Here is a 72,089-nt window from a genome sequence, read left to right on the forward strand (position 1 = left end):
TTCAGATCTTGTGATGTTAGTTTGTAATTTTGAATCATAGCAACAGACACTTATGATTGATGTACTGATTTATGGTATAAAAACTCCTGCAACCCTATGGTCAGGGCTGTTCTCCCAATAGCCATTTTTGGGGCATTGTGTGAAACAGTCAGCCAGATGGCTAATAAAGACCCTCAAATTTAGACTTCTCAGTGGTGATCGGTCTATTCTTAATTTGCACCCCATAACAAAAAATGCACACTAATCATCAGAATCTTTGTGCCTATGATAATGTTTACAAAGAAAGGGCCTATAGCTACAAATTTTTTATCCAGAAATCATCTACAACTGGCCTTTCAACACCTCTAAGTCATTGACTTTGTCATTTCAGTAGTTTATAGTTTCCCCTTTAACAGAAATACTTGTCCTTATATCTAGATGAAATTTAGATATTGGCAGTTTCTTACAAAATTAAACATACATTATCATAGGATTCAGTAATCATGTTCCTTGGTATTGGTCCAATGGAACTGAAAACTTGGTTCACACAAAAACCTGTAAATCGATGTGTATAGCAGCAGCTTTAGTCAAAATTTCCAAAAGTTGGAAGCAGCTATGTTCTCCTCAGATGGTGAATGGCTAACCACACTATGGTACAAGCATTCAATAGAACACTGTTGAGCATTAAGTGCAATGAATTATTGAGCCATATAAATATCAAAGAAACTTAAATTCATATCACTTAGTGAAAGAAATCAAGTTAAAAAACCTATATGGCTATAGCTACGGTCATGCATTGATTAACAACAAGCATACATCCTGAGAAAAGCATCATTAAACAATGTCATCATTGTGGAAGAATCATGCAGTATAATTATGCAAACAAAGGTGGCTACAATATTTCTAGGCCATATAATTTTATTCGAGAACCATGGTATATATAGTCTACCTTTGACCAAATGTCATTTCATGGCATACATGTGACTGCCTATATTATTTTGGAAAATTTTTTTTTTTTAAAAATGGAGACAGTAAAAAGATCAGTAGTTGCCAAAGGGTAGAGAGGGAAGAACATATGGAGAACATGAGGTTTTTAGGAAAGAAGCTATAATGGTGGATGTATGTCATTATACATTCATTCAGACTCATAAAATGTGCAATGTCAGGAGTAAAGCCTATAATGCAAGCTGCATACTCTGGTGATAATGTGTCAACGTACATGAACCAGCGATAACAAATATATGAGTCTGGCAGGTTATATTGATAACAGAGGAGGCTATGCATGTGTAGGTCAGAACCGTATGGGAAATCTACACTATACTCTGAAACTAACCTAAAACTACTGTAAAAATACAGAGTCTATTAAAAATAAATAAATAAAAATTAGTCACATGTACATGCTATTTCCTATAGATGAAGATGGGTCAAAATAATGACAACCACTTCAAAGTTCTTATCTTCTTCAGTTTAAAGTGCAAATAATTATAATATATCTTAGAAACTTCACAGTAAAGAGATATCTGTCAAGTTACTTGCACAACTAACCCACAGATGTTTAAACCAAAACTTTCTTTTAGCTGTCTTTCATTGCTTGTATTATTACTTGTATGCAGATTATTTTGTTATTTCTTATTACATTGTCCTTGCATAATCTGAATTGTACTTATAAAGGAAAAGACAACAGGTCATGAAACCCAGGTAAATATTGCAATATCTATAGCTGACCTTTCTTCCTTTCAAAGACAGAATTAGACCCCTGACCTGTCAAAACTAGTGAGAGAGAAAAGGTTTTCTTCCTGTTATCTCCAAGAGCAAATGTGAGAAAATACTCCTGCTGTATTCTGTAAAGGCCTAGAGATGGGAAAGTAACGTTTCTCTTGCAAACTGTATCAGGATGAGCAAAAATAGAAGCAGAGGTTCTCTTCACCTTAATTGTCCTCTTTCTTTTCCATGTATGATATAAATGTAGATAATATGGATAAATTTTAGTTGTGTTCATAAATATGTATAGTAATACTTCATTTATTCTTCCCTATGAGGAACAAATCATTTCATTAATATAATTCATCTACATAAGTGGAATCTACTGTTGTAAGCAGCAAATATAAAATGAAAAATATATCTGATGAATATTCCTGAAAAACATAATTTTTTCTGCCTTTGAAAATAGAGTATGAAATTAACAGAGTTCTCAAAGAAATTTTTGAAGCAATGAAGTACAATTTTCTTGAAAATCCTTCTCTTTCTTGATTATGTTATTACTATAGAAAATGGGTCAAGGAATTGCTATGGGTTGTCTGTGCCTGTCTTCTCAGCCCAATACCAACCACAGTCTGGATGGTCAAGTGATCTCATTTTGCACAGTGAAGTTGGAAATGAGGGGAGACAGGGCCCTTGCATGAGCAGAGGAGACACATGAGATTCTACATTAACTAAGGAGAAAACAGAGAACCACCACATTCCACATTCAAATCTTACAGAACAGGAGCATAAGCACTTTTCAGATCCAGAGGCTAAGGGAGGATTCTGGACACATGACCATAAGTTTTTTCTTATACTTAAATCACAAAGGAGCTGAACTCATTTCTGTGAAAGTATTTCTATACTATTCAACCAATGAGTCCATCAAAAAAATCTAACAAAAAAAAAAAAATAGATCTCATAGAAGACAGCAGAATAACCTAAACTAATGCCAAATTCGCTGTGCTGAGAAGGCTAGGAGAAGCTAACAGGACACTTCTAAAGCTTTCCATGAGTGTCAGTGGCAAGGTAATGTCAATATATCAGTATTGATGATGTGGCCCATTCAAAACTATAGGGAATAAGAAATAATGACTATGAAATCTTATATTTTTTTCTTATTTTTGGACTAAGAGACATTCAGATCCTGTTGCTCATTATCTTATGATGAGGCACAAACCTGAGTAGGCAGGTTTCATGTCAGTGGGAACTGAATTTAGTTGTATTCATGCTCCGTTCTTTCATTTGAATGTCTGCCTGTATCACAAGCTAAAATATCCTGCCTTCTCATACTTGAAATTCACATTTCTCTAGAAAACCAGCACTATTCATAGAGAAAATTACTTGTTAGGAGAAAAACATGAGTGACTAGTACTTTTCCAAAAATGTAGTAAGATATTTGAATAACTAGTATCAAAAATGTTTCAGATGTCAAAAAGGGAGCTTATTATCAGCTCAAGGACACCTCTGACTTTTCATTTATAGATTTCTGTCTTTAGAAAGAAATCCTATTTCCAGGTTCTTGATGACTTTATAAATCTTGAATTTTATTTGTGCCAACAGATTTGTTCTCTCAAGCCTACCTTCATATGGGAATGACATTTTGTTAAGGATCAATTTGGGCAGTTGATCATTCCTGAATGATGTTTGTGGATCCAAACAAAAGCTTCCCATTTACACACACAGCAACTTTACAAATACTGCATGTTCTCATCCACTGTGAAACTAAAATGATCTGTCTCATGGAAGAGAGGGAAATGGTGGTCCCTGAAGACGGGAAGTGGAGAGGGCGGAAGGAATGAAAAGAAATTAGATAAACAGGTACCAAAACACAGTTAGGAGGAACTAGTTCTGATGTGCTGTAGGTAACTATACTCTATAATTTATCATTTATTTCAAAGTAAATAATAGAGTCCTAAGTTTCCCAATATATAGACACAATAATTATTTGAGAAGATACAAATTCTAATTACACTGCTTTTATCATTCCACATTGTGTACGTGTATTGAATTATATCAAACCCAATAAATATGTACAAATAGTGTGTGTCAATTAAATAATAAGAATAATAAAGAACTCAGATATTTTATGCGTTGTATTTTTTGACAGGTCAACAGAAAGCAATTAGTTTAAGCAAAAATAGTTAGAAGCCTATCACATGTTTTCATCACCCAGTTAAATGGAAATAAAGCAGTAATCTTGCTGCTATCACCCATGGAAGTATATTGCATTTTAAAACATTGAAGAACTGATTTCTCAGAGCATTCCTGTGAGACAACATTCACTGAAAATTTTAATGAGAGCTGAAACTGAAACCCACAGAATTTTCAGAAGGTTTCAGGCTACCTATCCAGGTAAGTGATTGCTGGAGAGATTTTTCAGTGCCTATTCTATCTCTCCAAGCTCAACTTTGCCAAATTTGAAATGATGCACAGCACTTCAAAAACCAGCAGTGATACACCATTTATTAGGAAATTTGTTCTTTGACACAAAAGTCACTGCAATTTTTAGTGATGACAGACCTCTGAGGTGGCATGTCCTGTCCTCTGCCCAACAAAGCCCTATATGTTGCTCACTGTGCATCTCCTACAAAGAAACCCGATGGTTACAATTCTCCTCATTCAGAATCCCCTGAGCAATTCTTAATGCTACATAAGTGTCATGATCTCACAATTTTAGATTTTGGAATAACATTCTGCAAATTTTTGTGTGCTCTCCCAACCTAAATTAGAAATTCCTTCTAATATGAATCATATCTCCCTGTTCTACATTGTCAGGTTTGACATTTCTGAGTAAGAAAAGTAGATGAATATGGCAAGTATTACAGATCAAGCCCTAAATAAAAGAGTAACTAACAGCCTGCCTTAAGTGAACTCACCTGGGCAGGTTGGTGATTTCACATTAATGGAACATCTGAACTGTCTGAACCAGTTGATATCTTGTCACTGAAAGAAAAAGAGACAGTAAAAATTGCCTACCTAAGGCAAGAGCTAAGTCTAAGGTTATTTAAGTCTCTGAGGTCAATTTCAATCGCAAAGTGGATCACTGTTAAGGCATTGATACTTTTCTAATAAAATTCTGTTAACGGTTTTAAGTTTTGATGGGCAAAAGATTAAATGATAGTCTGGTAACAGTAGACTATATTGCCTGGCATATGTTGCCTAATAACGTATTATTGAAAGCAGAATAAACTATTGCAATCTACAGCCTGTCATTGGTCAGATGGTGTTACAATCTCCCTAGATTATAACTACTATTTTACTACATGGTGGTTGAATATTGTTGGAAGTTCCAGTAAGAAGAAAACAGAAAAGGGCACCAATTTAAGAAAAGCAAAAGGAATTGAACAAAAGTTCTTTAGGACCCAAGGACACATGAGAATATTCTCAATTGTTAAGAGCTATCACTGTCACAATTCCATATAACCTATACCAGTACTTCAAGCTCAATTCTAGTGATGAATCCCCTTTCCCCATACTTTCTCTTATTCCATTTTCCTTCGTTTCTATATGGAGATATAAACTTCAAAAAGTAATAGCCTAATTTACTTATCCACAGAGAAGGAAGATTTAAATTGAGAATTTTAAGACAAGCAGTAGTAAGAGAATTATTTTAATCATGCTGCCTTCAAAACAAATACACAGCACTGCACAATAAACTGTCTTTATATCACACTTATGCAACAAGAAAAAAATTGCCATAACATGACTACCACTTAAAGGCTATATCCTTTGCTCAAATGAAAGAAAATGAAATAATTTGGAGGTTGAGAGAACAAGAGATAATTTGACAATAAAATTTAGATTTGAGTTTGTTCTCAAAATGTCCTTATCACACTTGAGAATAATCCTCTCCACCCACTTGAAGAAGTAAAAGCTTCCTTGCACACAAAGGAGAGAAATGGATTTTAAATAAGAGGATTTTCAGACTCTGTGCTATATTATATCTCATTCTTAGGACTAAGCAACTACATTGGCACTAGAGATTTGGTTAGTTCAACCCAAGTACATAAAAAGCGAGTAATCAAAACAACTTAAATAGACTTCTTAAATAGAAACACTGATTTGTGAAGCTAGTTTATTTTTTATAAACAAAAATAAAATGAGTAAATGGCACTTACCTTGCTCCTTCCAAAACACATTTAAAAAAAAAAAAGAAAATGTTCAACAAAGTTACCTGAATCCAGACTTCTTGAAGTCAGTGGCTTTTTTACTTTATCATACCACGTTTTAGACCAACTTCATCTTCTTCAACTTATAGAATTTAAGTTACAAAGCTGTAGACTCACTGTCACATAATCAATGTGAGTAAAGGAAATTCTAGCCTCGGAGTTATGATCTGATATTTTATATAAGAAAGAGTGGTACAAAATATCAATGACACCATAAACATCAAGCATCTTCTATGTTCAAACAACTGTTTCAGCTTCTGAAATTATGTTGGTTTGAATTCGTTTTATTTATAGAGTCAGAAAAACTATGTGCATCACTAAATGGAATTCAAAGCCTAATAAATAAATGCTGTAATAAAACCCTACCTTACTGAGGAGGCGAGAGAAGTCAGTTAAGACACAAATTTCAAATGAAATTGAGTATATTTTCTAGGTGTTAATCCAGCTTTCTTTTGTTCTTATATAAATTCCAAGTGTGAACAATTTTATGGCTAAAACCCAACCAACATTTAATAGTATTAGGAATGGCCAATTTATCACCAAAAAACACAAGAGATACAGGGCATCCTTCATTGAAGCCTCCCTTACAAGATTCCTTCAACTAGATCTTATTATTTATTAATCTCTTATCTCAATGTTTGAAAACTTTGCTGAGAAGAATAAAACATGATAAATCATACTAGACAAATCTCAGAAAGATAGCATAATAAAATATCTAGATATACTCAAAGAAATTTGTCATGGACTTTCACTTCAGCAATGGGACAGCACAAAGTAACACATTTGACTTCTTTTTGCTGAACAATAAGGTTCAACTCATTTTTATCCTCATAATTATAATAAAATTTTTCTCTTTTGGGAATCCCTGTATACTCAAGTGTCTAAAAAAATACCAAAGCTATATTTCCTTTTATTTAGTGCTCAAGAGGAAACAATCTTTCCCTGCCTGTGTCTGGTGCTATGTTCTCCTGTGTGTTTAATCTTTGCTCTCTGCAAATTTCATAAGTATTTATGTGAATGGGAAATGCATTCTTTAAATTTCTCTTTTACTTTTTTTTAATTTTTGAGTATTTCTTAAGTAGTTGAAATTTGATTAACCTCAAGTTATAGACAGATATATTCACTGGAAAAGTCTGAAGGTAGGACTCATTAGATCCTTTATACTAGGGTGGAAAAATCTTTGGACACAAAAGTAATTTATCTTAGGTCATACAGAGAGTAAGCAAGACACAAAGGAATCACCCATTATTTTGAACATAATATCCTTCACTTTTTCAACTATTTGGGAAATAAACAAACACAAAATACTTATGACCAGTAGAGTGGAGGAAGGGGACAGCAGAGAAGGAGGAGTGGAGGGAAAGGAAAAGTACTAGAGACTGAGAATGAGCAAACTTTGCATATACATTTATGATTGCATCAAAATGTACATTATAGCTACACATATTGCTATAATGCACTAATAAAAACTTTTACATTTTTTTAAAAATGAAAAGAAAAAGAAACTTTGGAGATGTTTACTCAAGGAGACCAAGGGTCATGGAAACCACAACCTTATTAAATATCCTATTAGTAGAACAAAGTATTCCAGAAGGGACCATAAAGATCAGACACTATTTCTTTTTTTTTTGGGGGGGGGGGCAGGGGAGGGTGGGTGCCAGGGATTGAACTCAGGAGCACTAGCCACGGAGCAACATCTGTAGTCCTATTTTATATTTTTATTTAGAGACAGGGTTTCACTGAGTTGCTTAGTGCCTTGCCATTGCTAGGGCTGGCTTTGAACTCTCCATCCTCCTGCCTCAGCCTCCTGAACTACTGGGATTACAGGTGTGCACAACATGCATGGCTGACACTGCTTCTTACTTGACCACTTCATCCCCCAAAATAGAGGAAAATAAGAATTAGAAATCACAATGAATGAGAAAAGTTGTACACATGTGAATTGATTCAACCTAAACTACTTAGTATTCAAAAAGCCTAGAACTGTAATAAATACTGCAGATTTACATTTGACCAAAGGAATCCCAGCACTGAAGGAGGCTCAAATTACAGATACATTTAGCTGTACAAGGCTGTGAATGCAGTAAATGCATACTGCTGTAAATAATGTTGTTGGAAGTGGACCTGTCTTTTTAAAGTCATTCAATAACTGTATTTTGAATTAGATCAACTCAAATAGAATTAAATATAATGCATATTAATTTTCTGTAACATTAATTTTTTAAGACTTATTAAATATGTCATTCCTATGAAAACATCAGGACATCCCCATACATTCCTACATACGTTGGCAGAATAGTCAATCAGAACATTTTCATTTAATTGGCTTTCTGAGAATATAAGAATGTGGAGAGCCATGACAGAGGATGGGAGAGCAGTGACTGAGATTGGGAGTCTCTGATGACCTCATAGCTGTGGTATGCCTGGTGCCTGGGAATGTTTCTGTGCAAAGGATGCTTAGCTGCTGTGGCAATGCCCTGCATGAGGAGGCTCTATGCAAGAGTCCTCTCAGTTCTGACCTTGATCTCAGGCACACACAACTCCTAGGAATAGAGAAGTTCTTATGCTAGACAACCACAATGTTTCACCAGTTTTGCTTCTCCTGTTCCTGCTCATTTTAGAGTAACTTTTAACAGTGGACTTTCTTGAGAGCGACACAAAGCTCCTAACATTACACTTTGCAATTATGGATTACAACTATGGAAAAGCTACATAGATGTCCTAGTTTCTGTAATCTTCCTGAACACAAAGAATAATGCTTGCATAGTCTTTAACCCTTTAATGAGACCTACATAAATAAAGATTGCTATAATAACTCTTTAGATCTGCATCTCTATCAGAGAGCAGAGCTCCACCGATCCCAGCTTAATCTTCAAAATCTGTGTTCCTGAGTTTTTATTTTCTAATCCCCCTTTGCTCCTTGCAGGAACTGCAAGTTTAGCTGCGCTGGTCATGACATAATAATGTTTACTTGCAATGCACAAAGGGCCAGCCTAGCTAGGCATGTTCAAAAATAAGATGATAAGGCTGGGCATGGTGACACACAATTATAATCCCAGCAACTTGGGAGGCTGAGACAGGAGGATCATAAGCTCAAAGCCAGCCTCAGCAATTTAGCAAGGACCTAAGCAACTTAGTAATACCCTGTCTCAACATAAAAATACAAAGAGCTGGGGGATGTGGCTCAGTGATTAAGCACCCAGGGTTCAATCCCTAGTACAAAAAGAAAGAAAGAAAGAAAGAAAGAAAGAAAGAAAGAAAGAAAGAAAGAAAGAAAGAAAGGAAGGAAGGAAGGAAGGAAGGAAGGAAGGAAGGAAGGAAGGAAGGAAGGAAGGAAGGAAGGAAGGAAGGAAGGAAGAAAGAAAGAAGTAACAAGGAAAGTCAGAGGACAAAATATTTTCTCTAAATAGAACATGCAATTCTTCCCATGACTAGAATTCATTCTGCAGGTCTGATATGCAAATACTTCTAGTAATGAGAATACCATCACACAAATTATCACTTATGTCCCCAAGGCTACTATCAAACAGAGGTTTAGCAGGCCTCAGAAGAATGAAATTGTCTTGGGAGTCAGAGAACATGCAATATGAGTTTTAGCTATGCTATCTACATTCTGAGTGAACCCAATATATTATTTTGGATTGTCATTATTCTATAAATCAGTTTCCTTGAATAATCTTTCTTAAGACTCTGGTGATATTTTATAGAATTGATGATGGAGAGTCTTGATTAAGATTAAAACAGCAAATGGAAGAAAAGCCTTCTTTGAGTTGAAACTGGATTCCAATACATTATGGTTCAGATTTTCACCAACATTCAGGACCCTGGTGCTACCTTGTCATGGAGACGTTGAACTTATCCCAACATTCACCACATTGTGACGACATAGATAAGTCCTTGAAGTAATATATATTTAGATTACACACTCATGGTTTGCTTGTGCTAAATAGGTGAGAAGTATATACACGTTTAGGAGATGCAGGTCCAATTGAATCAGAATAACAGATTATTTCTTTACACACTGAGTGCCTGATACCCTCCAGTGCAGTCTATAAACAATTTAGAAACAGGATTGTTAATTCCTGTACTTTTTTTTTTTCTTTGAAGAGGTTATATATTCCTTTGTAAAGGGTTATGTTTAACTGAGAATTTTTGTTTCTTCTTTAACTGCATGGGGTAATTCTTGAGAGAGCACATTACTTGTAAGTAGAAGTTTACAAGTAAATATGCTTTAAACCACCAATGTGGATTTGAATAGCAAAATGCACATACAGTAGATCCATTCCACAGGGCTTTCTTGGTTTTGTCCCAGTGTTTCATCTACCATCCCTTTCAATGACTAGATTCTTATGCGTTGTTGTACTCCCTGATTGAAGTAACACTTCTCAGAAAAAAGAAGGTGACCTTGGGCAGGGACTTTGAAAGGCTTTTTGGCTTTTAAAGGAAAAATCTGTAAGAAAAAATCTTTTTCTAAATACTAACAATGTATTTTTCTTACTTACGAGTAGACATTCCCTGGTCTATTCCTAAAGACCACGTGGTTCAAACGTCACCAAGTATTCTATAACTTTTAAATGACAGTTCTGATTTAGAATGGATGTCAATCTACTTCTGCTCCACATAAACTTAAAATGGTGGTAATGGTGATTTGGTATTTGTGGTTTGATTAAGGTGAGACTAAAGTACTCACCCCACTGCTTCTATCCAAGTCTTCTCCCTGCTTCCTACACGGGCAGCTGACCTTAAGTGATAGATCCTAGGGACAAAGTGAACTTCTCAGGAGCTATGCATTATACTTCATGTTATCACTTAACGATAGCAGATGTGTGGCAATATTATTTTATGCAATAAATAACTCTACTTGGTTTTCTAGGTGTCATATTTTTAATAAGATAATAATGAGTTGGAATTCAAAATTCCATGCATATCCTTATGCATATAAAACACTGAAGGTCTTAGAGTTCAAATAACTAATGCAATAGCTAACTATTGCATGAATGAGTAGCATGAATGATAAAGTTAGATTTAAACTTGAACCCATTAGAAACCAAGATCATCAATCTTTCTTAATCACCTCAACATCTCCCTTATCTTCTTTTTAAACTAAGAAGAGAAATTTTAAAGGAGGGAAATACTTAAATGAATTTGAATGAATTTTCTCATCACCTTCAATAACGGTAGTTTTATAAGACACCATAATTTGAACCTAAATATCAGGCTCTATTCTCCCACCAGTGTGACCTTCTGTTCAAGTCCTGCATCCTTCCAAGACTAAATGAGTTTTGAGGCAATGGCCAGATTTAAATTAAAAGTAGGGCTTTCAGTATAGTCATTATTTTCTATAAGTGAACCAAAAGATGTCCAATCTTAGGTCTATATAAAAGCAGTTCCACTGTTGGTATTGGGCCTTATGACATTGAGAGATGTGGGAAATTTTAATTTTCTTTAGAAACATGCCTATCAGGTTATGGCACATGCTACAACTTTATGCAAGTGCATTAATACTGAGAGACTACAGCTACTTCATGTACAACATCAGGATCTTAAAAACCTAAGGGTCTTTATATTAGGAACATGGAGACTGGAATTATTGCATGAGCTTTAACATGGAATTCCATATTGTCTAGAATGCTATGACATTTAATTAACTGTACAACAGAACTCACAGTGTACTTTGACCTGGAAATGAGCCAGGGTCAAATGGAATAAATACGATATTTCAGAAGACAACCAATATGAAAGACTCCAACATTTAAAACCAAGATTTCCTGTTTCATTCAGAAACCAGTCTGCCTCTAGTGATTGACATATAGATTTTTGCCTTTTCACTTTCTAATTTAATAATTAGCAAAAGAGTAGTTTGTAAGACATTTATGTCTTTATGGTTTAACAGACTTTAAAAACAAATTTTAATTTGTCTTACATTACTTGCCTTAATTAAATACACAATATTTGTGTAATTCTATGTAAACCAAAGACAAATATATAGATTTTGTTTACATTTTAAAATATGAAATCCAGAAGGCAAACTTTTATCTATTAATAGAAATTGAGAAGACATCCACATTGAAGAGTATTGAGCTGTATTTTAAAAGAACAAAAGTAGTTGATTTTCATTTTTCATAGTTTAGAGCAGCAGTATTTATAGTAAATAAAAGCTTAGGCAGTATATGACCATAATTATGCCACAGTATTAAATAAAAAATTAATTGCATTTAAAACTGACTTTAATATTTAAGCATTTTGTTAATTATTATGTTCCAAGTTCAAAACTGGAAATAATGGTTAATTGTTGCCTGAATAATATTTAGTTACCTTCAGAAAATTTTTGAAATATTTATTGTACTTACCATTCTAGCCTAGTATGTAATATTATTATGTTTCAAAAATCCATTTTCTTAACTGCTTAACTTGCCATGAGTTATTGAAATTCTGATAATCACCAGATAGGTGAATACAAAACAAACAGCATGATTATACAAGAATTAGAAGCTATTTTGAAATTCCATTTGAATATATTAGAATTTAGTCAAGCAACTCAGACCAGGGCTTCAGATGTTGCTCCCCTCCTGGCTTACAATATCAACAAAGGAGACAGTCAATAGAGTACAGAAATAACCTGCAGAATGGAAGAAAATTTTGGCAAACTAGACATCTGGCAAAATTCTAATATTCAGAGTACACAAGAAAAATTTTAAAAATACTCTTAATAACAAAATAACAGATAATTCAATTTTTAAAATGAACAATGACAAAAAAAAGTGCTTGAAAGAAGATATGCAAATAGTTAATAAGTATATGAAAACAAAAAGTTAACATTCTTCATCATCAGGAAACACAAATCAAAACCACAATTAGAACTACTCTAGTAAGGATGACTCTCATCAAAAAGACAAAAGATGACAAGTGTTCTCTCCTCTTTTCCAACCTCTATCAATTCCCCAGTCTAACATTTATCTTATAGCAACTCCTCATCTCAGCAACCAATATTTACCTCAGTTATCAATTGCTGGTTAACAGACTGCTCAAAAAATAGTGATTGACAAAACTATTTATTGTTGCTTGCATGCTTATACATCAGCTGAATAATTGTGTTAATCTAGGGCAGGCTCAGGTGGTCTCAGCTAGGATCTGTCATGTGCCAGTGGTCACCAGACAGGTTGGCTGGGGACTAGTTAATTCAAGAAAAGCCACATTCACATGAGTTTTGAGTAGCTAGCTGACTGGCAGCTGGGCAATGGTGGGGATGGTGCCCATTCATAATGTCATTCGGAGATTATTTATACAGTTGTAGCAGAATTTAAAGAAAAGGTGTCAAAGTACAAGGGTCTTTTGTTCTAGCCTCAGAACAGTCACACCACCAATTCTGCCACCTTCTATCAGCAAAGAGAGTCACAAAGTCAGAACAGATTCAAGGGGTAGATGATTACATGCCAACCACAATTCATTGGAAGAACAATAAAATAACACTTCAAAAGGTGAAGTCTCAAGTGGTCTGAATAGGTCTGAATAGGGCGATTTTTGTACTCAGTCTTCATGTGTGGTCTTCTATACATACCTGAAAAATGACTCAGGGAATAGTCACCTACTGTTAAGACCACGAACATCTGGAAGAGGAATTGACGTTCATTAATTTGGCAACCATTTATAAATCCACTTTTCTGTTTTGCTGAACTATTATTTAAAATATTTTGTATTCTAAGCCTGTCATTTAAATTTCGAGAATAAAACCTAACATGTTTTAATTTATAAAGTTTAAATCATTAAGAGTAGTGTTCAAAGTTTAAACTCAAGGTACAATCATTTACTGTGATGATCTTAAAAATAATTTTATCTTCTAAATTTTGGTGATCTTGAGGTCAGTGAAAGTTTCAATATCATTATTTGTTCAAAACATAAGTGTGGTAAAAATAGACTGATAATCAATGTTTATCTTCAAAAAAATTGTGTGGATCATTATTGGAACAAAGTGATCATGACTAAGAATGAACAGCTCAGATCCAGGGAATGTATGCTCTACCTGTGATTTCATTCTTGGACCAGAGAGAAAAGTAGAAAGAAGTGTGGACTCTGTCACTTATCTAAGGACATGCTTGGTCCTGTGGCACAGTGTGAGCAGCAAGTAATTTGGGTAGTTTCCAGAATCTCTGCCAATCTGACACTAGGATTTTTTTTCCTGGGGTTCTGCTCAAGACAAAGAATGGCATTGGAAAGCAGTTTCTTTTTTAACTACAGAGAGAAATAATGTGGATTTCTGGCTCTGGCAACATCTTTGCATTAGACAATTTATCTTCTCTGCTCCTCAGAAGTTTTTGTATTAGTATCTTTGAAAAAATAAATTGAGAAATCTTACTTAACATGATGATTTCCAGTTCCATCCATTTTTCTTCAGATGACACAATTTTTTCTTCTTTATGCTGAATAATATATACGACAATTTCTTTGTTCATTTTTCGTTTGATGGACGCCTAGGCTGGTTCCATAACTTGACAATCTTGAACTGTGGCACAATAAACATAGGTATGCATGTATCTCTAAAGTATGCTGACTTTTATTCCCTCAGACAAATACTGAGGAGTGATATAGGTAGATTATATGGTTGTTCTATTTTTAGTTTTATGAAGAACTTCTATACTGACTTCCATAGTTAGTGGCTATTGTCATGTTAACTGAAAAAAGCCAGGCAAGTATCATGTGTTTTCTTTCATTATGGAAGCTAAATGAGAAAGGGGGTCAAGAAAAGTCATCATGATGTAGGAAAGAAGGAGAGAGACCATTAGGGTAGAGGAATTGAATCAGGGGAAGAGGGAGAAGGTAAAAGAGAGTGAAACTGATGAAATTATGCTATATGCATATATGAATATGCCACCATGAAACCACTATTCTGTATAATAAATATGCACTCATTCTTGAAAGCTATCTTTCTGACTGGGCAACAAGGCAGAAATGAAAGTCAGTGACCACAGAGAAGATGTTTTGAAAGGATTGGAGACTAGTAGGCTTTGTTAAAGAGTAGAACTTGAGGAGACTGGGAAGCTCCCAGTCTCCCAACAGTAGACAGCATAGCAAAAAAAGAAGTAGAGTCGCTCACACCTGTGTTTTCATTTCTCCTGTCCCTGGTAATTAGCTGAGTGAAAACTCAAGGAAAAAAAAACAAAAAAAAACAGATTTTTCTGGAGACTCAGAATCCTATTGCATGTATTTGAAAGATTTATAAGAGTAGGAACTTATTTTATAGTCTCAGATGAAACAAGACATATTAATAAAATCAGATAATGAAATACATTAATGCTGAAGCTATTTCCTTAGCACAATACCATTATTCCTAAATGGAAACATCAAATGGAGAAAGAATGCAGTGAATTGTACACAATAGTCATTAGGTAGTGAAAGACAACAACACACAAATACCTGAGTACCTAAGTAGCAGAATACTTTAAAATATGAAAACTTTACCTCGTGCAGTTGATCTTATTTAATAAAACAGTCGTCATGCACATTTTTAAAAAAGTTATTTTATTATTTGCTATCATCTGGAATATCAAGAGCAATTCAAAGTACACATCCTTTGTGCTGTCACAATAAGCTGCCATAGGGTCGGACATCAGACTACAAGTTGATTTTTTCTGCTCAGAAGCGGGATTTGGTCTGAAAACTTTGCTGTCCAAGATTGCTTATACTATAAAAAAAAAAATCCAGCAAGAAAATAGAGTTAAACTCCGTGTGCGGCAATTATTCTTGCTGTCAGCAGGAGCAAAATTTACCACCAAAGGAAAATCTGAAGAGTCAAACGTACCATCATGTAGAAGTCAAACTGCCCTCCTGAGTTCTTTCTTCAACTCCTAATAAAAGTCTTTGGCAAGAACTACCATGGCTCATCGTTTAATGAGTGTGGGTAAAAACAGACCCTAGCAGCAACTTTTACCCAAACACGAAGTACATTATTCTCTATGAAAATCTAGCTGGGGGTGGGGAGCAGTCCAGAGTTAAGAGTGGCCATTCCCCCAAGGTATTTCCTTCCCTTTCATACACATTTTAAGAGGATAGTTGGCATCTTACCTAATTCCTACATGCTCTATATCTGTCCATTTTCCATATGTACAACACATATCTGTATCTTCTAGGGCACATGTCTTTGAGATATACAGTTTTTAATTTCAATTTCTGTATCCTCAGTGGCTATCCCAAAGAAAACTAGGAAAATGTAAGCATGAAAATCAACTGAGAGCAAAGGACCCAGCATCTCAGGGATCACTCCCACAGAGGATGCCAGGGAGCCCTGGAGCTTCAACTCTCCATCTCAAAATGGCCATCAGCCAATGTGCTCTTTGTAGCTCCTTCATACTGTGGTTCTCACTGTCACAAGTCAGAGAATTGTCTTTTATTTCATTTAAGGAACAACTACCCCCCAGATTTCCAAGACATCCCTATGCCTTTCAAAAAGCATGAAGGGTATGCATTTAAAAAAAAAAAAAAAAAAAAACTGACTCACTGTCAATTCTCTTGTTAAGAAGAGGCATGTGCTTTGTTTTCCTGAATTGGAGATTTTGTTGGCAAATCATTTCTTTCTAGTATAATTTTGTACTTTGTACTTTCTGGTTAGGTGCAGCAAGTACTCAGCGATCTTTGGACATTGACTACACTGGAATTAAAACATGTTATATTATTCAGGGCGCAGCTTATCTAGAGACTTTTCTGGTGATTATCTGGAGACTGTCCCATAAACATTTTAGGAGGCTTAGTGTTTGAAAAAGAAGGTTGCAGTCAGCAGGGGTGGGAAGCAGACACTACCAAGAGCCCTAGAGGAAGGAGCGGCTGTGATAGAAGGAGAGAGGAACAGGCGCAGAGTGAGGGGGCTGGGACTGGCGGCAGCCTCTGCATCCACACCGCCCTGTGCAAGGCGAGACTCCAAGGGTCTGTCAAAGACAGATAAGCACGCATGCATGGAATTCAATTTGTGCTGGTCCAGAAGTCAGCGATGCAGTGAATGACACCCCCCAAGAGCCTCCTTGAATAGTTGAGAAATTAAACCTCCTTTTCAGACCTGATAAGTAGCAGGCAGGGCAGCCCTGCTATGGAAAAAGAGAAGGAAAAACAGCTAGTGCGGGCTCTCCAGGGAAACTTCTATTTCAGGAAAGAAAGTACATTAGTTAAATAAAGTGAAGACACTGGATTCAAAGTACTAGAAAGGCTGTCTGAGCAAAGAGGATGTCCTCAATGTTCTAGTTACTGCAGTTTGGGAATTGATGAAGCAAGATCCCCAGAGGGAGAAGCCAAGCACCTGTCTAGATCCAATAAGTCTTCAGATTAGAAATGCACAGTGCTTTTGAGTATTCCAGATTCCTACCAGTGAATACTGCTGCAGATCTCTCAGGCTCCCTGCCTGAGCAGAAGCCATGCACCAAGAGGAGTTGTGTTTGGGCCACAGAAAATACCTTGGCTGCACTCCCTAACTGATGCGCACATTGACTATTAAAGACTCTAGGATAGTACAAATGGCAACAATCACCCAGCCTCTACCCAAAGGAATATGTGTTCTTCACAAGAGGACGATACACACGCAGTGCAATGCGCCTTATCTCTGGTTCCCCCTCCTGAACCACTCTGGTCCCTCCAGCCTAGACTAATGTCCAGTTCCTGGCCCAGCCAGGCTCTCTATATGTACTTGCTTTTTCCTTTGCCTGAACTTTTCCCTCTCCCCATACTAACCCTACCTAACCGTTAATCCTCCTTCATTTCAGATCTTACTTCCTCTAGAATCCTTTAATGATTTTTGGATAAGATGTTCATGCCTCACCCTCCTCACAGACTTGCAAATCTTATGTATTCACATATTGCCATGTCTATTATATTCTCCTTTCAAGGGTACTTCTCTCTATAATGCCCCCTAAATTACAATCTTCCCTCTTACATTCTTGGGACACAGGTTTGTACTTGGTACATAGTGGGAATTTAGTAAACAGTTTCTGCCTAAGTAAATTAAAACATCAGTGAAGAGCTTTAAAGGGTTTTATGTTTTCTTTTACTAATTTGAGTAATGCCAACACTGGACTATTTTCAAAAGTCTAAGAACGCCTGTGCAATCTTACCAGTTATCAGAGGAGAGAAATAGAGAGATTTGATACCAATAAACTGAAACAAAGAAATTTGTCCACTTTTTAATTGTCTTTTTGCAGGATTGTTACACTAAGCACCTAAATATTCTTGCTTTCTTCAGCTCTGACACCACACTCCACATGCCCACGTAATCTACACTCCATTCTGTAAACTGTGCAGTCTCCTTAAAACAAAATCCTGGACAAACGACTCTGCCTTTGTTGGTCACCCAATTCATATTGATAGCCCACATCTACAGGAAAAAATTTTAATCTACTCAACCTGGAACATGCTGTGTCAAGTTGTTTGAACCCTGTTCGACTCATCAGCATCAAATGTCCCCAATCCATACTTCTAAAATATATATTCTAACAAAACTGAACCCCTTGCTGCTGTTGTTCTGAGTATGTTACAAACAGTTAAATAAAATAAATCACATCAAATTTCTTATATACTTAAACTGCAACCTCAACTTTCAAAGCAAAAATATGGGAAATTGTACCACTCCTTCCACATTCTTCTCAGTTTACAAGCCGTCCTGAGACTGATCTCTTTCTCTTTTTTAATGCTAATTTGATGTCTATTTTAAATAATCACATCTGTGTGGAATTGTTGGAAAGGAAGGAGCTCAATGTTAAGTGTCTCATCTAAGCACACTAAAAGATATGAATCCACGGTCTTCATTTGAGGGATAATGGATCCACCTCTCAGTCTGTGTGTACAATGAACTGAGGTTGAGAGTACATGAACAGAATCTGGTAATGTCCCCCATGACCAAGAGTTTATCCTTCTATAGAATGTACCTGATTGACACTCTATATCCCACAAGGTATATGGTTATACTATATTCCTTTACCACCTTGATATCGTACGTACAATAGAAAACAGAATAAGGAATATTGTTTTAAAAAAAGACTGCTAAACAGTTCAATCAAAAATATATTGAAATAAAAATGTATTCAGAATTGCTGCTTTTCAATGCAGGCTCAGAGAATTGCATACATTTTGTGGAGTGAAGCACAGTGGAAACAAACTAGCCCTTGGTAATGCAGATGTGAATCAAAAGCATGCATTATGTATAAATGCATAACTTTTAACTACGGAATATTGCTGGGATAACGCAGATGTGCCCCAGCTGTATTGCTGGAGGATTTCATCACCTTCCACATAAAAACTATTTATTTCTAAGAATGGCTTAGCTTGACTTGAGTTGCAGTCATCATGACAATAACAAAGATCTTGTTAACTGAGATCCTTATTTTAGTTTGAATTTGGCTATCACATTTTAAAACATAATAAATTATTAATAATCCTAAGAAATGAATATTCTTCCCTTGTGACAGTCTATCCTCTCTTTAATATATTCAAATATCCCCTTTAAGATTATGTTAAGTAATATTAGAATCTATTGCCAACCCTTTACCAACTAATTTATATGAAAAGGAGATCCCCATGCAAGAAGTCATAAAAAAGGGAAAAAAGATTTCCACAAGTTCAAATTTAAGGCTTATTTTTTTCCTTCTTTCTATAAGGCAAGCTCAAATGTCAACACATCAGCATATCATTTTCTTTTCATTGAGCTGTTTGCCCGGTATTCACAAATCCAATTACTTTTCAGTAGCATCAAACAAGATTCTTACATGATTTTATTCTGCAACTCTGAATTTACTTCCTGCTGCTTTTTGCTTTGCTTGCTTAAAAAGAAAATCTGCCATTTTTTGGTGATGTCTCAGCAGGTTTCATCCCCATCATGGGTGAAGCAAACATTCATCCAAGAAGAGAATAGCAGCCTTGCTTCACACTTTGAATCTAGTTAAGATGAGATTTTCTTGAGTAGCTATTTTCATGCCAAGGATAAGCTTTAGCTTATGACAGATCTGAAACACAAGTACTCACTTCACAGTTTATTTTTACTAAAGTCCTGATCCTGTATTTTCTTAAAAATTAAGTCTTCCTCACCTTTAAGCCTCCCTACTTTGCAACAATAGTTTTGCATTTGCTATAACAATCACAGTGTGCTTACATGTTAAAAAAATCACTGTCCTTTTACTTTTAAAGAAAGAAGATGCAGATCATTGCTTCAACTTAAAAGCATTGTTTGCACTTGTTGCTTGCCGTGGGCTCCAAAGCAAAAACAAGGCGAGAAGAGAAACAGATTAGCTCCACATTTGGGATTGCAATACATCAGAGCTGTTTTGAGTTGTCTCATAGTTATGTCTACCTCGGTAGACCTATCATAGAGTTGGGATCATAACAATTTCAGAAAAAGCAAACATTGAAACCCTTCAAACAAATAAATGCCTTGAGAAAGGTAGAGTGTTGACAACATCAATACCAAGCTACCTCCCTTAGTGTTCCTGCAACACCAACCAGGTCAATTAGGCCACACTTTGGCATTAACAATGTACTCTGTGGCTAAGGCATAAAGACAAAGTAGGACTAAAGCTATTCTTCTAGATGAAGTTTAAAAATCCTCAATATAACCTATAAAGCATTTTGAAATCAGGTTCATTGTGTTTTTTCTTGTATTATTCTCTGTTTGAATTTTGAAGAATAGATTGTTAAGTTAAAACAAAAACCAGTAACATGACTAATAGTTTACACTTGGTAAAATTCTTTCATGAATATTATTTTAAGTTATTTTCTTAAAAACTTTGTGAGATATAGCTATACCCATTTTACAACTGTAGAAGTGGGATCAGAAAAAAACAGCTTTTGAACAGTCACATGTGTAGGTGATGAAGCTGTGCCAGACACTTAGACCATCTGCCTCTGCCACCATAATCCCTACTGTAAACAAAATAATGATGGGAGATACAGTACTTTCTTTTGAGAGATTAGTCCCGTCCTTTATTTTTCTAGTTCTCATAAATATACTATGCTAGTGGAATAACAATTTGGAAACTGTAGCTGATTTTGATCTTTTTATGCTGACTTATATTTAATCATATCCTTGCACACTTTCATAGCATCAGTGATTAATTATATCTATGCCTAACACCACCTCGCAGGCCACCCCGAAATTATGGGAGTGATCCTTAGATGGCACATTGAACTGGATATTAGAAGCTTTTCTTTTTCTTGTTAATTCAAGATGATAGCAGTTGGAAAAGTGTTATGTAATTAAGTGCCTTCCTGCCACAGGAATGAGTTTTTGATGAGTCTGAGATGATGCGTGGATTCTTTGCCTGTGTCTCCTATAGTTAAGAAGTAGAATCAGCCTGCAAAGCTCTCTCCACAATCTCTCTCTCTCTCACCAACTGTGTGCCTTACCCTAACTTCAGTTGGTAATTTCTTTTTGCTGTCATGTGTCTTTTTCTACTAAAATGTTTGTTTTCTCATTCTTTGATTAGATTATAAACAGAAGCCAACAAATTCTGATGGGTTGCATTATTTATTCTCTGGTGTGGTTTAAAAGCATTTCACTGTCCATCCCAGGCTTGCTACAGGTCTATTTCCTCATTCTTTGACTGGACCGTGTAATTTGCTTGTGCCAAGAGGATGCTAGCGAAATGCAATTCAAGTGGAGTCTGGAAACACCATTACTTAGTATGGCTTCCACTTCTGGCAGTACTGCTACTGTAGAAAGAACACGCTCACCAGTGACAGCTTACCAAGGAGACAGGAGACACAGGGAGCTTAGCTCAAGCCCCACACTGAGCCTAAACTGGACAGCAATCCCTAGACAGCCCATGGATCTGTGATTAAAATTGCTGTTTTAAGACAGTGAGTTTAAGAATTTTTATAACTTTTTTTTGTGGCACTGGCTAACTGGTACCTATTGTCTTTCACTTCTTAAGATTTCTTCAAAACCAAAAAAATGATTTGCCATCATTTCTGAGAAAAAATATTGACTGCATTGAGTTTCACCTTAGGATATAATATTATGTCTTATACATTAGATTATATACACTATAATTTTGTGAATTTTCTTGACATCTGTTGATGAGTAAACCTAGAAGGAAACCAGTATTTACAAAGCTAGAAAGATACAGAGATGGAATTATGATCTCAAAACCAAAGCTCTTTCCAAAGTGCTATTATTGTCTCTAGTACTGAAAGTAACTTGCCAAAGTTTAGGGTATGTGCCAAAGAGTCTCTCATAAATAACACCACCAAATATGTCATTAAAAGGAATACATTTAGATATTCCTTACATTCCTAGGAATCATATTCTTATCTGCAATTATGGTTTAAGAAGTGTAGAAGTCAGGGTTCCTCAGAGAGACAGCACCCATAGGATATTTAGAGACATATAAGGGGAAAGACTCCCTGGTGCAGTGGAACATGGATATCTCCTTTCAGGAGGAAATTTTCCTTCCTTCAGCCTTTTCTTTTTTTCTTCCTGTCATCAGTGCATCACCATCCTCATTGCTGAGGAGGAGTCTGTGCTGCTCAGTCTTCTAAGTCAAATGCTAATTTCATCCAGAAACATGCAGGCACACCCAGAAATAACATTTTATCAGTTACCTGGGCATTCCGGCCCACTAAGTTGAGACCCAAAATTAGCCTTTATAATAAGCTTTTACAGTTGGGTAGGTCACTGTTATGTTTTTCATTTCGACTCCCACATTAAAAATCAAAAAATCATTACAAACCAAAAAAAGATTCAGCACCAATGCATACTGTTCATTATAACTTTATAATCCAGCTGCAAAACTATCTCTATGCTATCCTACTTATACCTAAAGGTTTGGCATCATGGTACTTTCTGGGTAAATATTTTTACCTTCAAAGTAGAGATTTAGGTTCAGATTACAATATGTGCCATTTTATTTTACAGTGTTATCTTAAATTGCTGAAGATAACATTGTTCCATTGACTTTACAGAGAGAATAAGGCAAGAAGAAGACACGACGAACTGAAAACCTAAATAGTACCTGATTACAAAATGCCATAGTAAGGATTTCAAACTTAATCTGAGAGTAATGGGAATCTAAATCTATTTCCTAAGGCTGCTCTAATGTGTTATCAAGAAGTCAGTAGCATAAAGCAAATTTATTCTCTTAAATTTAGGCTAGTAGTTCAAAATCAAGTTGTCAGAAGGGCCATCCTTCTTCCAAAGCATCCAGAGAAATGCCATCCTTGTCTCTTCCAGCTCTGGTGGTCTTCAGCAGTCCTGGCCTCCCATGATTTGTGACAGTTTAACTCTAGTGTCTGCCTCCATCTTCACATCTTCTCTCTGCTTCATTCTGTCTAAATTCCCCTCTTCCTATAAAAACATCTGTCACTGAACTAAGGTCCACTATAATCCAGTATGACATCTTCACTTGCTAATTCCTGCAAGTGAATTATGTACAATTCACAGATTCTGGATGGACATGGATTTGAGGGGAACACTATTCAGCCCAGTTTGGAGTCATGGAGAAGTTTTATGAAAGAAATGTATTTGACCATGTGACCTGCTATGTATGTGTCTTACCTGCATTAACATTATTGTTATGCATTAAACATGGAATCTTACTTAATTATAGACTATTTATCAAATATCTCAATTATATTAAAATGTATGCTATACAGCAAACGAAAATAAATTTCTTTAAATTTTTCTGTACTTTTTTAAAAAAGAGATAATACAATTGAAATTTAATTCTTACATTTCTGATTCGTTTTTTAAATTGTTTCCAGAAATTTGTTTGCCCAGATTTTGTCATCCCATAATTTACTTGTGTGCACACACAGACATACTTGAGACAGAGATTCATATGTATAATACACATCAGTAGCAAGTGAGAATTCAAAAGCTCCGAGGAAAAATAAAAAACTAATATGATGATAAAAACTGTTTATATGATTTGAATTTTACTTGATATTTTCATTGCTAAGTGCATTGCATATGTAATAAAAAAGAATGAATTTCTATCATATAATAAGGTTTCTAGAATGTAGAGTTTATTTATCAAAGAGGGTTTAAAAATTCAGATGGATCCCTAGATTATATAATCTTAAATTTGCAGCAAATTCAACAACATATCCCATGAAAATAGATACTTGCCAGAAATTCTGATGCTTCTTTGATAATCCCTAGAATAAATTTAAAATCCAACTTTAATTAATATATACACTTCACACATATATATATGTGTATATATATGAATATTTTAGGGGTGTCATTCATAACCCAGGCATCCAACCATAAAATTCAATATCATATAATGATAAGAATCAATTGTCACAGTACATCACTACAGTGATGAATCTCACAGACATGGTGTCGACTCCAAAATATCCAGACACAAATAGCTTATACTTTAAAAATCCCCTTCAAAGCATTCAAAAGACAGGAAAAGTAATCTTTGTGTGGAGCCTTATAATAGAGAACCATCTTATCCTTTAAACTAGGTTTTGTAATTCATGGATCCATGAGCCATTGGAGACTCTATAGATGGGTGTCTTGGGTCTGTGAACACCCTGAAGTTATTTGTAGCATGGTGTAGGGAGAAATTATTAAGGTCATTATCTCATCTTTGGATGAAGGAACATAGGGAAATATTACAGAATTTGCCTGATGAAAAACTTTCAAATATCAAAAAATAATTTCTCACATGATATAAAGGTTGAAAATTCTCCTCTGTGGTTTCAATTAATCTGTATTTGTACACAAAATTTGATTTCTGAATTCTGTGAATTTAAGAAACTTACCAATATGAATTTAAAAATCTTACCAATACCAGGATGGACTTTTGAACTTGTATCTATTCTACTAAATGTATTCTACCAGCTCTAAGTGTTGAACAGAAGTATCTCCAAAGGAGGTCTGCAATGGAATCTACAATTAGCCTACTTACAACATCATTAATGTCATGGTATAATGAAATATTTGAGCATAATATAGCTATTTTTAAAAAATTTCCTAAAATCATGCTGTTAGAGCAGAAAGAAAAGTAAATTGAAATTCAATTAGTTCCTACTTTTAGAACTCTTTATAATTATCAGGTTGAAAACCTTCACCAACTGAATCCCCATTCATTAGGGGAATGAAGTTTCAGGGCTCACCTAAATTTAACATACATTTAGAACCTTCTGCTATGTGAACCATTTGGAAGTATTACTCACAAATGGAAAATAACTGGACAATGGAAGTCACATTTAAACAGACAATGCTCTAACTCTCCCTTCAGGACCTGGAATTTCACTTTAACTCCTCACCTACACATCATACAAGCTCTAGCTCTCAGGAGCTGCTGGAGACAGGATTAACAGAATGAAACAGGTTATCAGTAACTATTGGAAATGCTGCCTGTACAATTTGGCTTTGGGTCTGTGTTGATACAGACAAGTAAGTGAAAACGTTTCCCCTTCTGACTCACAGCTTCTTTCTTTCCCTGTTATATTTCTCTCTCTTCCAAAAAGAATCTGACAAAGGACCCTTTCCAAAATACATGAGGAAACCCTACAAATAACTTTTTAAGAAAATATGCAACCCAGTTTAAGAAGGTAAGCAAAATATTTGAAAAGGCACTACACAGAGGATAACCAAGTGCGCAATAAGAAAATAAAATCGTCGCTGGTAATTGAAAATGCATATTAAAACCACAAGTAAACTCCACTACATTCTCACCTAAAGGACAAAAAAGTAAATTTAAATAAACCAAGATTTTGAAAGGAAATAGAGCAACTAAATTTCTCATAGTATATCTAAATTATTTATAAACATACATATACATTTATATGTATAGTTTATGAACCAAAAAACATGTATGAGAATATTTTAATAGTGTCATTCACAGCCCAAGCATCAATCCATAAAATACAATATTGTACAATGATACCTAAGAAGAATTTGTGAAGTGTCTCACTACATTAATAAATCTCATAGACAGGTGTTGACCCAAAAAAGAATCTTTTCTGGTTGGTTTTGCAAACATTTATAGTGACTCATGCTCCCTATAGGGAAGCTGGATGCGTTGATGACTACAGGACTTTGTTATTCTTTGACAATTGTTCTGCCAACCTTCCATCTCAAATTCTCATGAACTACAATGAGTATGCCATATATACTTTCTCCTATATACGACTTTGTTAATTCAGACATGTGACTCAAGGATCTTTAGATCAACAAAGGATAAATGTAAAAACTTTCTTGAACAGCATACTAACGGCAGCGAGCAAAGACATGGATGTGAAAGCTTTTTGAAAGAAGTTTACATAAAGGATTCTGTATCTGCTATTGTCAGTGCACACCTGATAAAGATACAATGGGAATGACTAGGTCTGGCACAACCTATGGCCTGATGACCATGTTCAGTGGTAATGATGGACAAGGTGGTAACTTTAAAGGATTCCGTATCTTAAATGAGAAAAAAAGATGTCTGACCTATTTCCATATGTAAAAACAAATACCTTCAGAGTCCATCAGTAAGCTGGAAGGCATAGACATGGAAGAAGATTTAACATTGATGATGACACACTAGTTCTGTATTCATTGGGTTATGATGAAATAGCCAAAAATAGTTCTGAATCAAGGTAATCATAACAGGGACAAGGAAGATGACCTGGTTAACTCTGTAGAAAAACATCCCATAACAACATGGTGAAAATGTGTGAAGAACTTAACGAGGGATAAATGAGTGTACCATAACAGAATAAGAAATTATGCTACTTGATATAATCAAAGAGGTATTTCTGAGACAAAAGTCACAGAAAATGAAGCAGAAGACTCTGGAGGAAACATTTGAAAAGCTTCCAGCAAAGTACCTCTCTATTCTTAAAGAAATTGCTTCCTGGCCCCTCAACTACTTCTGATGTTTCTCCTTACCCCCAAAATAACAAAATATAAGTACAGCAACCTTTCAGTCAACAATAAGTGTGGTAGGTGGAGACAAGCTATAGCTGGTCATTGCTGGTATTGCTTAATAGCTGACCCAGGATGCTGATGATATCTCTGTGCTGTTCTCTTACACTCATGGCACGACTGGTTTACTGCATCAATTGCCCATCAAAATTTTTCTATTAAGTCCTTATGTGTAAATATTATAAGAAAGTGATTGTTTGCAGTAGCATATAAATTCAGAGTCAGAAGTGACAATGATGTCAGACGACCACATATTGTCTTCCAGTGGACAGTGAGCTAGGGACACTTGGACTTTCTGATGGTTTAATTACAGTAACTGCTTTATGCACAAAATTATTTAAAATATTGCATAAAATTGTCATCAGACTCATGGTTTCACACGTCTCAGTTCATAGATGGCAGACTCCACTGCTCTGGGCTCAAGGTGAGGCAGCATATCACAGGGAAGGGTCAAGGAGAAGGAAGATGCTTCTAACACAGCAGCAAGGAAGCAGAGTAAGGGTGGAGGTGGTAACAGGGAAGATGAACCCTCCCAGAGCAGAACCCCAGTGATCCACCTCCTCCAGCCACACCCCCTACCTACAGTTTCCACCCAGTGGACCCATTCACACTAGGATGGACTGATTGACAGCTCTCACAATTCTACCATTTTACTTCCAAATATTCCTGTGTTACACAGGAGCTCTGGGGGGGACACCTCATATCCAAACCATAACAGTAATTCATAATTATTCCTGTTTACTGAAGTTCCCATAGTCTATATTCCAAGTATTCAATGGGTTTTGTCAGGCATTTATTTTTTGAATTCCTAATTGTTTTCCTTGTCCTAGGCAAGTTTCATGCAGAAACACCACATCATAAGTCATTGGTACAACAGGAGGTCTCTCTCATCCTCACATGATTAGCTCTTTGTTGCTCTTTTGCCTGTATTTTCTGTTTGAGATTCACAGGCTTCAAAGTGTTGGAGATTGCATTCTCTCTGGAAGTTCAGCTAGAGAGGAATCCAAGTTCATTTATATTCCTAGCAGAATTCATTTCCTTGTGGTTGCATGTATAAGGGCCTCAGCTGCTTATTGGCTATTGACTAGTGGCCACTTTCAGACCCTAGGAGTGAAGAGTGAACCACAAATTTTTGCCATCTCCCCCCCAACCCCTCCCTCCCTCTCTCTCTCTCTCTCTCTCTCTCTCTCTCTCTCTCTCTCCTTCTGGCTTCATGGTCTCTTGCTTATAGTCTGCTCAAATAGAATTTTATGCAACATGATGCCATTCCCAAAGTGACATTCCATTATCTTGTCATATAACATAACATACCTAGTAAGAGTGACAACCTTCATTTCACCTTTATCATATTCCATTGATAAGAAGTAAGTCACAGGTGACACCTGCCCTCAAGGGATGCAGATACACAAAGACTTGTATTCCTGAAGGGCAGATATCAGCGAGAGTCATTATAAGCTCCATGCCACAAATGTTTACTAAAATATGGTCTATTACCAAGAAGTTGTAGCATTGTTTCAAAGTATTTGGGGGGAAAAGTTACTTATTTTAAGCCATTTAAGACTAAAAAGGTGCTATTTTACTGAAAACACAGTATATGAAATTGTTATTATGCCTCCTTAGATTGTTTATTTCTACCTTTATCTTCTTTAGAAGAATATATCTAAGAATTTTATGTTATTTTCTTTACTACCCCCCAAAATGTTGATTATAGTAAATGTATGATTGCATAACTTATTTAAAAACACAATCTTTAAAGAAATGTAATTGAAGGCATAAATCAAATTTTGACTGTCCCATTTTTATAAAATATAGAAACAGAACATTTCCAATAAATAAAATCTAATAACCAGAGAGTAACACTGCAGGCACATTGGCCTTCTACTTCTTTCAGCATCCCTTATGGTATTTTGCTGTATGTCTCATAGTATCTCATTTGAAACCTCAAAGTTTCAAGCTTCTGCCATGTGTGTGGGAACTTAAAAACACTTTTGAATTTCCCTCATCCATCTTACCAGTTCTGGGTCTCAATAATGTTCTGTCCTAGATAGGACGATATTGCAGAAACAAACACCATCAGATACCCACAAAAACACTCCTGTCTTCTCTGTGTAGTGTCTCAGGGGCAGTGCTTTGTTTCACACAGAGAAAGAAATGACAATCTGTGGCATCCTGTGTCTAATTCACTGTGATGAGTTACTTCCTGTTGGCAGGGTATTTACTTGGGTAATGAGATAAAACGTGAGGGTACCACATGGATATGTCTTTCACAGATATGTATATTAAATAAACTATCAGTTATGTTACATGTTGATTTCAGTGGTTTTATTGATTAGATTTGTTGAAGTCACCCTTCCAAGGCTAGAGTACAGCTGCTCTATTTCAGTAGGTAAGCCCATGCCTTCAATGTGAGATGATTTCCCTTTCTTGCTTCTTTGATTAAAACATATTTTTTAAAACAAAGAACATATTTATTAGAAATATCACTTACCCATCTTTGTGGGATTATAATTTTACTCTTAGATTTATCAAATCAGAGTATGCCTTGGAATTTTAGTTTGTATGTAAAAAACATTTTTTTACTTTTCTCAGATCTTGGAAAAGAGGGCTAAGAATTGAAATTTGAATGTCAATATAATAAAGTGGGTAATTTTCTTCTGGTTTTACTGCATTTGAACATATAAAATGGAAATAATAATTACACTTCCCTCCATGGGGATAATTGTGAAGGTGAAGTGCATCTTTGCATCTACAACAGCGAGAGCTGTGCCTGGTATATTTGAAATACTAGATAAATAATAACTAAAATTATTATAAATTATGAAATCAAGACTCGAGCATTTTACATGTCACAAAATTCCAATTGCAGAATCCCAAGGAAGAGAATTGAAATGAAAATAAGTTGATTTGTGTTAGGAACAATGAAAAGATTCGATTTGCCCATCATTTTTAAAATTTCATTTTATTTATTTCTCCATGTGGATGGCGAGTGACGAAAGAAAAAGAAGAGCCTCAAGATCATTTCAAGAAACAGAATATGTCCCAGGCTGTGATCACAAATCGTTGAAACGGAGAGATTCAGGTTCTAGTCAATATAGTGCTTGTAAATCGAAAGTATCTTTCAATGCCTGCGCTTTGTCAGGTGAAAACTCAAACCCATCATAGGTAGATGTACTTCCATCTTTCTGATGGTTGTTAAAGGTGACAAGTAAAATGACTTCTGGCAGTTTCACTCAGATCCCCAGAGAACAAGAGTCAAATTCAAGATACAAGCAGTAAAAGAATGTTGTATGAAAGTGATACAGGGCTTGACAGATTGAAACACAGCCTCAGTGGGATTGAGAGGAGAGAATAAAGCAAGTCAAGTCCTATTAAATTGTCTATAAGGCTCAAAGTTTATGTAATTCAGGTGGCAAAAGTGACAGAGCATTTCATATTGGTTTTCCATATCAAAAAGTCAATTATTTTTTTTTTAATCTTGAGAAATTTAGGATCTCCAATCATGCACTAGCTAAGGCAACTGTAAGTGGTTGAATGATAGAGAGCAATGTTAACAAGCGGAGGTAAAATTCCTTATTTCATGTGTCCATCACTTGTTAGCATGTATGATCATATGCGTGTATGCATTTGTGCAAACTTTGCCTCCTGAACGACAGCTTACAGATAAGAATTTTTATTTATTTATTTATTTTTGGTACCAGAGATTGAATCCAGGGGTGCTTAACCACTGAGGCACATTCCCTAGCCCTTTTTTTATATTTTATTTAGAGACAAGATCTCTCTATGTTGCTTTTGGGCCTCACTAAGTTGCCAAAGCTGGTTTTGAACTTGCAATCCTCCTGCCTCAACTTTCCAAGTCACTGGGATTAAAGGCAAGCAGCACCAATCTGGCACAAATAAAAAATTTTCTGAGATTGAGAGATAAATGTTTTTGAATGAAGGGGAGTTCATTTCTTGTAACAGTTTTATTATTGTTATTATTATTTAAGCAGTCCAAATTAAACTAAGGAGAAAATACATCAATTATATCTGAAAATTATTGTAATTTTAAGTATATGTACATAGTTTTAGATCTTTTAGGTAACTTAATGTCATCCCTCTTCACTGCTAAATTTTGGTTTGGTTTGTTTTAGTTTGATTTCAGGTACAGGATCCAAACCACCCATACACTGTATAAATGTTCAGTAGAATTCACCAGTGATAAAGCTGACTTTCTGGAGAATCCCATGAACAACTTTAGAAGATGAGCAATGTTCTCTCACTCAGAGGTCAGCAACAATGTGTATCTGGTGCGTATAATGGCCCATTATTATATCACTTCAGAGGAGAAACTGTAGTGCAAGCTTGATATTAGACTCTGTGGTCTAACCCACCTTTACATTATATAGGTCTTTCTTTATAGCTATTTTAAAAGTCTTCAGAGAGCATTAGAGAAGAGTAAACTGCACAACTTGAAGAGGCATTTACCAAAGGTGAGCACTTAATTAGTCCCTTGTTCAATAGGATTGACCTTCATCATGGATCTACTAAAAATTTCCCTATAGTGAAAACTAGACTTGATGCTGTTTTAACATTTCTTTCAGGGAAGTGCTGCAGAATATACCTAGAATAACTGGAAGATCATAGGGAAACAGTCTACAATGTAATAAATAATTTACAATACATTGACGTTTCTTTTATCAATTATAGTTCCTGGGCCTTCAATTTATATGGTAAGCTTACACATTAAACTACAGAAGAAGAATTTTCTAGAGTTTTGTCACAAAGTAAGTCATCACATTTATTGGAAATGATAAAATGGCAGGTCAAGCTTAAATTTTTTTTATTAAAAATCATAAATTTACATAGGGCAATGTTGTTTGATTCATTCTGTTACTTTTTCTCTTCCACCCCCACCCCTCCCACCCCTCTTTTCCCACTATACAGTCCTTCCTTCCTCCATTCTTACCACCCTCCTTATCCCTAACCCTAAACCTAACCCTAACCCTAACGCTAACCCCTCCTAACGCCCATTATATGTCCTCATCCGCTTATCAGTGAGATCATCCGTCCTTTAGTTTTTTGAGATCCGCTTATCTCACTTAGCATGATAATCTCCAATTTCATTCATTTGCCTGCAAATTCCATAATTTTATCATTCTTCATGGTAGAGTAATATTCCATTGTGTATGTATGTATGCATGTGTGTGTGTGTATATATATGCCACAGTTTCTTTATCCATTCATCAACTGAAGGGCATCTAGGTTGGTTCCACAATCTGGCTATTGAGAATTGAGCAGCTATGAACATTGATGTGGCTGTATCTCTGTAGTATGCTGATTTTAAGTCCTTTGGGTATAGGCCAAGGAGCGGGATAGCTGGGTCAAATGGTGGTTCCATTCCAAGCTTTCTGAGGAATCTCCATACTGCTTTCCAGAGTGGCTGCACTAATTTGCAACCCCACCAGCAATGTATGAGTGTACCTTTTTCCCCACATCCTCCCCAACACCTATTGTTACTTGTATTCTTGATAATCGCCATTCTAATTGGGGTGAGATGGGATCTTAGGGTAGTTTTGATTTGCATTTCTCTTATTACTAGAGATGATGAACATTTTTTCATATATCTGTTGATTGCTTATACATCTTTTTCTGTGAAGTGTCTGTTCATTTTCTTAGCCCATTTGTTTATTGGGTTATTTGTATTCTTGGTGTAGAGTTTTTTGAGTTCTTTATAGATTCTGGAACTTAGTGTTCTATCTGAAGTATGAGTGGCAAAGATATTGTCCACTCTGTAGGCTCTCTCTTCACATTACTGATAGTTTCCTTTGCTGAGAGAAAGCTTTTTAGTTTGAATCTATCCCAGTTGTTGATTCTTGCTTTTATTTCTTGTGCTATGGGAGTCCTGTTAAGGAAGTCTGATCCTAAGCCAACAAGTTGAAGGTTTGGACCTACTTTTTCTTCTATAAGATGCAGGGTCTCTGATCTGATTCCGAGGTCCTTGATCCATTGTGAGTTGAGTTTTGTGCAGGGTGAGAGACAGGGGTTTAATTTCACTCTGTTGCATATGGTTTTCCAGTTTTCCCAGCACCATTTGTTGAAGAGGCTATCTTTTCTCCATTGCATATTTTTGGCAACTTTGTCTAGTATGAGAAAATTATATTTATTTGCGTTTGTGTCTGCGTCCTCTATTCTGTACCATTGATCTAACTGTCTATTTTGGTACCAATACCATGCCGTTTTTGTTACTATTGCTTTGTAATAGAGTTGAAGATCTGGTATTGCGATACCCCCTGCTTCGCTCTTTCTACTGAGGATTGCTTTAGCTATTCTGGGTTTCTTATTCTTCCAGATGAAATTCATGATTGCTTGCTCTATTTCTGTAAGGTACATCATTGGGATTTTAATTGGAATTGCATTGAATCTGTATAGCACTTTTGGTAGTATGGCCATTTTGACAATATTAATTCTGCCTATCCAAGAACATGGGAGATCTTTCTATCTTCTAAGGTGTTCTTTAATTTTTTTCTTTAGTGTTCTGTAGTTCTCATTGTAGAGGTCTTTCACCTCTTTTGTGAGATTGATTCCCAAGTATTTTATTTTTTTCGATGCTATTGTGAATGGGATAGTTTTCCTAATTTCTCTTTCTGAAGATTCATCACTTATGTATAAAAATGCATTGGATTTATGAGCATTGATCTTGTAACCTGCTACTTTACTGAATTCACTTATGAGTTCTAAGAGTTTTCTGGTGGAATTTTCTGGTTCCTCTAAATATATAATCATGTCATGAGAGAACAGGGATAGTTTGAGTTCTTCTTTTCCAATTCGTATCCCTTTAATTTCTTTGGTTTGTCTAATTGCTCTGGCTAGAGTCTCAAGAACGATGTTGAATAGAAGTGGTGAAAGAGGGCATCCCTGCCTTGTTCCAGTTTTTAGGGGGAATGCTTTCAGTTTTTCACCATTTAGAATGATATTGGCCATGGGCTTAGTGTAGATGGCCTTTACAATGTTGAGGAATATTCCCACTACCCCAATTTTTTCTAGTGTTTTGAGCATGAAGGGATGCTGTATTTTATTGAATGCTTTTTCTGCATCTATTGAAATAATCATGTGATTCTTAACTTTTAGTCTGTCGATATGGTGAATGACATTTATTGATTTCCGGATGTTGAACCAACATTGCATCCCTGGGATAAAACCCACTGGATCGTGGTGCACTATCTTTTTAACATATTTTTGTATGCGATTTGCTAAAATTTTGTTGAGTATATTTGCGTCAACGTTCATTAAGGATATTGGTCTGAAATTTTCTTTCCTCGATGTGTCTCTGTCTGGTTTAGGTATCAGGGTGATGTTGGCTTCATAGAATGAGTTTGGGAGGGTACCCTCCTCTTCTATTTTATGGAATACTTTGAGAAGTGTTGGAATGAGCTATTCTTTAAAGGTTTTGTAGAACTCGGCTAAGAACCCATCTGGTTCCAGACTTTTCTTTGTTGGTAGGCTTTTGATGACCTCTTCTATTTCATTGCTTGAAATTCATTTATTTAAGTTGTGTATGTCCTCCTCGTTCAGTTTAGGTAATTCATATGTCTCTAGAAACTTGTTGATGTCTTCGAGGTTTTCTGTTTTGTTGGAGTATAGATTTTGAAAATAGCTTCTAATTATGTTTTGTATTTCACTCGTGTCTGTTGTGATATTTCCTTGTTCATTCCGAATTTTAGTAATTTGAGTTTTCTCCATCTTTCTCTTTGTTATTGTGGCTAAGGGTTTATCAATTTTGTTTATTTTTTCAAAGAACCAACTATTTATTTTGTTAATTTTTCCGATTGTTTCTTTGGTTTCAATTTCATTGATTTCGGCTCTGATTTTAACTATTTCCTGTCTTCTACTACTTTTGGTGTTGGTCTGCTCTTCTTTTTCTAGGGCTTTGAGCTGTAGTGTTAAATCGTTTATTTGTTGATTTCTACTTCTTTTGTTGAATGCGCCCCATGAAATAAATCTTCCTCTAAGTACTGCTTTCATAGTGTCCCAGAGGTTTTGATATGATGTGTCTTTGTTCTCGTTTACTTCTAAGAATTCTTTAATTTCCCTCCGGATGTCTTCTGTTATCCATTCATCATATAATAGTGTATTATTTAATCTCCAAGTATTGGAGAAGTTTCTGTTTTTTATTCTGTCATTTATTTCTAATTTCAATCCATTATGATCTGTTAGAGTACAAGGTAGTATCTCTATCTTCTTGTATTTACTAACAGTTGCTTTGTGGCATAAGACATGGTCTATTTTAGAGAAGGATCCATGTGCTGCTGAGAAGAAAGTGTATTTGTTCTTTGTTGGATGGTATATTCTATATAAGTCGGTTAAGTCTAAATTGTTGATTGTGTTATTGAGATCTATGTTTTCTTTATTCAATTATTGTTTGGTCAATCTATCCAGCGGTGAGAGGGTGTGTTAAAATCGCCTAGTATTATTGTGTTGTGGTCTCTTTGATTTCTGGAATTGAGAAGGATTTGTTTGACGTACATGGATGAGCCAATGTTCGGGGCATAGATATTTATGATTGTTATGTCTTGCTGATTTATGCTCCCCTTAAGCAGTATGTAATGTTCTTCTTTATCCCTTCTGACTAGTTTTGGCTTGACGTCCACATTATCTGAAATGAGGATGGATACTCCAGCTTTTTTGCTGTGTCCCTGTGCATGGTCTGTTTTTACCCATCCTTTCACCTTTAGTCTATGGGTATCTCTTTCTATGAGATGAGTCTCTTGCAGGCAGCATATTGTTGGATTTTTTTTTTTAATCCAATCTGCCAGTCTATGTCTTTTGATTGATGAGTTCAGGCCATTAACATCAGGGTTATTATTGTGATATGATTTGTATTCCCAGTCATTTAACTCATTTTTGTTTTTTTCACATGATTTGGTTTCTCCCTTTTTGGCTATTCCTTAAGGCTAGTTCCTCCCCTTGCTGATTTGCATCGTTGTTTTTTCATCTCTTCCTCGTGGAATATTTTGCTGAGAATGTTCTATAATGCCGGCTTTCTTTTTGTAAATTCCTTTAGCTTTTGTTTATCTTGGAAGGATCTTATTTCATCGTCAAATCTGAAAGTAAGTTTTGCTGGGTATAAGATTCTTGTTTGGCATCCGTTTTCTTTCAGGGCTTGGTAAATGTTGTTCCAGGTCCTTCTAGCTTTTAGGGTCTGGATTGAAAAATCTGCTGATATTCTTATTGGTTTCCCCCTGAATGTAATCTGATTCTTTTCTCTCGCGGCCTTTAAAATTCTGTCTTTATTTTGTATGTTAGGTATTTTCATTATAATGTGCCTTGGTGTGGGTCTGTAGTAATTTTGTATATTTGGAGTCCTATAAGCCTCTTGAACTTAGTTTTCCATTTCATTCTTCAGATTTGGGAAATTTTCTGATATTATTTCATTGAATAGATTGTTCGTTCCTTTGGTTTGTTTCTCTAAGCCTTCCTCAATCCCAATAATTCTTAAATTTGGTCTTTTCATGATATCCCATAATTCTTGTAGATTCTGTTCATGATTTCTTACCATCTTTTCTGTTTGGCCAACTTTGTTTTCAAGATTAAATATTTTGTCTTCAATATCTGAGGTTCTTTCTTCCAGGTGTTCTATCCTATTGGTTATGCTTTCTATGGAGTTTTTAACTTGGTATATTGTTTCCTTCATTTCAAGGATTTCTGTTTGGTTTTTTTTTTTTTTTTCAGTATCTCTAACTCTTTATTTTAATGGTCTCTTGCTTCCCGTATTTGTTCTTTTAACTGTTGATTGGTGCGATCATTTAATGCCTGCATTTGCTCTTTCATCTCCTCCTTCAATGCCTGCATTTGCTCTTTCATCTCCTCATTTGCTTCCCTGATTATTTTAATTATGTACATCTGAACTCCCTTTCTGACATTTCTTCTGCTGTGCTGTCATTGGGTTTTATTGATATAGTATCTAGGTTTGTTTGGGACATTTTCTTCCCTTGTTTTCTCATATTGGTCAGATGTCAGTGGGACTCCGTGATATTGCAGATTTCCTCTATTGGCTTATAGTGTCCCTGTAGATTTCCAGTGTATCACCTCCCAGCCTTCAGTAGCCTGAAGTCTTGGAGTAACTTGATAATGCAGTGCTTCCAAAGAAAGCTGCCCCTAGCCCACTACTGGTTCCAGGGCTTGGAGCTTGCTCTGTGTGGAAAGGCTCTCACTGGGGGGTCTGGTCCGAGAAGCTGGCTGTGTGGGAGAAGCCCACCGCTGGAGTGCCCAGGGCTGCCTGGAGAAGACTCTAGCTGCCCTGCCCTACTCTAATAAGCCGCCCGAATCTGGGCCTGCCGCCTGGGCCGAGCTTCAACGGGTGGGGGAGACTCACCCCATGGTTCTATTTTAGTCTGAGTCTCTCAATGCCTCCCCTTCTGGAATCCTGGGTTCTGGAGCAACTGGAGATGCAGTCACCCTCTAGTCTGCCATCTTGGATCCAAGCTTTAATTTTTTTAAAATACCATCATAAAGTGCACTATTACCAAACACTTAACAGATTTTCTTTGACTCTATTATTTCAAACATATATTTTATTAATTAAAAATAACAATGTTAATTTTATCCATGTTTAATTAATTATAATCAGCCACATATTTGCAATACTGGAGTTGGAACATGAGAAAGACATCTGAAATATGCAACCTCCTCTGTCATTCTACTGGTTTGAACCCTCTGAGAAGCTAATCCCACGAAGGCATTAATGTGTGACTGTTATTGGGTAAAATATGTATGTGAGAGAAAATAGGGAGAAATAGGCATAGCATCAGGAAGTCATCAGATTGGGATGCAGGACAGACCCTGAGGGAGGGAGACTGCTGTGCAGTAGACTGCTGTGCAATCTGAGGTTAGCATGGCAAAGCCACTGAGTCCTCAAACCAGAGTCTGCAGAGGAGTCTGGTGACTCCCTGGGATAGTTTATGCCTGAGCGACTTTGTCACACTCAGTCATAGGAAGAGAATAGTCAACTTAGATGTTCAGGTTCCCAGACATAATGTCAATTAGATTTCATTGTCTTTTCCGTGAATATTACAAGAAAAAGATAAAATATAGAAAATATCTAAAATGTTGTCAAAGGTTTTGACTGTTTTTCTTTTGGACATGTTTTGTTCCTAAGTAGTTAAATAATTTTATTTTGTCATAGACTCTGTATTGTCCTTATATAGTTAAGCAAAAGGAGGATTTAAAACAACATATAATATGGAGGCCTAGTCTAAGAGTTCAAGATATTTGGATTCCAGCATTTACGTTGTATTAAGTATTAGACATCATCTATAGATGATACAAAGTGTACAGGAGATTGCACATAAGTTATAGGCAAATATGATATAATTTTAAGGAACTTGAGCTTTTGCAGATTTGGTATCCATGGAGTTCATTGATCAGTCCCCTGTGGACACTGAGGGAAAAATGTAGATCTTCATTTCTGTGGAGTTGGGGGAAGGAGGCAAAGAAAGGTTTGACTCAGAAGTCTCCAACAGAGAAAAATGTAAAGTATTTCATTAAGTTATGTAATTCACTAGTTATAGTATTTTTTTTAAATCACCTTGTTAAATATCACAACAAAGATTAATATTCCAGTTGAAGAGCTAGTGAAAAGTTACTGGCTGACATAATATCACTAAAGTTTCAGAATGCTCTTGCAATTCTTACCAGGCAAAGCATTTCATGCCATTTCAATATTGAGCTGAGTACTTCATCTTATCCTGTATCATCAGGCTTTGTGTTGCTATCCTATTGTACATTCATGTTCTTCATTGATACCCTTCTCTCTTCCAGTCATGGAAGTCAATGGCCATCTCTTACATGGACTATAAAATCTTTTTCACATTCTCCTAATTAGATTACACTGTTCTGGTGGCATTTAAATTTTCGGAAATCATCTTGAAATGTGGATATACAGAAATATGTAATTTAATAAATATCATAAATAATGTAATCATTTTTAAAATTTTCCATAGGAAAGTCTTACAAAAGGTGATATATTTATGAATTTGTTATATTGTCTTTATTTATGGTGTTCATTCATGCAGAAATAAAGTTGCCCATTTTCCAAAATTAATTTTGAAGAAACTGTCTTCACATGTCCTGAGGATGGGTACACAGAAGAGACATCTTCTGTGTTGTTAGTGTGCATTAGGAGAAGCTCCAGGCTCTCCCTCAGGATCCAGAGGAGAGGAAATCACATTGTAAATGCCAAAACCTGTCGGGGGATGAGCATTTTGAGGGGGAAGGGTTCAAGCATCCCAGGGAGAGATGCCAATAGTGTGGGGCACGTTCTTCCTCATCCATGCAATTCTCATTCGAGAGGAGAATCTGGTCCCAGCAGCGCAAATAGCTACAGCTTTTTTTTTTTTTTTTTTAATTTTCCTTGTGTGTGGTTTTTGTGTTTGGTTTTTAGTTTTGTTTTCTTTTGCTCTTTTTGCTTTGAATCATAATGAAAGAATTGCACGATGCAGAAGAAAGGATTAAAGGTCTTGAGCTATATTCCCAGATCTTCTAACAAATTCTATGGTTTTGAGCAAGTCATTGAACATTTCTGCCTTTTGGGCATTTCAACTGCAATGTTAGAATGATGAAAACTGAGTGCAATTAATAAGACAAAATATAAAATTTTGTATTAGTAAAACTTAGTAGTTATGATGGGGACCTCCAGCATTCCACTTCTGTGGGAAACAATGAATAATATAAAATTAATATAAAACAATCAGAGAATCTTGAATATTCACAACAGAAATATTGCAATATGCAAGTCAGTACCAATAATAGTATATCATTCTTTTTTCTGTCTTATAGATATCTCTATTATATTTGCAATTTACTGGTGAACATATAAATTCAGGGCTACCATCTCTCCAGTTAGAAAAATAATCAGAACACTCTTATTTGTCAACAATTAAAATCCACCACAATGAACTCGTTTTCTGTGGTGTTTGAGTGTACACTTTTACTTTAAACTTCTCTACCATTTCTCTTTCAGTGTCCTAGCTATTGCCATTCCACTTGGCATTCTCAAGGTTTAATATAATGTTTTTCATTTGAAAACTGTCATTGACATAACACTGCTCTGCTGCCATCTGCCTTATGTGACAAATCTGAACTAAACAGCTTTATTGAGGTCTCACCTATCCCTGAACATACCATTTATTCTTTTCATCCAGGTGCATTGTAAAATGCCAAAGGTGGAATATAAATATTTCTACTAGTTCATCAAATTACATAAGTGAGTTGCATCTTATGCTGAAACTGTGACATAAACAAGATAACAGATAATAAAGTCAATGAAAACATACATGCCCTTGTTATTTATAAAGATCAACAGATTGTCAGTTTAATAATTCCCTATCTCCTTACACATTCCTTTAGTGTAAGTGTGGGATTGTGTGTGTGTGCGTGTGTGTGTGTGTAGGTGAGTTGTGTCATCTGACAAACGGGGCTATCTTCTGTTGTGTGGAAGAAGTTTAAGTGTATGAGCTTTGTTTATCCTTTCCTCCTTCTTTTAGCTAGAGCAAAGGTCCTTTACTGCCATCAACTGGAATAAACAAAATCACAAAGAAAAACTGATGCAAGAGTATTTTATTTAAATGCCAAATATATTCATTCATAACCATTTATCATAGGACCATAGCATTGCTTTATCTTAGCCAGTGGTATATAGATATCAAAAGAGCAAAAGAGAAGGAGAAAATTTTGTCTCTAGCTATAAGAATTTATAATATCAAATACAAAATGTATAAACTATTATAGAAATAAGCTACTTCATATCTCATAGCCCAGTTGAAATATTAACTGAAGAATCAACACTTCTTCCCTGGACTATTTTAATAAAAGTATTTCCCAATAATCTTGACTTCTCATGGAAATTAAAACAGCAAAAAGGAAACAGAATAATCATGTTGTTTAAAAGGATTATTTCCTACTTCTGTGATAAGTCTCACAATTCACTACTATTTTCCAGTTGTACACAATTTTTATAATTACCAAAGACCCAGTTAAGTGGCTCACAAATTTAGGCTAAAGTTACAATTTGTTGGGAGGAAATAAAGCATTACTGCAAAGATAATTTGAGGAAAAGTCTCAATTTTGACCAGCCACCATTTGTACAAATACTCTGCTGAATAAATTCTTTTTTGATTTTGACCCTGGGAAACATTAATTTGGGAGAGCTGGTTATAAACAGTCATAGACATCTGTGATGGTTAATTTTGGAGTGTCAACTTGACTGGATTAAGGGATGCCTAGAGAATTGATAAATCATTGCTTTTGGATATGTCCACGAGGATGTTTCCAGAGAAGACTGGCATGTGAGTTCCCTGAGTGAGTGAGGAAAACCCACCCTCAGTGTGGGTGGGCACCATCCATTGTGCAGGGGAACAGGAAAAGAGAGTGAAACACAATATCTCTCTCTCTCTCTCTCTCTCCCCCCCCCCCCCCCCCCCGCCCCTTTCCCAAGCAGGTTCATTTTCTGCTGTTGATGCGTTTGGACATCAATCCCCAGGTTCTGCAGCCTTTGGATTCTGAGACTTGCCCTTATGGTCCTTCAGGGACTCAGGCCTGTGGTCTCAGACTGGGGGCTGTATTACCACCACCCTACCAAGTCCTGAAATGTCCAGCTTCTTGGATTGAGCCATGTTCTGGGTTTCCCTGGATCTCCAGCTTGCACACAGCTGTACTGGAATTTTTCAGCCATGTTATTGTTTGAGGCAGTCTAAGAAAACATATATATATATGTGTGTGTGTGCTTATATATATATATGACAAATCTTAAAATTAGTGTATTTAAATTTGCGTTTCTAGTTTTTAAAGCAAAAATGTAAAAATTTCACTACATTTTTAAGAAAACTAGCTTGTGCATTTAATGTGAACCATATTGGAAAGGGGAGGATCATAAATGAAATATTAAAATATTCTGAGAAATAGGTACTTGACTATGGTTTTAGGAGTAGGAAGACATAGACATAGGAAATATTGTAGGTACATAAATAACAGAATTTAGTATTCAAATGGATGTGGCAACGAGTCCAGAAGAAGTTAAAAACGATAAAGTTAAGGTTTATGATAATTTAGGGAATAGTGGAAAATAGAAGTACTGATATATTTTTTAACCGTTTTATTAATATTTTTAAAAAGTAGATATAAAGGAAAAATTGTTTTATGGTGAAGATAATAAAATATAATCTTTGGAATAAAAAAATAGTAAAAATTTCATAGGTTAAAAGAGTCAGCTGATTTTCACAGGTAAAGAATTGGAAATTAGAATTTCCATTGAACACAAATAGTACAATGTCTACATTCAAGCAATGGTTCAAATCTTGAGCAAGGCTGAGATTTTTTCCCCTAAGAGCCTGTTGGGAAGAGAGGTGAAAGGTTTTAGAAATAAATACCTTTTGAAGCTATAAAATAATAAGTGAGCAAAATACTACAGCACATACTATTCACAGTCACCCTCATACCCTGAGATAAACTTTAAAACACCTCAGCTAAATCCCCATGTTGACATTTTTACTAAATTTGTAAGATTCGATGTTTGTTTGAAGTTAATTGCTTCCATTATTACCATGGACCATAAATTTATGCAGTAAATCATTATTAACAAGAAATTGTCTTTGAGATCAATCATTATAATTTGGACACTGAAAATTAATCTGTAAGTTGATTACCTTAGTTAATTTTAAAAGCCCGAGAAGAAAAGGTAGTGAAGGTTATGGAATACATTTACTTGATAGACAAGACATATTTGACTCTGACCCACAAGCAAATATACAGCATATTCACAATTCCTCTAACACAGCAGCTAGCTGCTTCTGGCTCTGAGTAGAAGAAAACTAAATGGCAGAGAATGAAGAGACCACTAACTTTGAGGGACTGAACTTAGGGGAAATAATCACAGCCAGAAAATTCCATGGAGACCAAAAGAGATTTTACATTGGTTGGAGCATATACTAGGTCTTTTTTTTTTTTTTTAATTCAGTTAAAGCTCTTATAAATTAATTTTGCATTTGAGCACCAATAAAGTACATGTAAAAGGGACATATTTCATCATCCTTGAGTACCCTTGGGTTCAGAAAATATAATACTTTCTTTTCTGCAGGATAAGAAAATAAAGAAGAAATTTTGAATTCCCTAATGTATTGCAAAGTCTGTCAGCAATTATCAAGAAAATGTGCAAAGAATATTTTTGAAATTTTTATTAGCAAGTGATTACATATTGCTTTTTAAGTTAATACTGATGTTTTATAATGTAGATTTGCTGATGATTTCCAGTACAAAATCACATAAGTTCACAAAATCACATCCTTTATTCCTTTCCAGAGACCTGTGAATTAATAGTAAATAAATTGTTTACTGTTATAGGATCCAAAATATTCCAAAGTATCTCATAAGCACAAAAATTTCTTAATGCAAGGCTATTAAATCATAGATATAGTATTTCTGGAAGTTGCCTCTGTATAATTAAAGGGCAGACACTAACTGGAATTTTCTTTCTGCTTACATGCAACATATTAAATCACCTGGAAGGGTGAGATCAAATATTCAATGTATGTTTGAATTATGTAATAAACTGATGGTCAAAAGAAAATCTCCCTCTAGTCTAGTACATACCATAGATTGCTTTCCACGAAGAAATATTTCTTCATCCCTTATTAAACATATAGAAATTAGTAAGATGTTGTAAGCTGCCCAAGGACCCACTCACACACTGGATGCACATCATGGAAGGTCATCAACATTTTGGTTCATAGAGTGAGCTCTGAAATCAAACTACCTGCATTCAAATACTGGCACGCAGCAGCTTTTAATAAATGTTCCTTATTGAATTACTAACTAAATTGTTAGATCCAGAGAGAATGTATGCAACAGCCACTGGCTATAAGTGACTCTAAAATTCAATACATTACTTTATCTGAAAAATGTTTAGTCTGCTTATTTTAACCAATAGAGTCTTCTTTCTGACATCTTACACATGACCAAAGAGCTCAATTTCCTCTTATTTGCTTCTCACTTATCTTTCTTTTACACTTTTGATCCTTGAGAGATGAAGAAAGATAATGAAAGCAAGACCAATGACCTGTGCTTTAGCATACTGTGCACAATGGTATGGGAAAGAGAAGAAAATGAAATGAGTTTAACCTTAAAAAGATGAAAATCATCCTAGAATCTAGAGGACACTTTAACGTGGACCCTATCATCAAATCCTGGAAATGATGCAAGTGTACAGTAAATGGAGTCAGAGTGAAATGGAAAGATCTGAGTGAATAAATTGTTACTTATGAAAGACATAAAGAGAGTTATTTGTGGAAGACATTTCCATTTCTGTCTGTAAACTACATTTTAGGAGTGCAAGAGCATATTATATCTATGTTTGTAAGCCTTTTCCTTTCCATTTATGCCATTTTTTTGTTGACAACATTTTTGTTGCTTATATTTGGTGTTCACCAGAGTAAGTTCAGAAATTGTCAGCTAGAATGTTGTCTTTCTCAATTTAAACTGACTGCATGCAAACATTTTTCTTCTTATTGTAATTTTTTATCCAAGAATTTACCTTAGCCCCTTAGAATAGCCAATAAATATATTTTATCTCATGTGGACAGGGATCATTTATCAGCTTGAAATGTCAAAGAAATCTGCTCCAGATAGGATAGGAGATATGAACTCCTGCATATCAGTAATCGGATCACACAAACCCTTGGAAGGCAGTCAAAAGATTGTAGTAAACACCTCTCAAAGAAGAGAGAGGAGAAAGCCTACCTCTGCAAAGCACAGGCCTTGTGTCTGTAACTCCACTGAGTCATTAACATGTATTATCCATTTTAAATATTGTAACTGCCTCTGAAGGAGTTTCTATCATAATTTCCATTTCACCTTTGAGACGCTGTAGCTAAACTAGATGGAGATTGATTGGCTCAAGATCTCACATTCTACCAGTAACAAAATCTAATCATTATAATTTTAAAAAAAAGTCAAGTCAATAATGGAATTATGTTAGTTACTACAAACATGTCCGCAGTTTATGGAATTCTGACAATGAAGAAGCAATGTGATACCAATTCACATACACTATTTGACTCTTCTACCCTCTAGGTACTTGGAAATTAAGGGTTACGGTAAAGAAGGCATTAGAAGCATAAACAGAGATTTACATTATTGCTTGATCCTGGCAAACACTTGCTGTTAGTGACCAAACACATTATCCTTTCTCTCAAAAATGGTCCCCATATAAACATGAGGAAAAAATTGTTGGAATCATCCAGGTGTAGTGCATGATAAAAGGGAAATAACCCAGATGCAGAAAGACACATACTGTATGATATCACTTTTTAAAAAACTGAACTCATAGAAGCAGAGAATAATGGTGACTGTCAGGCATTAGGGAGTACAGAAATGAGGAGATGTTGGTTACTTGGTACAAAATTTCAGTTGTAAAATGAATACGTTCTAGAGATCCATGCATGGCATTGTAATCGTAGTTAACTAAATTTAGTTACATTTTCATTGCTTTTGTAATCATAAGGAACAATATATTGTAAAGCACAGGCCTTGAAACTGAATTTGAAAATTTACCAATCAACATGCACGTATCTGCAATGTTACAATTTCACATTGTTCAGATTTGACCACAGAGAATGGTCATTTCCTGAATGTTCATTGTGTAAAAATTAAGGCAGTTAATGATGTTTTAGTCAATGCAATTACATTTAAGACACGCATTAAAAAAAAAATGCGTATTTGAAATTCACTTAGGGAGTAGATTTCACGTTTCATCAAACCAAATCAAATGTTAAAAATAACTTAAATTTCTAATAAATATATAAGTTATGATATTGTGTCAATATAAGGACCCCATTTTGAAAACAACTGATATAGACATGGTATAACAGTTTCCCTCATAATTATTTGCATATAACTATGCAAAAAAAGAAATGGAACTACAGCTAGTTGCATGCACATAGAAACTTCTAAGGGAATGTGTCTTGAATTGAGTACCATTCTTCATGTGTGCATGTGCATCATCATGCAGAACAGAGGTTGAAACCAAACCCTGGGAAGGAATGCAGGAAGGTAGAGAACAAGGAAGGAAAGAATGGAAGGAAGGGTGGGAAGGAGGGAGAGAGAGAGAGAAGTGGGCAGGCTACAATGTTTGACTAAAATCTTCGGTACACCAATTACTAATTTTTATATTCTCAACAAATTATTTTAAGTTTCAGAACTAATTTTGAATTTCTGTAATGTATGGAATAATATACCCTAATTCTCAGGGTAATCACAAAGATTAAATAAAAGGTTATATAATCTATCCTAATATATGATCTGTGATATAGCACACAATAAACTGTAAACATCACTGCCAACAAGCAGCCTGAAAGAACAGCCAGTCACCATTCTGGATTTCATTTCTAAAGCAAAAGAGACTGGGTATAAAGCACTAAGTATATTTTATTTTAAAACAGATCAACTAATTAATTGATGACAACTACATATGAGTATATTGTAAAGGTAAGAAATATGTGGACACTAAAAATGTTTTAAATAACTATTTAAAAATTCCAAAGATTAAGACAATGAAAACAAGTCACAGACTAGAAGAAAATCAAGACACATATCTGATGAAGGACTTGTATCCGAAATATCCAAAATATCCAAAGAACTCTTGAAACTCAACAATAAGAAAACAAATGACAAAATTAAAAGGTGGGCAAAAAATCTGTGCAGACACTTCACCAAATAAAATATGCAGATGGAAGGAAGCATGTGTAAAGATATTCAACATCATATGTTATTAGCGTAATTGTAAATTAAAACAATGATAAAAGCACACCTCCAAGAATAGATAAAATCCAAAGCACCGACCAGGTCAAATACTATCAAATATGTGTAGTAACCAGAGTTCTCATTCACTGTTGATGGAACACCAAATGATACAGACGTTATTGAAGGTAATTTGCATTTTCTTACAAAGGAAGTTTTACCATATGATCTAGGACTTTAGTTCCTGGATACTAATTCAAATGAGCTGAAATCCATTTCCACACAAAAGCCTACACATTGATGTCTTTATCAGATCTATTCATCATTGGGAAAAAAATCATTCCTTCAGTAGGTGACTGAATAAACATGGTGGCACATCCATACAATGAAATATTATTTCTAGAGAACAGAAAATTAAATTTTATCATCACCCAATGCAAAAGAGGCATGACTAACATGCATATTTGTTAAGAGAAAGAAGAATTCTTTCTGAAATGACTACATAAGGCAGGGTTCCAATGTATGACCTCCTGGAAATGGCAAAAATCATACAGGCAGTAAAAATAGTGAATAAAAGGTCAGTGGCTGCCAAGGATTGGGAGGAATGAGGAAGGGATTGGTAGGTTTGGCAAATGAGATTTCTTTTAACTCAGTAAAAGTATTCTGTATGATTTTGTGATATGGGATGCATGAAAGAGTGAATGGTAATATAAACAATGGGCTTTCATTGATAATGTATCAATACTACCAATATACCACAAATATTTTACATTAATAAAAGCTGTTAATAATAGGGGAATCTAGGAGATGGGAGGAAGGAGGACATATGGAATCTCTGTACTTTATATTGATTTTATTTTGGTAAATCTAAAACCATTTTTTAAATATTTTATTAGTTAAAAACAAACACAGAGGAAAAACCAACAATGAAGATGGTCTCTAATAGGTAAAGCTAGGTGAAATGCTTTAGGAGATCCTATGTACCATATTTCCCTCTTGCAGATGAAATTGCATTCATATATTTAAAAGTTGAAAGGACCTGAGTAAATAATTATTTTTAGCTCTATGTTTTTCAAACGTTTTGACTACTGACCCCATTTCTTCTTAATAATATCTGTGAATGATCTGTAAACATGTATCCCTGGACCTTTCAAGATTCCTTTAAAATATCTTCAAAAAATGTCTCCTGTATCTTGCATTTAAATATGCTCAAGTAAAGGAAATCGTAATTACACTAACAGGTTCATTATACAGTGCACACTAATCAAAACCCTACAGTTGTCTTCCATCACCATCTCTCTTTGAAAAAACTGACTAAAATCAATGTTGCCCTTGATATTGGTGAATGCAAAGGTCATTTCTCCATTCTAATCTGAATAAACAGCTCAGCACCTTTCAACACTATTGACCAGCTGCTCTTTCAATGCTTTATGCCTTTGTTTCCTCTGATCTTCCTCCTACCTCTTTGGCAGCTCTTTCTCAGTAATCTTTACCAATCTTCCTGCATTCAATGTCTGAATGCTGAAAATTCTCAAGGGTTCAGGTTGGGTCCTCGCTGCATCTTCTCTCAGCTCTCACGTAATCTTGTATGTCTTTAGCCTTCACCTTAAGAGCTTTGCTTACAGCTTCCAGGTGTGCACAACCAGGCACCTCAAACTAAACACCTCATCCCCTTCTCATTAGGCATCCTAATAGACTGCAGATCCCAACCTGGTTCTCTTCCAGGAGGATCTACTTCCATGAATGAGTTCACCATCTCTCTAGCAACACTGTTTAAAAATAAAATCACAAAACTGGGAGGCAGACTTGAAACTTCCCTCTCCTTGGCCCCAACCTGATACTTCATACTTCTTAATTATCTGTCCCTTCTATGCTGCTTCCACAGAGCTCTTGTCTCATCACCATAATCCAAGTAAACATTTTGAACTGGTTCCATAGTCCCCTCCTAACAGGTAATTAAAACTTCCAAACTCCAATCCTCTGTCCATACTCCATAAAACAATCTTTTAAAGTATGTATTTGGACAAATAAACTCTTTCTTTAAAACACAGGAGTGCTTTCTCTTCATTTTTGATAAAATTCTGTTGCAGTTATGGATCTAGCCTGTTCTCCAAAGTCTCACGTGTTGAGGCTCGGTCCCTAATGCAGCAATGTTCAGAGGTGGGCTTTGAGAAGTGATGAGGGTGCTAACCTTATCAACGGATAAACACACTGATGGAGTCATACTTTGCATGGACTCTTGGGAGATGATGGAAACCGTAGGAGGTGGACCTATTGAAGAGAGCGTGTCCTCAGGACTATGACTTTAGGGACTATATTCCTTCCCCCCCACTTCCTCTGCCTCTCTCTGCTTTCTGGCAGCCATGAGGTGAGCAAGTTTGCTTTACCTGTCCTCCTACCATGACATTGTGCCTTACCACCATCCAGAAACAATGGAGTCAGCCACCCATGAACAGAAACCTCCAAAACCATGAGACAGAACAAATATTTACTCCTTTTAAATTGCTCACATTAGCTATTTTGTCACTTTGATGAAAAGCTGACTAACACAAACACCAATATTTTTAATAAGTCCAAGAGACACTATCTGGCCCCTGTTACCTATTTGGCCTTTCTGTACTATTATTCTGTTGGTGCTACGATTTCAGCACTCGGCATGATTTTTCCAAAACTCTGTGTGTCATCCTGCCCCAATATGTTTGCGAATGTCTTTCCCTTCAAACTGAAACATTTTGTTTATTTCTAAATTACTTCGGTTGTTTCTTGCTCATACTTAAGATATCAGCTCAAATTTTCATTCTGCCAGAAAGTCTTTTAGAGCTCCTAAGTAGGATTATCCCCTAATATGTGCAACCTAAACTTTTTCATGAGTACATATCAGAGCTTCTAAATGACTCATGATTTTTCATTAATGACTATTTTATCACAATACCATAAGCCTTTCCAAAAGATTTCATGTAGCTTTTTATGATTTGTTTACCTTACAGACTACCTGACTTCTAATAGGTTTTCAACAAACATTCATTGAATTACTATATTTTATAGCTTACATTCAGTACATATGTGTGTGCAGAAAACATTAACATGAGAAAAAAATGTTGATTCAATGAAGATCCTACATGGGTATAATCAATAAACCGAAAATAGCTAGCTATCCACTCAAAAATAATAGAAAATGAAAAAGCAGGCGAAGAAGGCAAGCATTAGAAATTATTATGGTTTAAATACGAGGTGTCCAAAAGCTCATGTGTGAGACAATGCAAAAAAGTTCAGAGTGAAAAGACTGGGTTATGAGAGTCTTAACCTAATCAGTGTGTTAACTCCCTGACAGGAATTCACTGGGTGGTAACTGTAGGCAGGTAGGGTGGGACAGGAGGAGGTGGGTCATTGGTGCTAACTTTGGGGCTTATATTTTGTCTGTGGTGAGGGAGTTTCTCTTGTCTTTCTCCTCACTTCCTGGTGCCATGTTCCCAGCCCTCCACCACATTCTTCAGCCATGATGTTCTGCCTTACCTCAGGCACAGAGAAATGGAGTCAGCCATCGATGGACTGAGATCTCTGAAACCCTGAACTCCAAAATAAATAGACTTTTCTAATTGTTCTTGTCAGGTCTTTTGGTCACAGCAGTGAAAAAGTCAACTAAAACAAAAATCAGTGATGAAAACCACAGATACTTAATAAATATAAGGCCAAAAAAAGATTTCCTTCCTTCTTCACATGTATGTTCAGCTGAGATAACAGCCGAGAGTATGTTGAGGAGTACAGTGTTAATACAGGGATGGTAATCATACGGTAGCCATATATGGTAATCAGGGACAGTAATCAATCTAACACGAAAGGCTGTTGCAAAGATTAAATAAAGTTATTAAAATCACTGGCAAATAGTAAACTCAGATACTATTAATAGCTTTATAAGGGGTCAACTGGCAATAGTCCCATTAATCTGGTTTTGTTCTATCCTCAGAAAACTAAACTTTAATCAGTAAATAGAAGAAGAAGAAGAAGGAGGAGGAGGAGGAGGAGGAGGAGGAGGAGGAGGAGGAGGAGGGGGGGGGGGGGAAACATTCTAAACATTAATATTCAAGTCACTTTTAGATGTTTTCCTTTAATTAATTGTTAAATAGTTGTAGTTTTCCCTATCCTTCAGATGAGGGAGCTAGAGATAAATCAAGAGATTAATGATTTTTCTCTAATTCTAAAGAATAATGAATAGGGGAACTGAGATCTAACCTAAATGTAGTTGACTTAATTTTAAAATCTATTGATAGTGTAATTCAATAAACATTTTTAAGAATTTTCATTGTTACTCAAAAAAATGCATAATTTAACATATAATGTATTAGTTTTGCCTCAGATTTCTGCTTCAGGAAAAGTGAGACCTTCCTATCAGAGTTCACATTCCCACATGTGGTGTTTTTTATGACCATGGTTTTAACTACAGCTGCTATTTAGGTATTTACAGATTTGAAAACCAGTTACTGTCTCTGGGACTTCTGTTTCCTTATTTAAAATTAGCCATTATGGTACCAATACTTAATCCCAAGGCAATCTATCCCCATTATTCTTAAGACATCAAATTTAATATCCTTGGAGTAAAAGGAGGCTAGAATTGCTGTATCTCTTAGCATGCAGTATAAAGTTATTTTTGTTCCTAGATTCAAAACAAAGACCCTGGAACCAGTCTCCCTGGATTTATATCCCAACCCTGTGGCTGTCTAACTGCAATCCAGGACACCCGGTTCCTAGCACATAGTGAACTCTCAGTAAGTATTAGCAGTTACTGCTATTGCTTTTATTTTTCTCAAATACCAGATTTATCCCAACATGTGCCCTTCTTAAAAAGTAACAGAATCTGAAGGCTGACACAGAGGCAGAGTACCACACTGGCTATACCAGACAATGTAAAAGCAAATGTTAAAATTGGGAAAACTGTAGAAAATGGTGCTTTACTTTGCCAACATGGCTCTCTTTATTTTCTCAGACCCTTCGCATACTTCCCCCAACTGCAACAAAGATCACATATGCAATAAATTTATCATTTAGTATATATATATATGTGTATGTATATGTACTAGTGTATGCTCTTAAATTACTTTGTATAAATATCCATATTCCCCTAAAACATAACAACTCAAATCTGGGGAAAGGAATTACAAATGTTTGGCTGACATCTGAAAACAATGCTCACCCTTTAATCATCTCACATTATAAATTAAGGATGTGCTACTGGTTAAATTAATATTCCACTGAAATGAAAAAATGCCCTACTCTGAAATTTGAACATATCATAAAAATTGAATCTAAAATAATAAAACATTTATGTTAAACATTTAAAAACTCAATATTAATTTTTAATTGTCTGTTTTACCCTACTAGTGTTAATCCTAATGAAATAAATTGGGACAAGAGTGTGTCATATGTTCTTTAGTAATTTTTTGTAATTACTTAATTATAATTAATGCACCATTAAAAATGTGACTGCTATCAATTTAAGATAAATCATCAGATATTATTAATTAATCTAGCACTCATTACATTTAGATTAATCATGTTATTATGGATGTAAAATATTATTTCAGAGATATATATTAGTAACTGAATTAATTGCAACACTTTAATATCTCCACTGAAAGTTCATAATTAATCGTTTTTCTTCTGGAATATATGTGCACTTCAATGAATGAACATAAATTTTTTATTACATTTGTGTCTCTTTAAGTAGTCTTACAGTAAAACTAATGCCATTAGCATTCATTAATTCAATTGGTTCTTTATAATGGTCCTGCTGAGAATGAACTTCCCATTATACATTTTTGATAGTTCATTCATTCATTGGAAGATTATGACTACTCCCTAAATTTGCTCCCTAAAATATCATTTCATTTCAAATAAACTTGAAGCCATGCTTAAAATGTGCTATATTTATTCAACTTACAGATTTTTACTTGTGCATTTTTGTGGTTCACAATTTTCTTCATAATTGTAGTTGAAGGTGACCTTTTTATGTATCCATAAATTGGGACACTAAATGACACATGATTTCAAAACTCTACATATCCATGATATTTTCTCAAATAGTTTTATATAAAAAACACAACATCAGCTTACATTAAGTACCTAAGTATTCTTAAACCAAACCATGTGAATGTATTTGTAAATTTAATATATAATCTCATGGTGTATTAGTCTCCTAGGGATGCTATAACAAATACGACAAAATGGTTTGCTAGAACAAACAGGTATTTATTGTCTTAGTGTTCTAGAGGTTACAGATTTTCTTTATTTACAAATAATAGTTGCACATATTTATGAGGTACAGTGTGATGGTTTGATTCATATAAACACTGAAAATGATACTATCGGGATAATTAGCAAATCTATCACCTTAAACATTTATCTTCTTTATGATGAATACATTCAAAATCCTCTCCTCTAATTTGAGGTACACAATGCACTATTGTTAAGCATATTCACCCTACTGTGTCATAAAACACAGAACTCCTAACTGTAACTTTGTACCCATCGACCAACTGTTTCCCATCCTTCATCCCTCTACTGTCTCTAATCACTAATAACCTCTTTGCTATTCTCAATCTCTATATGATAAACATTTTTAGATTCCACATGTGAGTGAGATCATGCAGTATTTGTTATTCTGTGCCTCAGTTATTTCATTTAATGTCCTCAAAATCTATATACATTGTCACAAATGAAAAGATTTTTATGTTTTTTATGCCTGAAGGGTATTTCATCATGGAAAGATGAATACCACCTTTTCTTTATCCATTCATCGTGGATGGACATATAGACTTACTCCATAGTTTGCAATATAAATAATGCTCCAATAAACATGGCAGTGCAGATGTACTTTCAACGTGTAGATTTTATCTGCTTTGAGTATATTCTCGGTAGTAGGATTGCTGGATTACATGGGAGTTCTGTTTTTAGTTTTGGGAGAGACCGCCATATTGTTTTTCATACTAATTTACATCTCCACCAACAGTGTGTAAGAGTTCCCCATTCTCCAAATTATCACCAGCATTTGGCATTTTTTGTCTTTTTTTATTGTAGCCATTCTACCTAGGGCAAAGTGGTATCTTATGTGGATTGATTTATACTTCACTGATTATTAGTGAGGTTGAAAATTTTTCATCTATCTGTTGACCAGATCCTTTTCTTTTGAGAAAAGTTATGTCTATTGAAGTGTTTAACCCATCTTTAAATCATACTGAGTTTTTGCTTTTTGTGGTTTGTTTTTGTTGATGTATTGTTTGAATTTCTTATACATTTTGGATATTAACATCTTGTTTGGTGTTTAGCATGAAAATATTTTCTCCCCTTCTATAAGATGTCATTTGGCTCTGCTGCCTGTTTCCTTTACCATACAGAAGATTTTTAATTTAATATATCCTCGTGTTATTTTTGTTACCTATGTTTGCGGTGATATCTAAAAACTATTATCTAGACCAATGAATGTCCTGAAGTACTTTCACTATATTTTCTTCTTGCATTTTCATAGATCTAGGTCTTCCATTTAAGTTGTTAATTCATTCTCAGCTTATCTGAGAGAGTGGGAATCTACTTTCAATCTGCATATGGATATTCACTTTTCCCAGCACTATTTATTGAAGAGAGCATTCTTTTCTCATTGTGTGCTTTGGTCTTCTTTGTCAAAAATGAGTTGGTTGCAATTGTGTGAGGTTGTTTATGGGACTGTTATTGTGTTTTATTAGTATATATGTTCGATTTTAACCAAACCATGATGTTTTAGGTTACAGTAGCTTTGTGAGATATTTTGAAGCAGATTAGTGTAATGTCTTTCAACTTTGTTGTTTTTGCTCAAGACTGCCTTCTCTATTCCAATCTTTCGTATGAATTTCAGGTTACTTTTTTCTGTTTTTGTGGAGAATTAAATTGGTATTTGACAGAATTGCATTAATCTGTAGATTATGGGACTGTTATTGTGTTTTATTAGTATATATGTTTGATTTTAACCAAACCATGATGTTTTAGGTTACAGTAGCTTTGTGGGATATTTTGAAGCAGGATAGTGTAATGTCTTTCAGCTTTGTTGTTTTTGCTCAAGACTGCCTTCTCTATTCCAATCTTTCGTATGAATTTCAGGTTACTTTTTTCTGTTTTTGTGGAGAATTAAATTGGTATTTGACAGAATTGCATTAATCTGTAGATTTCTTTGGGTAATATGTACACTTTAACAATAGTCATTCTTCTGATCCACAAACACACAACATACTGTCACTTATTTGTATCCTCTTCAATTTCTTTTGTCAGTGTTTTTCAGACATCACATCTTTTATCTCCTTGATTAAATTTATTCCTAAAACAATACTAAGGGTGGTCAAACGTAAACTATTTCTAAATCTTATACAAATGGTTTATTAAGATTAGTGAGAAGTTCTCAATTAAAATGCATTGATTTAATAAAGTTTTCAAGTTAAGGAAAGAAAAACTTGTAGTAGTTTGTTGTTCACTAGTGTCTTTACTATCACAGCAAAGTCATTCCCACCAACTAACCTTATATAAAGAAGAAATCAAATCAGAAGAAATTCAAAGGTTTTATAATAACTTTGGTGACAAAGTTAGATCCATATTTTCCAGTCTTCAAAACGTTAGTTTATTTTCCTGTAATATATGTCCTGTCATGTTTTCTTATATGCACTGGTTATGATACCCATTTATTTATTTCAGTGGTCTCTTATCTTTTTTCATTATTCTCTGTGGGTCATAATCATCTGAATGCTAATTAAAGAATTTTAAAGTGCTGAGGGAAGTACTGTTTAAACTCCTAGGGGTTGTACAGTAAGTGTCTGTTTGCTATTGATGGTCATGTTTCTCTGGCTGGGTCTAGAGCTGGTCTTTCCCACCATGGGAAGCACTATTTAATCTCCCAGACAGAACTAGTGCCTGTGTGTGGTAGTCTCAGCTTTGGTTGTGTCCTTCCCTAGTTGTGGCCTGGCTAGTCTTCAAAGCCATGAGGAGCACACTTTAAACTCCCACAAACAGTGTTCTACCTTTGTGGAATTCAGTATGGGTGTCTTCTCCCTCCCTAAGTGACCCCTGATTATGGATTCCAGCAAGTTGACCCTCTGGAGAGTCACACCAAATAGCACTGCCCCCTATTCCAGGAGCAACTGGATCAGCTCTTCAGGTGGACTATGTGTTTCGTGATGTCTCTGATCAGGTTTCACTGTTGGCAAGTATGTTATACTTTCACTAAAATCAGTGTGCTGGTCCCTGTGGGCTGTGCCTCCTTTCTTTGTTACTTTCCGGTCGTCAGTGGCCTAATGGTTCCATTTTCTCCTCTTTTTCCCATGAAGTGAGAACAGAGTGGACTTTCTCAGAAGCATCTCAGAATAGTTTACCCTCTGTGGAAACTGTGTGCTGTTAAGACCTTCCCTTTGGCAATGCACTGCGTTGGAGTGGGAGGTGTTACGTGGTCCATGTAAGATTATTTCTCTTACTCTTGCAGATTGTTCCTTAGTTCCCATGGAACACACAGGTGATTCATGCTTATTCCCATGTTTGGGGGTTTTATCTGTGAATAATTACCAGTTGATCTGCACAGGGGTGTGGGAGGAGAGCACAGGTTGGTATAACTCAGCCTTCTTGGTGACAGCACTCCTCTAGAGGCCAGAAATTTGATAGCAGTCATCATGATATGCTCAAGAATTCATGTTCTTAAACACTGTCATGTGCTGCCTTCAAAGATGGCTTACGAAGAGCAAATATTTTATTTTCTTAAAGTATTTCAGAAATTGAAGTCACATTTACATTGAGGCAACTTAGCAACAGCAAAACCATTTTATATTGCTCTTTTGGTGTGGCAAAATTAAACAATACAAATATCATGCTACAAGTAGTATCATTTTTTAAAATACATGGCTTACTAACCAGAAGGCCAAAAATATTAAGAGTAGGGAAAGCTGTTGAAATGGTACTTAAATAATGATTATGAATGTCTGATATTCTAACAACTAACACTGTTCAGATGGAAAAAGGAAAATATTCTGATCTTAATACCTCCAAATGGCATTGAGAATATAAATTTATATATGTGCATGAATAATGAATGTATGTGTATAACATGTCTATATGTAATAAAAATTTATGTGTGGACATAAACTTTTATTCCCCAACTTATATTTTTAAACTTTATAATAGTGTGAAAGTGTACCCATACATTCATTTTATTCATGTAATAAACTACATGAAACAGTTAACACTTTATTGTAAAATAAACTTTGTGTTAAAAGATTTGTGTCAAACTGTAGTCTAATGTAAATATTCAGAACTTATTTAAGGCAGAATAGGCTAAGCTATAATGTTTGGTAGATTAGGTGTATTAAATACATTTTTAAATTTTTTGATATTTTCAAATTATATGTTCAGAATCATCTGTACTTGTAAATAATAATATTTATATTAAGAGGACTATCTTGGAGAGAACAAATATATAAGTAAAACATAGGAACTAAATTTACTCAAACCAATCCACAATATCTCTTAAGAGGAAATATAATATGTATAGCTAGCTGGTCTTCCAAAGCAAAGAGTATATTTGTCATGTGTACCAAAGTTCTGGATTTGAACTATTATATCAAAGCAATCAAGTTGGATCATTGGGCCTATTTAAAATAATCAATTGTGAAGAATAGATCCAATGGAAACAATAATAAAGATGGTCAAATATAAACAATTTCTAAATCTTATACAAATGGTTTATTAAGATTAGTGAGAAATCTTCAATGAAGTCTATTAAAAATACATTGATTTAATAAAGTTTTAAAGTTAAGGAAAGAAAAACCTATAGTAGTTTGGTCACTAGTGTCTGTGCTATCACAACAAAAACCCCTTATTGCAGTTTTATAGTCATTCCCACCAACTAACCTTATATAAAGAAGAAATCAAATCAGAAGAAATTGAAAGTTTTTGTAATAACTTTGGTGACAAAGTTAGATCTGTATTTTCCACTCTTCAAAATATTAGTATTTCATGTGATGTTTTTCTCAAGATGTTTTCTTATGTGCACCTGTTATGATACCATGTATTCATCTCAGTGGTCTGTTATCTCTTATTCTCTGTGAGTCATATCATTTGAATGCTAATAAAAGTATTTTATAGTACCAAAATGGTTCCAAAATTAGCAATGCTTTTAAAACTGAAATAACAAAAGAACATTGAGCCAAAAGTTTTTTAACAGAGGAAGTTTTAAAAAATACATGAATTATCAATAATAGATAAGGCTTTCTTCCTTACAAACACCTTATGGTTATATATATCTTTCAGTTTCTATACTATTTTCCATTCTTCTTATGAATGCTTTATTTCTCACCAGGTCCTAACAGGACAGCAATCTACTCTCTATCATGTAAGAGAAAAAAGTATTTAATGCTCATTGAACATCAGCATAGTTATTTATAAAAGTATTCCAAAAATATTTCTAATGCAGAAACTTGATGAAATTCCTATATCATAAACAAGGATAGCCCCAATTATGATTTTTATTTTTATAATACTAAATAATATTAATATAAAAAATGAGAGAAAATAGTAAAATCTAAAGATAAGTGTTCTCACCACTTGCAGATGGCATGATTATCATTAAGGCAAATAAGATATAAAAAAATTAGAATTAAAAATAAAAGTTGCCAAACTTAAAAATCACCTATATTTCTGTATGTCATATCTAATCAATTAGAAATGTAGTCGATGAGGTACTGTTTGTAAGAGTAAAAACTTTACAGAAATCTGTTAAAAAGCATAAACTATATCAGAAACATATTTTGGATCAGAATGGAATAAATTAACATTTAAAAACTTTAGTTAGCTTATTGAGTTAAAATTTTAATACTGTTGAGCTGTCTCTGAGTGATAACCTTACCTCAAATTCCTTAATTTGCTCAGATCTGTAAAACGCCTTTTGCTATAAAAGGAAACAATCACGAGTAATCAAAGCATCAAAATATTGGTATCTTTGACTATTTTGTCTAACACAGTAAAAGAATTCTCCACACTGAGTGCCTACTCCTATGTGTTCCTTCAAATTCCTCTATTACAGACCTTCTTGTTTTAGAGACCAGGTCTTTACATTCCAAGGACACTAGCCAATGTTCAAGAAACTGTATGCACTCTCTTCTAAGGTCACTTTCTTTCCCCAAAAAATAAATGAGCAGGTGCACTACTTGTATCTCCAAATTAGGAAGGTTTTTCCTCAGTGTGTGTTAAATCTATCTCTGGTCACACTCTTGACAATTTTTCATTTGTACTTATGAAACAACCTGACTCAACTCTAAACTAAGCTCCATTTTTCTTTTCTACCCCATCAGTTGATTCCAAAGTATCTGCATAAGTGTAGGGTAGAGAAAAGGAACTAGTGCAATTTGAGGGATGCCATGAGGATCTGCCTTTGTAATTTACTCATGCCCACTTTTCCTACTAGAGCCTAATCTTAGAAGTACCATCTTATGATGAGGTGGTGTTAACTGAGTCAACATTTGAGGTAGTGGGTCAATCAGAACTTAAATCATAGTGGGCAACTCCAGACAAAATTTAAGATTTATTGGGATAGATGAAGGCAAGAGATACAAATCAAAGGAGTGCACAGTCTTTTCAATGTAATAATATTAGAAAATTTCCCAAAGCTAAAGAATGAATTGGAAAATTAAATACAAGAGGTTTACAGACTCAAAATATACAAAATTACAATAGACCCACACCAAGATACATTGTAATGAGAATGACTAACATAGGGAATAGGGGTAGCTCTTAAACGTTGCAATAGAAAAAAATCAAATTACATATAGAGGGCAACCAATTTGGATCTCAGCATATTTCTCAATGCAGATATTTAAAGCTAGGAGATCCTGGAACAACATATTCCAATCTCTGAAAGAACATGAATGCCTACCAAGAATTTTATATCCCATAAAATTGAGCTTTAGATTTGAAGATGCAGTAAAAACCTTCCATGATAAACAAAACTTCAAAGAATTCACAAGTAGAAAGCCTGCACTACAGTATACTCTCATCAAAATATTCCATGAAGATGAAATGAAAAAAAAAAAAAGCATAAACCAACAAAGGGAAGAACTACAGTAAAGGAATAGTAAATCAAAGGAGAAACTGAGTCAAATTAAAAATGAGAAATAAAACAAAATGACCAGGAATAGAAATCACATCTCAATAATAACCTTGAACGTTAATGGAGCAAAATAATCAATCAATCTTATAAAATAAGGCCAACAATATACTGTCTTCAAGAGACTCACCTTATAGGCAAAGACATCCACAGACCAAATGTGAAAGGATGGGAAAAAAAGCATATCATTCATATGGATAGCATAAACAGACAGGGGATTCCATCCTCATATCAGATAAAGTGGACTTCAGCCAAAGTTAGTCAGAAGGGACAAACAAGTACACTTCATGCTGCTTAAGGGAATTATACATCAGCAAGACATAACAATTGTAAATATTTCTGCCCCAAACAATGCAGTATCTATCTATATCAAATCAACCCTTTTCAATTTCAAGAATCAAATAGACCACAACACAATAATACTTGGTGATTTCAAAACACCTCTCTCACTACTGGACAGATCTTCCAAACAAAATCTAAATAAACAAACTATAAAACTAAATAATACAATTAACAGTTTAGACTTAACAGACATATATGGAATATTTCATCCATCGAAAAGCAAATAGGCTTTATCCTTGGCAGCACATGGATCATTTTCTAAAATAGATCATATCTATGGCACAAAGCAGCTCAGTAAATACAAAACAAATGGAGATGATACCCTGCATTCCATCAGATCATAATGGAATGAAATTAAGAAATCAATGATAAAATAAAAAATAGAAACTACTCTAACACCAGGAGAGTAGATATTGAATGATCAACCAATAGCAGAAGAAATCAAGGATGAAATAAAAAAAAATACTTAGAGGTAAATAAAAGTACTAATACTACCTATCAAAATCTCTCAGACACTATAAAGGCAGTACTAAGAGGAAAGTTCATTGCATGGAACTCATTCAATAAAAGAATAGACAGTTAATAAATAAATAACCTAACATTACAACTCAAAGTCCTAGAAAAACAGGAACAGATTGACACCAAAATTAGTAGAAGAAAGGAAATAATTAAATCAGAGCTGTAATCAATGAAATTGAAATAAAATAAACAATTCAGAAATTTGACAAAATAAAATTTTGGTTCATTGGAAAAATAAACAAAATTGGTAAACACCTAGCCATGTTAATGGAGAGAGAAAAAACTAAAATTACTAAAATACCTGATGAAAAAGGAAATACCACTATGCACACTACTGAAATACAGAAGATAAATAGAAAGTATTTTGAAAACTACACTCCAATAAAATAGAAAATCTTGAAGACATCAACAATTTCTATAGACATATGAACTACCGAAACTGAATCTGGAAGACATACAGTATTTAAAGAGATTAATTTTAAGCAAGAAAGAGAGGATGCCATCAAAACCCTACTAATCAAGAAAAACCCAGGACCAGATGGATTCTCAGTTAAGTTCTACAAGACCTTCAAGGAACAATTAAACCAACACCAACACTCCTCAAATTATTCCATGAAATTGAAAATGAGGAAACCTTCCAAACTCATTCTATCATGCTAATATCACCCTGATACCAAAATCAGTCAAAGACACATCAAGGAAAGAAAACTTCAGACCAATATCCCTGATAAACATAGATGTAAAAATTTTCAATAAAATTCTGTCAAAATACATACAAAAACATATTTAAAAGTTGATGGACCTTGATCAAGTGGGTTCATCCCAGGGATGCAAGTTTTGTTCAATATATGGAAAGCAGTAACTGTAATTCATCACATTAATAGACTTAAAAACAAAAATCATATGATCATCTCAACAGATGCTGAAGAAGCATTTGACAAAATATAGCACCCCTTTATCATCAAAACACCAGAAAAACTAAGAATAATAGAGACCATACCTCAACATTTTAAAAGCTATATATGCTAAGCTCAAGGCCAACATCATTCTAAATGGAGAAAAAATGAAAGCATTCCTTCTAAAAACTGAAATAAGTAAAGGAAGCCCTCTTTCACCACTTTCTATGTAATATCATCCTTGAAACTCTAGCCAGAGCAATTAGACAGGAGAAGGAAATTAAAAGAATATGAATAAGAAAAGAACTGAAAATATCATTATGACATGATCCCTATATTTAGAAGATCAAAAAAATTCCTTCAGAAAACTTCCAGAACTAGTAAATGAATTCAGTAAAGTAACAGGACATAAAATCAATACCCATAAATCAAACACCTTTCTATGCATCAGTGAAGAATCCACTGAAAGAGATATTAGGAAAGTTATCCCATTCACAATAGTCTACAAGAAATAAAATACTTGGAAATCAATCTAACAAAAGAGGTGAAAGACATCTACAATGAAAACTACAAAACACTAAAAAAAGAAATTAAAGACCTTAGAAGATGAAAAGATACCATGCTCTTGAATAGGCAGAATTAATATTGTCAAATGCCATACTACCAAAAGAATTACTCAGATTTAATACAATTCCTATTAAAATCCCAATGACATTCTTCATAGAACTATAAAAAGCAATCATGAAATTCATTTGGAAAAATAAGAGACCCAAAATAGCCAAAGCAATCCTTAGCAAGAAGAGGGAAGCAGGAGGCATCACAATACCAGACCTTAAACCGTACTACAGAGCCATAGTAACAAACATGGCATTGTGTTGGCACCAAAACAGACATGAAGACCAGTGGTACAGAATAGAAGACACAGAGACAAACCCACATTTATGTCATACTAGACAAAGGCAACAAAAACATATAGTGGAGAAAAGATAGCCTCTTCAAAAAACGGTGCTGGGAAAACTGGAAATCCATATGTAGCAAAATGAAATTAAACCCTTGTCTCCCAATCTGCATGAAATTCCACCCAAACTGGATCAAAGATTCAGGCAGTATAACAGAAACCCTTTGACTAACAAAGGAAAAAATAGTCCCAAATCTTCACCAGGTCAGCCTAGGATCTGACTTCCTTAACAAGATTTCTAAATCACAAGAGGTAAAAATAAGAATCAATAAATGGGATGAATTCAATTTAAAAAGCTTCTTCTCAGCAAAAGATACAGTCAAGAACATGAAGAGAGAGCCTACAGAGTGGGAGAAAATCTTTACCACAAGCATCTCAGATAAAGCAATATCTCCAGGATATATAAAGTACTCAAAAATCTTAACACCACAAAACCAAATAACTCAGTCAATATATAATGGACTAAGGAACTGAACAGACACTTCACAGAAGAAATAGAATTGATCAACGAATATATGAAAAAATGTTAAACATCTCTAGCAATTTGAAAAATGAGATCAAAACTATTCAGATTTCATCTCACTCCAGTCAGAATGCAATTATCAAAAATATAAGCAACAATAAAAGTTGGTGAGGATGTGAGGAAAAACATACACTCCTACATTGCTGGTAGAACTGCAAATTGGTGCAACCATTATGGAAAGCAGTATAGAGATTCCCCAGAAAATGTGGAATGGAACCACCATTTGACCCAGTTACCCCATTCCTCGTTTTATACCCAAAGGACTTAAAATCAGCATAATACAGTAACACAGTCACAGCAATGTTTACAGCAGCTCAGCTCACAATAGCTGAACTATGGAACCAATCTAAATGTCCTTCAACAGATCAATGGATAAAGAAAATGTAGTATATACAGAATGAAATATTACTCAGTCTCAGAGAAGAATGAAACTGGAATTTGCCAGTAAATGGATGGAGCTGGAGCATATCATGATAAGTGAAATAAGCCAATCCCAAAAAATCAAAGATCAAATGTTTTCTCGGATATGCAAATGCTAATTCAAAGTACAGGCAAGGGGGCAAGGAAAGAATAGAGTTACTTTGGATTAGGTACAGGTGTGTGAAGGGAGGATGGGGTACAAAGGTAGGAAGGATAGTAGAATAAATCAGACATCATTACCCTATGTACATATATGACTAGATGACCAGTGTGATTCTACATCATGTACAACCAGAAGAATGAGAAATTATACTCCATTTATATATGATGTGTCAAAATGCATTCTACTGTCATGTATAACTAATTAGAACAAATTTAAAATATGTTTAAAAATACAGCAGAAAAAAAAAAGAAAGAGAAAAAAAAGACAGACCTTTCTTGGTTGAACCTTTAAGCCAATATTTTATTTGTTGCTCAGTTGTTCCCACTATTGCCCTATAGAAAATACCAACCTCTTTGCACGTTTCCAGAGAAAATTCGTCATGCTCAGTCTTTGTTCTTTAATGTTTTTCAGTATTCTGTTACTCCTTGGCAGAGCATCAATACTACATAAGCAGAAACCAAACACCTTTCCCATCTTGATAGGATATGTTCCTGTCTATCCTTCAATCTTTTTACCCAAGTATACTACTTTCCACTGGAATATTCCCTCAGGGTCACCTCCAATGGCTTCTTCAGCAATTAGACAACATTATAGTCTAAAGTACCCCCCAAAATCTCATGTGCTAAAGGCTTGCTTCCCAATGCAGAGGTGGGGCTTTAGGAATCATGGGATCTCTGACTTTATCAGTGCAGTAATCCACTGAAGAATTGATAATTTAATAGCACTATGGGAGGTGTAGAAAGTTTAGGAGGTTGGTCCTAGTTGGAGGAAGTAGGTCCCTGGGACCATCTGGAAAGGTGTTTCTTGTGCTCAACACATTTTTCTTTCTCTGTTTTCCTGGTGGCCATAAGCTGAGCAGCCCTGCCACACCATTCTGCCATGACGTTCTTTCTCACCTCAGACCCGAAGCAATGGGGCCAGCTGACCATGGACTAAAACCACTGAAACTGTGAGCTATAATAAATCTTTTCTCTCCTGTTGTTTTTGAGGTATTTCTCACAAAAACAAAAAGCTAACTAAGCAGTAAATAGGTGCTAAGGATTTCCTTTGTCCCATATATCGCTCAGGATGGAAAATTTTTATTCATTTGTTTATTCATTTTGCCTGCCTGGCAATGAATGAGTGGGTTTCCAAACCTCATTGTACTGGCTGCTTTCTCAAATCATTCCTGGCACTTGTGTTAGTTCAGCTCTTCTAAGGAGAAGCCAAGAGTACGAGATGTACAAGTGATTTATTGAAGAAAATTCTTGTGAGAGAAAGTGGAGAGAACACCAGGGGAGACCAAAGAACCATTGGACAGAAATGAAGATCTGCCCCCTTTGAAGGAGAGAGGCAGGGAAGAAAGCATTCATATGAAAGGGCTTCCATCACTGTATGTTTGTAACAGTGTTTAGACTAGACCAATGGAGAGTCCTTGAGCTAGAGTTACTGTTCAGTGAAGTCTCATTCTCAGGAGAATGGACCTGCCTACTTACCATGGCCATGCTCAGTCAGTGACTCAGAATGGCCACTTCGTAAGCTTGGAGGTAGATTCAAAGCCATCATTCAATTAAGTCAGCAGTCAATTAAAGGGTTCTAAGAGACCCATATTAAGGGTTACCACAGACAGCAACTTAAAAAGAGCTTAGTAAAAACACATGCAGTTACAGAATGGTTTTCCCTCCCTCTCTCTCTCTCTCTCTCTCTCTCTCTCTCTCTCTCTCTCTCTCTCTCTCTCTCTCTCTCTCTCTCTCTCTCCCCCCAAACAAAGAAGCATTCTGAAGATGTAGGCTTTTTCCCGAAGAATTTCGCTCACAGGTCCCTCAATGTCATATCCTGATCCCGCAGCTGCACGAACTGCATCCCTTTTGCTTACCATGAAGCGATCTTCCTTTTGAAAAACAGATGTGTCAGAAAGGAGTGAAAACTGTTTCCTCTATTCAAAGTAAAATTTGTAAGAGATACATATTCAATGTTATCTTAAGAATCCATCCCTCTTCTATAAAATTTTTACTTTTAATTGTACCATTCCAAGGAGAAGTGAAAAGGATGTGCTCATTGAACTATCATTTGCTTTCCACATGTCATCTGTATTTACCCCTCATTTCCATTAACTGGGTACAATTTCTTTATGCATGTGCAATCATGCAGAGCAGTGGAAGGATATCAACTAGGCTATGATTATGAAATATGTTGTCACAAAGCAGCAATAAATTCTTCCTCTTGCCTCATCATTTTGCCTTTACTTTGCAAAATTCGGCTGAATGATACTAGAGATCTGGATTTCTGCATTTCTCTAATTTCTATAACAATTTATTCCTACATTCACTACCTTCTTTGGATATTCTTCATTCTTCTTCTCCCTTATCTTAGCTCTACTGCTAACAGTAAAATATAATGAAAATTTTTGACTTATTTTTATTTGCAGAGTTAGAGATTGAACCCAGGACCTCACAAATGCAGTGCTTCTGAGTCTCACACCCAGCCCTTGGTTAATTTTTACACATTAACTTAAAAGATGTGCACAGTGTCAATTGAAGAGTCATCTGAGTAAAATTTAAAAAGTGCCATGATTTTCCTCATTGACTACTCCTGTCAATTATGCACCCACATCTATAACTAGATTTGAAACTGTGGATCAATATTTATTCACTCCTTTCATTATTCCAAATAATCATCAGTCCTCCCTGCTTCTTGAGGCATAGAACAATGACGTATGCCAAACTGAAAGAGAAATAATTTGTTCTTCACAATCTCTCTGTTTACTCATGTAGTCACACTCCATTAACTTGAAGCACTCTTCCCTTGGCTTCATTCCATTTCTGGGTCCAGCTTCCTGACCTCCACTCCTTGGTCTTCATGGCTTACCTACAGAGTTCCAGAATGCACCACTGTAATTCATCCACAGGAAACCAATACAATTTACCTCTTCTGTTCCTCACAAGAGCCTCATTCTTATGGCTGAGAGGACGGACCTCTATGTCAAGTTGATTGTGAGGCAAAGTCTTCAAGTTAAAGTACTATGTGGTTATCTGTTGTGGCAATTTTGGTAAAGATGTTCTTTTTGTGTTGCTTGGGCAAAATGCCACAGACTGGATAATTAAAGAACAAGAATTTATTCCTCATAGTTCTAAAAGTGAAAATCTCAAAATTAAGGCAATAGAAGTTTCCTTGTCTGGTAAGGGTCTAAGCTCCACTTCCATGATGATGTAGCATCTGGAAGGGAAAAGGAGGAAGAGTAAAGGGGATAAACTCCCACTATCAAATTCCTCTAGGGTTGATCACAGTCGTGGAGTAAGCTGGCGGGTGAGCCAGGCCACCTACATCACGGAGATAGGCAGCGGGCAGCTAACCCACCCAGCCAGCAGGTCAAGGACAGACGTCATAACCAAGCTACCCCACCTGACCCTGCACATAGCTTGGTGCCATCACTGATTGGTCGCAGTTGTGGAGCAAGGTGGCAGGTGAGTCAGGCCGCTTGCATCCTGGAGGTAGCAGGTAGCCTAACCCACCTGCCTTGCAGAGCTGGGCAGTGGGTAGTCAACCCGCCCAACCACCAGGCCAAAGACAGACGCCATCAGTGAACAACCCCACTGGACCACCATGCCAAGGTTTGTCACCATCACAGAGTTAGCCAGAGGCTTCTTCATAGGCTGGTGCAGGCATTTTGAATTACTCCTGAGGGCGTGGCCATCATCATTGGAAGGGAAGCTCCCTTCCTGAGACATCTACAGGAGTCTAGAGGACCTTTGACAAGACCGAGGAGCCAAGAGGAGGAGGTGTTGAGAGACTCAGGACCAATCAGAGCCACCAGGGAATATACCCCACCTGAAGACCACCACCCCAAGAAGGCCAGCTTCCTAGTGGAGCTCTGCATTATCAAGTTACTACAAGACTTCAGGCTACTGAAGGCTAAGAGGTGAGTTATTGGAAATCTACAGAGACAATATTAGTCAATAGAGGAAATCTGCAATATCCCAGAGTTTCACCATTAGATGGGTAGATCCTGAACAATATGAGAAAACAAGGAAAGAATGTCCCAAGAAAACCTAGATAGTATAGCAATAAAATCCAATGACAGCATGGCAGAAGAAATGTCAGAAAGGGAATCCAGAATGTACATAATCAAAGCAATCAGGGAAGCAAACAAGGAGATGAAAGAGCAAATGCAGGCATTGAAGGATGAGATGAAAGAGCAAATGCAGGCATTGAAGGATGAGATGAAAGAGCAAATGCAGGCATTGAAGGATGAGATGAAAGAGCAAATGCAGGCATTGAAGGATGAGATGAAAGAGCAAATGCAGGCATTGAATGATTGCACCAATCGACAGTTAAAAGAGCAAATACAGGAAGCAAAAGATCATTATAATAAAGAGTTAGAGATTCTGAAAAAAAAAAAAAAACAGAAATCCTTGAAATAAAGGAAAAAATAAACCAAATTGAAACTCCACAGAAAGCATAACCAGTAGGATAGAACACCTGGAAGACAGAACCTCAGATATTGAAGAAAAAATATTTAATCTTGAAAACAAAGTTGAACAAACAGAGAACACGGTAAGAAATCATGAACAGAATCTACAAGAACTATGGGATTCATGAAAAGGCCAAATTTAAGAATTATTGGGATTGAGGAAGGCTTAGAGAAACAAAGCAAAGAAATGAACAATCTATTCAATGAAATAATATCAGAAAATTTCCCAGAACTGAACAATGAAATGGAAAATCAAGTACAAGAGGCTCATAGGACTCCAAATACACAAAATTACAATAGACCCACACCATGGCACATTATAATGAAAATACCTAACATACAAAATAAAGACAGAATTTTAAAGGCTGCGAGAGAAAAGAATCAAATTACATTTGGAGGAACCCAATATAGATATCAGCAGATTTTTCAATCCAGACCCTAAAAGCTAGAAGGGTCTGGAACAACATTTTTCAAGCCCTGAAAGAAAATGTATGCCAACCAAGAATCTTATACTCAGCAAAACTTACCTTTCCATGATAAACAAAAGCTAAAAGAATTTACAAAAAGAAAGCTGGCATTACAGAACATTCTCAGCAAAATATTCCACGAGGAAGAGATGAAAAACAACGATGCAAATCAGCAAAGGCAGTAACTACCCTAAAGGAATAGTCAAATAAAGGAGAAATCAAGTCATGTCAAAAAAAAAAAAAGAGCCAAAAGACCGGAAATACAAATCATATCTCAGTAATAACCCTGAATGTTAATGGCCTGAACTCATCAATCAAAAGACATACACTGGCAGATTGGATTAAAAAGAAAGATCCAACAATTTGCTGCCTGCAAGAGACTCAGTCATAGAAAGAGATTCCCACAGACTAAAGGTGAAAGGATGAGGAAAAACATACCATGCACATGGACACAGTAAATGTAGACTTCAAGCCAAAGTTAGTCAGAAGGGATAAAGAAGGACATTTCCTACTGCTTAAGGGAAGCATAAATCAGGAAGACATAACAATCATAAAAATGCCCCAAACAGTGGCTCATCCATATACATCAAACAAATCCTTCTCAAGGCCAGAAATCAAATAGACCACAACACAATAATACTAGGGGATTTTAATACACCTCTCTCACCACTGGACAGATCCTCAAACCAAAAATTGAACATAGAAACCATAGATCTCAAAACCACAATAAATAATTTAGACTTAATGGACAGTTATAGAATATACCATCCAACAAGGAGCGAATACACCTTCTTCTCAGCAGTATATGGATCTTTCTCTAAAATAGACCATACATTATGCCACAAGCTACTGTTAGCAAATACAAGAAGATAGAGATAATACCTTGTATTCTATCGGACCATAATGGATTGAAATTAGAAATAAATGACAGAGTAAAAAACAGCAACTACTCCAACACCTGGAGATTAAATAATACGCTATTGTATGATGAATGGATAACAGAAGATATCAGGAAGGAAATTAAAAAATTCATAGAGATAAAGGAGAAGAAAGAAACAACATATCAGATTCTCTGGGACACTGTGAAAGCAATTCTTAGAGAAAAATTTATTTCATTTAGCGCATTCAATAAAGAAGAAAAAATCAACGAATAAACAACCTAACACTACGGCTCAAAGTCCTACAAAAAGATAAACAGACCAACACCAAAAGTAGTAGAAGACAGGAAATAGTTAAAACCAGAACTGAAATCAACAAATTTTTTTTCCAAAATATTAACTGTTTATCATTTTTTTTATTCTAAACAAATGGGATACATGTTGTTTCTCTGTTTGTACATGGAGTCAAGGCATACCATTTGTGTAATTATATATTTACATAGGGTAATGTGGTTTGATTCATTCTGTTATTTTTTCCCTTCCCCCCACCCCTTCCACCCCTCTTTTCCCTCTTTACAGTCCTTCCTTCCTCCATTCTTGCCCCCCTCCCTAACCCTAACTCTAACCCTAAAACTAACCCCTCCCTCCCCCCATTTATGTGTCCTCATCCACTTATTAGCGATATCATTCGACCTTTGGCTTTTTGAGATTGGCTTATCTCACTTAGCATGATATTCTCCAATTTCATCCATTTGCCTGCAAATGTCATAATTTTATCATTCTTTATGGCTGAGCAATATTCCATTGTATATATATATACCACAGGTTCTTTATCCATTCATCAATTGAAGGACATCTAGGTTGGTTCCACAGTCTGGCTATTGTCAATTGAGCAGCTATGAACATGGATGTGGCTGTATCTCTGTAGTATGCTGATTTTAAGTCCTTTGGGTATAGGCCAAGGAGTGGGATAGCTGGGTCAAATGGTGGTTCCATTCCAAGTTTTCTAAGGAATCTCCACACTGTTTTCCAGAGTGACTGCACTAATTTGCAGCCCCACCAGCAATGTATGAGTGTACCTTTCTCCCCACATCCTCGCCAACAACTGTTGTTGCTTGTATTCTTGATAATCGCCATTCTAATTGGGGTCAGATGGAATCTTAGGGTGGTTTTAATTTGCATTTCTTTTATTACTAGAGATGTTGAACATTTTTCCATATGTTTGTTGATTGCTTGTATATCTTCTTCTGTGAAGTGTCTATTCATTTCCTTAGCCCATTTGTCCATTGGATTATTTGCATTCTTGGTGTAGAGTTTTTTGAGATCTTTATAGATTCTGGAGATATAGTGCTCTATCTGAAGTATGATTGGCAAAGATTTTCTCCCACTCTGTAGGCTCTTTCTTTGCATTGTTGATAGTTTCCTTTGCTGAGAGAAAGCTTTTTAGTTTGAATCTATCCCAGTTATTGATTCTTGCTTTTATTTCTTGTGCTGTGAGAGTCCTGTTGAGGAAGTCTGGTCCTAAGCCAACATGTTGAAGATATGGACCTACTTTTTCTTCTATAAGATGCAGGGTCTCTGATCTGATTCCGAGGTCCTTGATCCATTTTGAGTTGAGTTTCGTGCATGGTGAGAGATATGGGTTTAGTTTCATTCTGTTGCATATGGATTTCCAATTTTCCCAGCACCATTTGTTGAAGAGGCTATCTTTTCTCCATTGCATATTTTTGGCCCCTTTGTCTAGTATGAGAAAACTGTATTTATTTGGGTTTGTGTCCATATCCTCTATTCTGTACCATTAATCTACTTTTCTATTTTGGTACCAATACCATGCCGTTTTTGTTACTATTGCTTTGTAGTATAGTTGAAGGTCTGGTATTGTGATACCTCCTGCTTCACTCTTCCTGCTAAGGATTGCTTTAGCTATTCTGGGTTTCTAATTCTTCCAGATGAATTTCATGATTGTTTGCTCTATTTCTGTAAGGTACATCATTGGGATTTTAATTGAAATTGCATAATTTTGGTAGTATGGCCATTTTGACAATATTAATTCTGCCTATCCAAGAACATGGGAGATCTTTCCATCTTCTAAGGTTTTCTTTAATTTCTTTCTTTAGTGTTCCCTAGTTCTCATTGTAGAGAACTTTCACTTCTCTTGTGAGATTGATTCCCAAGTATTTCATTTTTTTCAAGGCTACTGTGAATGGGGTAGTTTTCCTAACTTCTCTTTCAGAAGATTCATCACTTATGTATAACAATGCATTAGATTTATGAGCATTGATCTTGTATCCCGCTACTTTACTGAATTCACTTATGAGTTCTGAAAGTTTTCTGGTGGAATTTCCTGGTTCCTCTAAGTATATAATCATATCATCAGTAAATAGGGATAGTTTGAGTTCTTCTTTTCCTATTCGTATCCCTTTAATTTCTTTGGTCTGTCTAACTGCTCTGGCTAGAGTTTCAAGGATGATATTGAATAGAAGTGGTGAAACAGGGCATCCCTGCCTTGTTCCAGTTTTTAGGGGGAATGCTTTCAGTTTCTCACCATTTAGGATGATATTAGCCATGGGCTTAGCATAAATGGCCTTTACAATGTTAAGGAATGTTTCCACTATCCCTATTTTTTCTAGTGTTTTGAGCATGAAGGGATGCTGTATTTTATCAAATGCTTTTTCTGCATCTATTGAAATAATCATGTGATTCTTGACCTTAAGTCTATTGATATGGTGAATTACATTTATTGATTTCCGGATGTTGAACCAACCTTGC

This window comes from Sciurus vulgaris (assembly GCF_902686455.1).
Source record: "Sciurus vulgaris genome assembly, chromosome: 5".
Classification (NCBI taxonomy): domain Eukaryota; kingdom Metazoa; phylum Chordata; class Mammalia; order Rodentia; family Sciuridae; genus Sciurus; species Sciurus vulgaris.